This window comes from Impatiens glandulifera, chromosome 9 (assembly GCF_907164915.1).
Source record: "Impatiens glandulifera chromosome 9, dImpGla2.1, whole genome shotgun sequence".
NCBI lineage: Eukaryota > Viridiplantae > Streptophyta > Magnoliopsida > Ericales > Balsaminaceae > Impatiens > Impatiens glandulifera.
This window is the reverse complement of record NC_061870.1, coordinates 16,084,328-16,151,463: the sequence shown is the minus strand read 5'-3', so window position 1 is coordinate 16,151,463 and position 67,136 is coordinate 16,084,328. Positions and strand designations below refer to the sequence as shown.

General features: G+C 31.2%; 2 protein-coding genes, 2 non-coding genes and 1 pseudogene across 4 annotated transcripts; all 5 read right to left on the bottom strand.

Annotated features, from left to right (window-relative positions):
• Window positions 1-20,362: 20,362 nt before the first annotated feature.
• On the bottom strand, window positions 20,363-22,315 carry LOC124915563 (microtubule-associated protein RP/EB family member 1C-like). Its single transcript, XM_047456313.1, has 6 exons — window positions 22,106-22,315; window positions 21,840-21,995; window positions 21,583-21,680; window positions 21,191-21,416; window positions 21,014-21,127; window positions 20,363-20,811 (listed from the first exon to the last, which is right to left on the bottom strand). The coding sequence occupies exons 1-6, from the start codon at window positions 22,211-22,213 to the stop codon at window positions 20,524-20,526; spliced, it is 990 nt and encodes a 329-aa protein (XP_047312269.1). The 5' UTR covers window positions 22,214-22,315; the 3' UTR covers window positions 20,363-20,523.
• A 2,907-nt stretch (window positions 22,316-25,222) lies between these two features.
• LOC124914345 lies at window positions 25,223-27,007 on the bottom strand (annotated as a pseudogene).
• Window positions 27,008-58,672: 31,665 nt separating this feature from the next.
• TRNAI-AAU lies at window positions 58,673-58,746 on the bottom strand. The gene has a single exon. It is a non-coding gene; the product is annotated as a tRNA-Ile (tRNA).
• A 1,806-nt stretch (window positions 58,747-60,552) lies between these two features.
• TRNAI-AAU lies at window positions 60,553-60,626 on the bottom strand. The gene has a single exon. It is a non-coding gene; the product is annotated as a tRNA-Ile (tRNA).
• A 2,400-nt stretch (window positions 60,627-63,026) lies between these two features.
• LOC124915471 (xyloglucan galactosyltransferase XLT2-like) lies at window positions 63,027-64,587 on the bottom strand. The gene has a single exon (XM_047456192.1). The coding sequence runs from the start codon at window positions 64,529-64,531 to the stop codon at window positions 63,065-63,067; it is 1,467 nt and encodes a 488-aa protein (XP_047312148.1). The 5' UTR covers window positions 64,532-64,587; the 3' UTR covers window positions 63,027-63,064.
• Window positions 64,588-67,136: the final 2,549 nt, after the last annotated feature.

The window sequence follows — 67,136 nt, the reverse complement described above, 5'->3', positions numbered from 1 at the left end:
GGGGCATGTGTAAACATGGAGGAGAAAAATTTTTTAGGATTGAAGAGTCACGATTGTCACATTTTATTACAATATCTCATTCCACTAGCTACACGTGACCTACTTCTCGATGATGTGTACGATGCTGTGGTGAATTTGTCAAGGTTCTTTCGGTTGCTTTTCCAAAAAGTTTACAACGCGAGAAATTTGAAAAACTACATAACGACATTGTCTTGACACTTTATAAATTGGAGAAGATCTTTCCACCTTCTTTTTTTTATATAATGGTGCACTTGTCAGTTCAATTAGCTTTTGAGGTTTGCCTTGGAGGGCCTGTCCAGTATCGATAAATGTATCTAGCTGAACAATATATGAGCACACTGAAGAAATACCTTAGGAACAAGAACTTTCCAGAAGGTTCAATTAGCGAGAGATAACTTGTGAATGAGAATATGAACACGTGTGCCCGATATTTGGAGGATCAAGTGTCACGAGATGCCTCGATAGAGATTAGTACAATATTCTCCACATTTCTCGCTATGGAAGACTTATCTAATGGCATAGCCTACACATACCAACCGGGTGATCATGCTTATTGGTACATCTTAAAAATTGTCGCGAAGCTGAAGAATATTATAAGTAAATGCATCGATTTCATTATTAGGTATGATTTTAGTACTTTTAGTAATAATTTAATTTAATATTTGTGCAGCGATTTCGTGCAATCTTGCCAACCTAATATTACCAATGAAGATCGGGATAAACAATACGTTAGATATTTCCAAGAAAGAGTAAGTAATCGTCTCAACAATTTCTTTTTAGTAGATGACAATGAGTTTAACAAAAATTTCTACTGAATAGGTGGAGAAATTAGCTGATGAATCCGATAGAACAACGAATTTTAAGATTTTAGAATGTGGGCCTACAATGTATGCAAAGAAATATAACTCGTGCAAAATAAATGGGTACAAATTTAACACTAAGAAACACGACGAGAGCTTGACCACCCAAAATAGCGGGGTTTTGGTTGTTGAAAATAATGGGGCTGAGACAATTAACTACTATGGAGTGCTCAATAAAATCATAAAAGTGATATTCTTTTGTGAAAGACAAGTGGTTCTCTTCAAATGCAAATGGTTTGATGTTCTCATAAAGATCGGAGCATTAAAGTTGATAAGTATGGTTATGTTAGTATAAATATCTAAAGGAGTCTACAAACTCAAATAAATGAACCATTCATAATGGCAAGCCAAGCACAATAAGTCTTTTACTCTACAGATATGGCATCAAGGTTTGGATGAGAAATTTTGACACCAATAAATCCCCGTTACTCTATTTAAGGTTGAAATGTTTCTATTAAGGGTTTACTTGTATATTTTTCTTATAAACATTACATTCTATATTTGCAGCGATCATTGCATCTAAAGGGAGAGTAGTAGGTAAGGGTTTTGGCAGCTAGTTAGCAGACCTCATGCAGAGGACCGATGAGCATTCTGAGAACCTTTTAGCACTACTTAACTCTATCGGGAACCTTGATTTGGACTGTATAATAGGTAGTGATGATGACTTGAACATTGATGGTGTACCGAACACCAACTTCGATGATGATGAGACACAACCCCCGTCTAAGGAGAAAGATGGAGGTGCCGGTGTTTGATTATGTATTTTGTTATGATCCTATATAATTTTGTGTTTAATTTTAGGATCCTTTTTAAGGAGGAGACGGGGTAAGAACAAAAATACAATAGTTGGTAGGTTGCAGGTGGGGGCAGAAGATGACTCTAGAGTTCAACCCGATAGATGATAAGCCCATGTGCGAGAATAAGACAACGTGGTCGAGGAATATTGAGAGTGTCATTCGAGACTCCAATGCATTACCTCAAAGAACCTTGAATTTGACGGACCTGAGCTCCACGCAACTAGATCACATATGGATGACTATCACGGTAAGTTATTAGTTTTGATGTATTAATCACAATCTATAGTTATATTTTAATATTAAGTTGTTGACTTTTCAGGATCCTCTCGAGTCTGTAGCGGAGGACATTAACACCTATCGCTACCAAGGGCTACATCACGCAAAACAATTATGGGATAGATGGAGATGTCAATGGAACACCATGTACATTAGAGCTCGTGAAGGTGACGAGTTAGAGATTATGGTCAATCCCCCTCCAGAGATCGCCCTTAGTGATTGTCATTATCTTCTTGATCGTCGCTTTTTCACTCTGAAATTCAGGGTAAGTTTTTATATTTTTTTAAAGAGCTCTTATATTAATAATACATTAAACAAAAAACTTTTCTTATTTGTAGAAATCAAGTAAAGTGAATTCGAGTAATAGGTTGCATGTTGTGTACAAGAATCATGCGGGCATAATCTCATTTTCTCAAGTCGATAGGCAAATTGTGATTTTTATCATTGAATATGAAGTTTTTAATGTTATTTCGTTTTTATTATAACGTCAATTATTAAATTTGTACAGTAGAGGACTACCGAAAACTCGCCAAATTTTGCTAACTTATTTCTCCTCACTCATACAAAGAAATCAACTCTACAAGATCCAACTCTAGAGGTCCCCCTATTATTCAAGAAAAAGTGGTAAGTTGTGTTTAACTGTTTATTAGTTTAATTTATTTTATTTCTGTAATCAAATGAAATTTGTGTTTATAGACTGCGTTGCGAACTGCTATAAAAGAAGACCCGAGTAGGAATGAACTATTGTTGATTGAGTACGCGTTCAGGTCTTAGGGATATGTGCGAGTCGTGGGTATGGGTCAGGTGTCACACCTACATTTTTTAGAGCAGATTCTCATGGGAGTTCTTCTAGCACTCCGCATAATGAAACGCAAACTAGGCTTTACAAGAGGAGATATAAAAAATGCGAGAGGAGCGTGACACTAAGAGACACCAGTCACAGATAGAGCGTGATGAAGCACTAAGGGAGCGTGATAAAGAACAAAGGGAGAGACAACGATCAATACAAGAGCGTGATCAAATGAGAAATGAGATGATCGAGATGAGGGAGCATATGGCCTTCATATTATCCATGTATCTCGGTAACTCTCGCTCTCCACGTCCCCCTCCTACTTGAGATGATTGATGTGTTTTTTGGATTATGTGGTTTTTGGATTCTGGTTTATAGTTTATGGTTTCTGGATTTAGGATTTAGGATTTTGGTTTTTGGATTATGGATTGTGGATTGATGATTTTGGTTTTTGGGTTATATTAATATTTTTGGTAAAATGAATATTTATTATTGTTTATAGGTACAAATATTGAATATTAAAAAAAATGATTATATTTTTTAGTAACGGTATTGAGAATGAGAAAACTATTACTAATAAGAGTATCAATAACGACATTAATTATAAAAGAATATTTACTAATACTCATATTAGTAACGGTATTAAGAATGAGAAAACGTTACTAATAAGAGTATCAATAACGACATTAAGAATAAGAAAACCGTTACTAATATTTTTATCAATAACGGTATTACCTTTGGTATAACCCTTACTAATGTTAATATCAGTAACAGTTGTATAGCCGTTACTAATATATATTAATAACCACTTTAAAAAGTCGTTATTGATGCTATTCTATTATAAGTAATGCTCGTTTCTATAACGAATGATAACAGCGATAAATACCGTTATAGAAGGTCATCATTAACGGTTGTAGATACTTTTAGTAACGAATTTTGCCCTTACTAATACTCATTTTTTTTACTATTGTTGGTTAATATAGTTATTTATGTCTTTACAAAGTCTGTTACTGGTTGTAGAATGTACGTGAATATGAAATTGCTGATAGAAGAACAAAAAAGGATAAAGAGGTTCCAAAGACGAAACTTTCATCTTCTAAACGTACCAAAATGGTAATATCCCCAAAAGAAAAACAACCCTCTTCAAGACGAACAACCCCAAACAACCATCCCCAACTACACCCAAAAAATGTCTCCTTAAAAAAAGTATTCCCCAAACAACTCGTACCCCCCAAACAACCCGCACCCCCCAAAAAACTCATACTCACCCCCCAAACAACCCATACCCCCAAACGACTAGTACCCCCCCAAACAAGCACTACTTACTTCATCTCCTAAACCCAAAGACCAAAAATCCAACCAAAATAAGAATTCTACTCTAACCAAACCGCTTTCAACTTTAGTTCAGCAAAGTCTTGAACTTATCCCTTCTAAAGGTTTAAGAATTCAACCTGACAAAATAGATATTGTGGTCAATCGTGCCCTCATCCTTGACAATACATACCCAACTTAGCCATCCTCAAATATTGAAACGGAAGATGAGGATGAAAAAGATTCAAGTCAGGATGTAGACCTAAATGATCTTTCCAAACCGTCAAAGACCTACATAGAAATTATTGAAGAGAAGTATGTTTATTCATTTAAGTTACGTATAAATTGTACTTTAGATATATAAAATGACTTTATTTTTAATCATTGTATGTTTTTACATCTTCTATCCGGATACTTTTAAAGACATACATAGGATAATCACGGGTTATTAGAGGGGACATACTTGAACTGGAATCAAGTTCTCGAAGACATTAAGAACGCTTGGTGAGAAAAATTCACGGTATGTTTTGTTGTATTATTCTAATTGATATTCATTATCAATTGATTATTCTAAGACTTTAATAAATTTATATAACTGTTTTTGGAGACATTTGAGTGGGATCTCATTAAGGAGGGAAATGTGAATAAATTTTTCAAGAAGAAGGGTAGTGCCAAGATAAGAAATTTTGTGACTAAGGAAATATCCTCTTTGAAAAAACCCTAATAAGTTACCCTACAAGAATGGAACGAAATGAAAACTAAATTTGATGAGCCAGAGTATTATGAAAAGTGCACCAAGGCCAAAGGAAATTGAAAGAAATACTCAAAAAGCGGTGGTGCTACATATTGTGGGGGTTAAATCTCGACTATAAAACATCAAAGAAGATTGATAATTAAGTAATTTATTTATTTGAGTTGTATTTAATTGATTAAATTTTATATTACTAACACCTAAATTTATAATAGACAAAGGAACTTGGAAGACACCCTTCCCTTCTTAAAATATTTGAGAAGACACATAAAAAGAAAGATGGTACATGGAGTGGAAATAGGGCAGCATAAGTTGTGGTAATATTAATGTTTTATGTTCATTAAAATATTGAGCTTTATTTTTTATACACAACTAACTATATTTTTTTTTTATGCATCATTCTTTTATTCAACTCCAATAAACTTAGGAATCTTTGAATCTAAATGAACAAAAATCTGAAATAGAGTTGTGGATGGAGGAAACATGGAGTTCCAGGAGCGTGCGTGTATTTGGAATACTATATGGGTCAAAAATAGGTATTTGAAAATGTATGATCCAATACACAATTTTCTTTGGAGTTAAATACACTTAAAGAAACCGTTAATGCTTTACAAATTCTAAATTCTAAGAAAGAGAAAGAGAATGCACTACAAAAGAAGAAGTTGAGAGATGTAAGGAAGAGTATGTAAAACTGCAAGAGAGAATTAAATTGTTAGAGTACACTCAAGTTGAACTAGTTCAGGACAAAGTTGTTCTTCAAACTCAAGGGCAGTCTTTAAATAAAAATTTGACACTTTCCTAGAATTATGGACTAAGTCATGGTAACAAACGATCCCAAATATTCCCACTCAAGACGAATAATGAAGAAGGTTAGTGATTCAATCTTTAATTTGGTAACATGCTTCATATTTAAATGCAAGTCATGTGCTATTATCATAATTTTATTAATGTTAGTTATAATAATAAAGTTGTAAGTATGTTAAATTATAGGTTTGAATAATTAATAGCTAGATTTAAGAATATTGAATGATAGGTTAGTGTTTTAAGAAATTTATTTAGTAAGTTTTCAAGGGATTTAGTTTTATGTTCTATGAGATTTTAAATATTGTCAAGTGATTTAGTTTCATGTTTAATGTTGTCTAATTAATAGGTTAGTGTTTATGAAATTTACTTAGTAACTTTTCAAATTATTTAGTTTTATGTTAAATATATGAATTTTTTAATGTTGTCTAATTAATAGGTTAGTGATTTATAAAATTTATTTAGTAAGTTTCTAGTAATTAAGTTTTATGTTCAATATATGAGTTCTTTAATGTTGTAAAGTGATTTAAATTCATGTTTATGTTTTCAAGTGGTTTAGTTTTATGACTAATATATGAGTTGTATAATGTTGTCAAATGTTATTAGAGAATGCACCATGATGGGTGGGATGGGTCTTGGACTTCAAAAGCTGTTAAAATAAATTAGAATTGTATGTTGTTCAATATATAAACTAGATAGTAAATCTAATTGTTCATTTTGTTGAATTTATACAGGTTTGTAGAAATGAAAATGGATGGATTGAAGCATAATTAAGGGCTATTTGGAAATGCCATTTTGTATAAAATTTGGCATGTTTTTGTTAATAATTTTGGTCATATTTATGGAACATAAGTTGATGAATTTGATTTATAAATGTATTTTGCAAATTTGTAATGAATTATGTTGGTTTACTAAGAATTGATACATGAATCATTTCAAATTGAATTCAATTAATTACAATATTTATTTTTAAAATAATGCGGTGAAGGTTGTAAAAATTATGCAAATGCAAAATTTAAAAATATATTATTTAGAATTATACAAATCGTGCATTTCAAATAATGCAAATGAAGTTGTATAGGTTATTGTTAATATTAACGCAAAGTTGTGAATAAGGTAATTGCAGTAATAGTTGCAGTTTTATCAATAATATAATTGTAGCTGTGATAATGCGAAGAAAATTGCAGATCAATTATATAAGTATAATGCAAATGATAATGCTATAATATACGAAAATATAAATTAGGTAATATAAATAGTATTTCAAACGAACTAATGCAAATCGAATTGCAGATATATTTGTAATTGATTATGCAAATTATATATCTATATATATTGCGAAGATTATTGCAGTACGAAATTTAATATGTTATTACAAAGAGTATTGTGTAACATAATTTTATAAGTTTATACAATTTTTGTTGAATGTATGTTTTCATATAAATAGTATAGGTATTGCATTATTTGTTGAATATATACTTTTAACAGGAAGATGCAATTTTTATTGCTATATTTTCATATATTTTTTATATTGGCTATTGAGAAACATATTGCGGTTCATAATTTTATACGTTATTGTAGTTTATGTTGAATATAGTTTTATTGTTAAATAGATTCATCTTGTTGAAATTTCTATTGCAAAACATTAAATTTATTTATAAAACATATATTGCAAATTCTATGACAATATATATTAACCATGATTAGTTACGATTTCATAAAAAGGGATTTTCTGTTGGATATCTGGATTTAGTAGAAATTATATTAAAATAGTTAGTGTAAACACCGATGCAAATTTACAACCAGGTATTTGAAATGTTTAGTGGTACTTGCAAATGTAGCTAAAAAGTTTTGAACTAATGATAAGACAATTGCTAATGACAGTTTTTAATGCTAAGATAATTGCGGGGCACTTGTTACAAATGAACAATTTTTTTGTAGTGAAATATTAAAAAAAAAAGTGAACTATTAAGTGTTGATTTCCTATTATTTGATAAAGATGTAAGTGTGTTTAATATTTTATTATAAGTTAATATATGTTATTATAAGGTGTATCTTATTACTACAAACTAACTTGAAATTTATAGGGTATGATTATTCACATTAGCATATACCGATAATTTATTTCAAAACATCAAAACTTATTGAAGGAAACATGTGCATGTTTCAAAATTTTCGGATTGTTCAATCAAATGTCCAATACAAATATATCACAAACCCTTTTAAGAATTTGGTTAGCTACGAGATAACCCTCCATTTATGATATTCCTAATATACCAAGATATAAGTTTGATTTCTCTAATTATAAGGAGGTTTTCTATAGGAGTGACAATTGTTAAAAACTAACATGTTGTGTTGTGATTAACTATTGTCTCACATTCATTTTTTTAACTTACATTTTTCTCTTTTATGGTATAATTGTTATAGCTCATCTTATTAGTTTGGGATCCAAAATTTCTAACAAAACTGGATATGACATGGTTGTGAAAAGTACTTTAAGCATTTAATTAGGTTGGTCATTTCTAAATTTATAAGTTATATGACCTTTTTTATTTTTCTTTAATTCTATTAAATGTTTTAATTTTGGAATTTTATCTTTATCTTGTAGTGGAAAGGATAATAACCTCACTTTATGGGGAGGCATAGCATTTGAATTTGAAGTTGTTGAGGGATCTAACAAACAAGATCATAACTTATTAGTTGTGACTTGTTTGTTTGTCAAGTTATATACCAATGTATGAATTGTACAAAAAAAACAATCATAATTTAATATCCTCGAGATATATGCTTCTTTCTTAATCTATTTGTGTTAACAATTTTACATGGTTCCAACAAATCACTATGTCCTTTCTTCAAGTTTTTTATAATCTAATGATTCTAGAGGTGGTGGCCTCGGGAGAAAGGTTAATATTATCATGTTTTAAATAACACTCTTTGTTTAAATACTTTTGTTTCAATGACTATTATTTTGTGTGACATCTTACTCAACTAATTGTAGATTTATTGTCCATCATTCGAGAAACAAAAATTAGTATGATGATCATACTTGATTATTAGACCGGAGAGCAAAAATTAGAAACATTTCTCAGAATTGGCTTAAAACGACCCTTGAATAGCGGTCCAAATACCCATTCCAAAAATACTTGAGCTTAAGATATTTTCATACATTCAGAATGACCGGTTTTAAAAATCATGAACTTTGTGTATAATATAGAAAAGTTATACAAAATTATACATGCCATAACCCCTTTATGATCCCATTTTCCCTTAATTCAAAGAAATTTGTGTTTGATTAGGACAAAATTACTTTAAAATGTATGCCTTCTTTAAAATATTTTGAACAATTCATGTAGGTTGAGCACCCTTTTCAAGAAAATAAAGAATGGAAGAAACATATAAATAAATTTGATTTTTTATTGGATCATAAAAACCCACTTTCCAAAATCTCTTCCTTCTCTTTGGAATCTAACATCAATTGCAACGATTCGATAAGCGGCTCATTGGGATAGATATAGATGAACAATACCCCCTAGAAACGTATATGAAGTTTTATCTTCGTATGACTCGATCAAAATGATTTGAGGCTCTAATTATGTATATAATTCATTGTTGTTGGATAAAATATACCAAACAACCAACTTAGGGCTTGTTTGTGCATCCAAATATCATTTTTCATAAACAATCGGAACTCAAGATACTTGATACGTTCAGATCAACCGATTAAAATATTATGAATTTTTATTTTAATATTGGTGTTTGCAATTTTGTGCAGAAGGCTTTCAAAAGGGAAAAAAGGTCAAAAACTGAGTTAAATCGGACGAGTCAAGGATGGGTCAACAGAAGTCAACGAGTTTGACCGCTTACCTAAAAAGAATTCAAAACACGGACGGTGATGTCATGCTGACGCCAGACATGGATTATTTGAAAAAATGCCCAAATGCATGTCTTTGGCATTTTGGTTCGCAGAAGAAATTCTATAAGGATCACCAAAATAAAAACTCATCTAGATCGCTATACTAAATGGATTTAGATGATCTTGGATGATTTAAAAATCATAAAGAGTCCTCTACAAGATCCGTTTTAATCCAAAATTGAGTTGAAGCTCTTCACCCCAAAAAATCAACGGTACAAGACCATGTGACCAAGACGGGTTCAAACCAAACATGCTCGTAGTGTAAAATTTATAACTAAAGTTATATAGCTTTGAATTTGGATTGTGACCTACAGTTGGAAAGCCAAGACACACTCTATTCGAATGACATTAGTCTCAAATCTCCATTCGATGGCTAAGGTGGTCAATTCGACTCGTCGCGTTATTAGCACGACGCTCTAACCAACTGAGCTAAAATGCCTTCATGTCGATTTAGAAAACTTTATATTCTAAATCTTTCATTAAACTCAAATTTAAGGTTAAATTAACACACATGAGAAATATGAAATGTAACTAAAAATATTATATACATATCAAATGTTATAGTAAAACCTTGATAAATTAACACTCGATAAATAATAACCTCGATTAATTAATAAATTTTTGTAGTCCCAACTCGAGTTCATTAAGATAAAATAATAATTCACTAAATTTATAAGATAATATATTTTTATTAATGCATATAAGTCTCACATAATATATAAATTAATAATTCCATATTACATCAAAACTATAGATATTTATTCTAAGATGTACTTTTATAATAAGACTCTAATATAATTTATTCTAAGATGTACTATCATGGTTGATTTTTTAACACCTTTGAGATGAGACGCCATAATATTACTGTATACAACATTGGTGGATATTGCTATATTTTTTAGTTTCTACTTATACATTATTATATATAGTATACAGTACTACAACTATGTACACGTATATGAATTTGTTTATTTAATTATTATTTATATTCATGAACTTTGTTTAAATTTATGAATGAAACAGGTTTATTATTATTCATAAATATATTTAGTTTATTTAAATTCATGTATCTATAATTTATTTAAATTCAAGCATCTATAATTAACTTACATTCAGGAATTTATTTAATTTACTAAAATTCATGAATATCTCAATAAATTAATAAATTATTAATTTATCGATTAATTAATAAATTATTAATTTATCGATTAATTAATAAATTATTAATTTATCTATTAATTAATATTTTGATTAATTAATAAATTTTCTCGGTCTTAAGGGTATTAATTTATCGAGGTTTTACTATATTTTATTTTTTACTTTCAAACACTAAAGACTAAGTTTTCTTTAATCTTTAAAGATAATTTTGGTAATAACAAACTAATTTCCGCATATTCCAATTTATGATAATATTATTAATATTAAAATAATATTTTGAATTTTTAAATTCAAAATAACCCAAAAAGATATTAAAAATCAAATTAGGGTTAATTATTGTGATAATTAAACTCTAATTAAAAAAATTAAATAAAAATCCAAAAATAATTTGAGGTTAAAATATTGTATTTATTTTACCCAAATTAAACCCAAAAAGGGTTAAAATTATTTAATTATCATTTTAAACATAAATTATGTATAGTTTATGGCTTAAAATAATTAAATAAATACCCCAAAATACTCAAAAATACCCAAAAATAAAATAAATTAACACAATTTTTATTATGTTTTCAAAAATTTTGTGTATTAATTTGGTGAAGAAAAATGCAAGAAATGATTAAAAATTCAATTTTAAATAACCCTTTTATTGAAAATGTAAATTGATAATTTTGTGTACCAAAAATTATATTTAAATTTTTTAGTAGGATTCAGGGTCATCGGATTAGCGCTGGATTTTCATCCAACACCTAGGAACACGTCACGCATCCGGTTGTAACGGGGGTCCACACGGGATCGACTAATGGGATCGCTAACCCCGTTAGCCCAAACGCCAGATAGAACGTCAGGCGATGGACGGAACGCCAACGACACCTTTATTTAAACAAAACAATGTCGTTTTGTTCGTCTCCTTCGCAAACTCTAGAGGCCAGCGCTCGACACTAGTGATCTTCCAAAAGGTATATCTCTACTATTACTCAACCTTATCCCTTCATTCTTTCACAACCATGCACGTCTCTACATCGCCTTCAATTCCCCTAGGATCAATACTCAAAACCTATACCCTAGCTAGGGTGCCGAAGACAAAAAAAGAATTTAAAGGATAGGATTTCAGAAGAGAAATTGAAGTAGAATTCTTCTATGATAACCGACCTAGTTGAGTATAAATTCTCCTTAGGTGTTAAAGCTTTCAATCCATCACAAAATCCCAATATCATAGCTTGATTGAAGATCTACCAAAAATTTTGACGACTAATTTTTTGAAGAATTTTTCCGGCGATCTAGGCTTTGATTCAGGGTTTGAGAAAGCTTCCTACACATCATTGGAGTGTTCTCCAATCAATTGTAAGCTTCCAGACATACTGTAATTCAAGTTATGATTTTGAAATTTAATTTTTCCAAGTTTGACCAGGATGATCTTATTTAGGGTTCAACTTTGTGTTTTAATTGTTTAAAATCATTCCCTAGATGATTTTTAAGCTTTTTGTCGAAAGAGATTTCATCAATTCAACCTTAATCGAAAAAACCCAAATTTGATTTGGAAAAATGGAAATTTTGAATTTTGTGCTCTTGAGCTTTAAGCTTTATTTTTTTATTCAAATAGTTGCCTAAAATGTTTGTAAACATGTTAGAATAATTTTTATATCATAAAATCAACATCCCGATCAAGTTTGATCCAACTTAAAATAAATAAAAAAATAAAGTTTGAATTTTAGTTTTAGAAATTGTTACATAGCTTGATTAATGTTCTTGTTTTGGTTGTGTTCGACTATAAACATCATTTCAAAGTTGTTGGAACAAGAGTTAGGCCATGAGATGGCCTAAATCAAAAGTTCTCAAATTTTGTCCAAGAAACCATTTTGAAAAATCAAATGTTATAAAGTTCGATTGATCGTGTTTAGGGTTAGGGATTATGATCTCTACATTCATATGAGTTGTTTGCAACTTACAGATCGTGTTTTCATGATCTGTATCAAAAGATACAAATGTACAATTCTTCATACTAAATGAAGAACACTCGGTCCCCGACGATCGAGTCATGTAGGATTGAGACCGAGAACTTCCGGTCCTGACCGAGATCAAGGACCGAGAAAATTGATCTAAGATCGAGGTCCACGACTTAGGATTCTAACCTAGGACCGAGAGTTCTGGCTTGGGACCGAGACTCCCAAGTCCATGACTGAGGAAACTAGATATGGATTGAGCCTCCCAGACCTAGGACTGAACAACCTGAGTTCAAGACCGAGCCTCCTGAATCGAGGGTCGAACCCCTCTATTCCCTTGACCGAGTGTCCCAAGCTCTAATCCAGACCACCCTCGGTCTAGACCGAGCCCAAATCGGTAAAAACGGACCAAGCCCTAGAACTCCGGTACTAAGGCCTGTTTAGTTCCACGTTTAAAAAACCCAAAATTATTTTTGTAATTTTGGAACCCCCAATCCAATTTCAAATAATCCCGAAAGGTTAGAAAATGATTTTTAAATATTTTTGGGATATTTCTCAAACAAATATTTTGGCTAAGGCTCCGTTTGGAATATATTTTTAAATTCTAATACTTTTCTGATATTTTTCAGGGTTTTTACTCAATCTTATATCAACGCAATTGCATGTACGCCTTTCTAAATAATTTTATACAATTATTTACGTAATTCAAACATATTCTTGTTTAGGATCCCCAGACTACTAATTAAAGGAAATGAATGTTATAAATAAATCTTTTGATAGCTAGAATTTTATAAAACTAAAAATAAAACGTCATTTGACGGACGTGGAGGACATAGCGCGAAAACCTTTTCCCGAGCATAACCACAAAATAAATTCTTTATGGAAACTCTAGTATAAAGTACCTGTATACACGTATCATTTTATTGATTTTTCTAAAATTATTTGGCGACTCTGTTTTCAAATAAAGAATCTTTTAAATTAATTATGTTTGATTAATTTATACTGAGCTTTAATCAAATTGTATTGAATCCCCTAATTATTAAAATTTGAAGTAAATTAATTATTTTTATATATTTAGTTTTAAAAGGCAGTCAGGTAGTGTAAAAAATTTTTTAAATAATGTTTCATTTTAAAAAAAAAAAGATGTCTAGCACGTAAACAAAAGTAAAAATGCATCAAATCTCGAGCCAACTTGTGATCCCATATTACCATACGTGATAAGCTACAGACCAGGAAACTTCCTAGGAATACAATTATCAATTGTTTCTGGTTTAATAACATTAGTTGGATATCTTAATATTTAATTACATAATCCAAAACAGTTGTAAACAAAATATTTAATCTAACATGAATTCTTGGTTAAAATTGTTGCCCATATGATTTAAAAAAATGAGACTTCTAATATAAAAAAAATAGATACATATATAGTAAGACTAGCTAGATTGTGTTGTCCAACTATTAATTATGTTCTCATCTTAAAATCGTTTAAAGGTACGTAAAGCTTATCCCGAATCTAAAAGTGATTTCAAACCCTTTTATAAAATAACAAAAATAAAACTTTTCAAAAAAACATGAATACATTCTCATAATCTTAGTCACCTTGAAAATCATTATTAAAAGATTATCCGAGCCCATTTCGTAAAAAAAGACAAAAATTAAAACTTCTCATAAAAAATAATAATTAGTCTTTGCAGCTCTTGAACCTGCTGAATGAATAGGCCATTATAAATAGAAATTTTAACTAGATAACAGTGTTACGTTTATTGTTTGTCATGAAATAAAAAATAAAATATGGTGCAGAGATGTTCATAATTATTTATTATCTAAGTGCAGTCTTCTAAGTTACTAATAAAAAAAACAAAATCTCAACATGATACATGTATTACTAGAAATTTATGTAAAAAAAGACAAATATTACATTTCCCCAAAAGCTTCCCGATTATACTACTTGAAAATAATTAATTAGAGTGCTTGATAAAATAAAATATAGTATATTGGTTACAACATCAATAATGAAGGATCATCCGTTTCCATTTATACAAAATTAGATAACATCGTCTTCATTTTATTCAAAACTAAACAAAATTATATTGTATAACTATTTATATATAATAATGTTTAATTTGAATTTATTTGGTTTATCGGGTCTAAAGTTTTGGTTAATTTAGATATATATATATATATATAAGAGTAAATGAATAATTTGGTCGAATCGTGGGTTGTCTCACCCATAAACTTAAAACGGTTAAACTAAAATTAAAAATGTTATATGTATGTTTCGAACTTGCAACCTAACAAAACAAGTACAACCCTTTAAACATTAAGTTAATAAGACTTTCTATTTTAAATTCAACATCAAATTTGATGAACGTGCGACATTCATAACCCCCAAATAATTTTCTGCCGAAAATACCCCCGTTGCGTCACGCACCCTCCGGTTGCGTGACGCACCTGAGGGCATTGTGAAAAGTCCACAATGCCCTTACTATATAATAAAAAAAATTACAGTTTTTCTCTTTCTTTTCATTTCTTTCTTTCTTCTTCTCTTTCGTCACTTCCTTTTCTCCTTCTTCTCTCTAAAAAGTACAACCACCGACGAAGGAATCCCAACGAAGACGGCGGGATCCCAACGAAGGAGATGTCTCTTTCTGCTACTGGTATGCTTACTTTTTCCTTTATTTGAACGCATTGTTTGTTAGGGTTTAGGGATTAGGGATTGATTAGGTAAATGTCACCGGCGGCGAAATCCGGGTGCGTCACGCAGGTGCGTGACGCACCTGCGTGACGCACCTGCGTGACGCACCTGCGTGACGCACCCCAAACCATTTATAGTTAGTATTTGCATTTCATTGTTACGGTGTCTCTCGATTGATAGTAGCAACCATCTGAATATGTTATTTCTTTTTTGTGTTAACAGTTCAAATATATTAGGTTGATGAAATGCCCTGTTGAAATACCCAATTTATTCTTTGAAGAAATGAGGGTAACTGACAACTGATTTTAGAGTGTTGAAGGCTTGAAGCATGTTAGTTTATTCTTGATTATGAAATCTTTCTCAAATTGGATCTATATAGCTATCTGGTGTCAATCCAAGCTGTGTGGCCCATAAAAGCCAAATTTTGTAGTTTAGGATTGTAGTAGATTGATTAGCTTCTATTTTTAATTTGATGACATAGTTTGTCACATATTTCTCCATTGTCTGTTGAAAACTCAGGATAGAGAGATTGATGAGTTAAATGAGCAATTGGAAGAAGATGCAAAATGTGTTGAACACCTGCAAGTTCATCTGTTGGAGGAGAGAAATAAAATGTCTCATGTAGAAAGAGAGAACGTGAGATTGCAGAGCCAGATCGACATGTGACATGTTAATCATCTTGGTGCAGGATAATGACGACGAAGAACCCTAATTTTTGGATCTGATCGATCTCTTTTATGATCAACAAAGATCAGATGATATGTGTCTTTATACTGTCTTTTATAAATCGTTTCTTATTTGTTTGTAAATCAAATATGTTGGGAACTTTATATGTAATTACATTGGTTTGTAAATCACACATTACTCAATAATTGTAAAGCATTACATTACCTCAAATCACAACTTCTGGTTCACAAATCACAATTTATTTGTAACTATCTAGATTTGTTTAACCCTCTATAACTTGAAACTAAACCATTGAATCATTTCGTTCAAAATTCAAAGATTTACCTCAATCACACTTCTCTTATCAAATAACAAATAAAAAAAGATAAATAAATTAAATGTTTGAACCAACTTAAATGAAGAATAATCTATAACAAAGGTGTTGTATATATACACAGTACAGAGTTTACAGCAAAACTCAAATTGGCACAAAAAAAGACATCCTTCCAACACAACTTCGCAGAAGCACTTCAGATTTTTCTCAACCTCTTCTTCCAACAAACTAGCTTTGCGGTTTCTTTTGTGTTTTTTTCCAGAATGCGAGCTTTGAGTTGAGTCTACTTCCAAGACCACATCTGGTAGGATAATATTCACTAAGACAGGCCATATACTATGAACACGAGGCTGACAGAAAGTAGACTTCTGCAAGTTAGGCCATACAAAGAAGATTAAGACTAGTTTTGCATAAAAGGAAGAATCAAGAGAAATTCAATTACGAGAATCACCTTCAAGCAGTTAGAAATAGAGGACAAGTGTTCAACTGTAAAAAAGCTTCCAGCTATATATGGATGAGGAAGAAGTTTCCCAAAGACATTGCTTTCAACAGATATTTTCTCTCTCATTTTAAGAGCTAGAAGCAATGCATCGGGATTTCCAACTTCAATTGCACCATTAAACCAATCACCAAGACCTGGTGCTTCAAAATCTCATTCAAGACAGACTCTGCAGATACCTGTAAACACCACCCAATTAACATATCATATAAATGAGTGAACACCTCAGATAAATAAGTGTACTCATGTCGAAGAAATTTACCTTGTTAATTAGTTCAGAATTATTGAGACAGCAGGCTCTTGAAGGTACCTCTTCTTGGATGCAAGGCCAACTAGAGAACCAATGAATTCAACAATTTGCGTTGAGTTCTGGTCAGTTCTCCAATCTTCAGATAACTTTTTGGATCGTGCAATAGCACCATAAGCAAATAATCGACCCAAAAGATTATCTCGCATGTCCTATATTGGCCACCATCATCTAGTTAAATATTTAATGAAAATGAACATTATTCCATTTGGCAAAAAAAATATAAAAAAATTGAGGCTTTCATTTGTAACCTGTCCTTTCATTGAAGAAGTGGCCGGCAGGGTATCTACTATGAGATTCAGCAATGCATCAATTTTGATGCTTGGGATAGAACTAACTAGGACAGATAAACCCAATGCAAAACCTTGCCTAGCACACTGTAAACGGGACATATTAGTTAAAAAACATCATTAACATGAAAGCACCAATAATACAGAATTTGAAGTCAGCAAATGTAAGGTAATATACCTCCATTGATGAAGAAACGCCACGAATAAACCTCCAATTGATTCTTCGTCAACTTTCATTTGTAATCCTGCGTGACGCACCCTGCGTGACGCACCCTGCGTGACGCACCCTGCGTGACGCACCCTGCGTGACGCACCCTGCGTGACGCACCCTGCGTGACGCACCCTGCGTGACGCACCCTGCGTGACGCAACCAACCAATCAACCTGCATTCAACGAATCAGGGCGAATCAATGACGTTCTGTAAAGGAAATCCACACAAACAATCATATGTATAGGAAATCAACACAAACAATCATATGTAAACGAAATAAACACAAAATATAAACGAATATAGTGGAAATTTTTGTTTCGGCCGTCGTCGTTCGCCGTTGGAGCCGCAGTTCGCGTTTGGAAGTTCTTTGCAGCTATAGACCATTGAATATGGTGGAATGGTCGACGGTGCCTCTTCGATTGGTTCTTCGGCGATGAAAAAGAAGAGAAAGTCTTCTCCGCCGCTATTAGGGTTCACGGCGGAGAAGACGAGAAGAAAGGGGCTGGATGAGAGAGAAACTGAAAAGAAAATGAAAAAAAATTAAGTCTTTATAGGGTTCAGGGTGCGTCACGCACCTGGAGGGTGCGTGACGCATGGGTAAAATGGTCATTAAAAAATTTGGGGGTCACCAGCGCTATAAAAATTAGTGGCCCGCACCATCGGCTATTTGGCCCTATTTTGGGGTCATTTCCTCAAATTTCCCATTTTAGGAGATGTCATTTTAGTGAACGCTATTTCTCTTCATTTTTTTTTAGTTCTTTATTATTTAATATAGCATTTTATTTTTATATAAAACATCCTAACTATATTACGGGGAAATTTGTGGAGTTACCCTAAAAAAAGGCAATTGCGGAAAGTATAGAGATTAAAAAAAAAAAAGTGCTGGTGATCCTTTTTACTGTTTTTGGACGATTTTGCTCATGTCGGAGATTGCGTGACGCAACCGGAATCGTGAGATTTTTTATTTATTTTTTTCCGTCTCGCAATTGGGGTTGCGTGAAGTGATTGCGTGACGTAACTGGAGTTGCGTGACGCGATTGATTACGTGACGCAATTGGGGTTGCGTGACGCAACTAAGCCATTTTCTTCCAAAAAAAATCATAATTAAATTTTTTTAAAAAATAAAAAATTGCGTCACGTAACTTGAAGTTGCGTGACGCAATAGGGGCATTTTCGTTAGAAAAAAAAGAGGGTCACCACGCTATTTAATTTATGCGCTGGTACTATTATTAAGCCTATCAAGTGGGGTCATTTCCTCAAATTTCTTATAGTATGAAGTTATTATTACAATGATATTTTTATTTATTTTTCTTTGAAATTATATTATTCAAATTAATGGTACATAGGAGCAATATAAAGTTTTGGGACTTCAAATATTGAACGCAAACTTTATGCATAAAGATTTTGTAAAAGACCATGATTTGTATAAATATTGAATAGTTTTTTTCTTTTTAAAAAGCAATTTCAAACAAAATGGGACAATTACCTGATTTGATAAAAAAAAAATATACTGAGAAATTTGTTAACTTTAATCTTTTACACAAAATTATTGACACTAAAACTTAAATATAATTTAAATAGTTTAATTAATAATAATTTAATCAAGAGAGGCTTAAATTTAAAGATTTATTATTATTTTTCAATTCTCATTTAGTCTGAGTTTTATCTAATTATGATATTTTTAAATAAAAGTTAAAATTTAAAAAAAAAATTGTTTATATTTAGTGAAAAATATGATTGAATTATATAAAAAGATAATAACAAATAAATGATTTTTTTGATAAATTTTTAAATAATTTCATAAATATATTTTTGACTCAATTACAATTTGAGGCTAAGATTTGGGTAAATAGGCTGCAATTTTAATTGTGTAGTAAGTAAGTAGGTTGAATTAATACCATTTTAGTAATTTAAGATTTTTTCGTAAATAAACATTGTCTTATTATTTTAACTTAATATTTTTCATTTCTTAATGAATTACCACATTGATAAAAAAAATTAATAATTCTTTTATTTTTTTTAAATAAATATTAACTATTCTCACACATCACGCTTCTTTTTAAGACATTCAAACCGCAATAAATAATTTAAAACTTGTATATCTCAAAAAACAATTACTTAATTATTATCCATAAAAATAAATATAAAATCTATATTTATTTAAATTTTATAAGATCACACATTTTTTAGTCATCCAAATCACTTTTAATAAATCAGAATATGTAGATATCGAAAAAAATACTCTATTTAAAAATATTAAATACATTTGTGTAAATATATTTTATTTATAAACTTGATAAATTAAGTAAATAAAAAAAAATTAATACTATAAAATTAGAAGACGGTTGTTTTGTCCATTTGAAAAAAAAAATTAAAATTGTGATATTCAAAATGAAACAACCCACCTAAAATATTTTGTCATGTATAATCTTTTACAAAATAAAATTGTGTTTATAAATAGAACAACTTAAAGTGAAGTATAGTCAATAGACTCAATACAACAAATTGTTGCACTCTCTTCCATATAAAATTAATAAAATCAACAAACAAAGAAATAGATTATCATAATTCATTAATTTAGTTCAAATAAAAATAGTTTTAAATCGCTCATAAAGTTAATTCAAGTTAAAAAGTCTTACCTAATAAAATCTAATAAAATAAAAGTCAAATTTTAACTAAGAACCCTTAAATTGAAATGAGGATCTTTCTTAAACTCGAAAAAAATATTGTAAACAGAACATAAGGTTGCAAGATATTTGGTGAAAATTTCACAATATTATCACCTTCCATACCCACAAGCATATAAGTTGGTTCAAATGTCACAAAACAATTATACTCAGTAACTACTTAATAAAATTGAACTAATATATCAAGAATTCCCACACAAATAAGAAACATAAACCTCAATAGAGTTTCACAAGAGGTGAGCCACTGCAATGAACATCTGAAGCATCTGAAACCCTCTGCCTCGGAGACAAAGAGTTGGCAGCAGCATCATCAACATCGATATTGACAATGCTTTTCCTCTTCTGACTGTCCGACTTTTGCGCAAATTCAGGTTCTTCTGGAATAGGACTCAACAATCCTTCAACACCCTTGTGGTGTTTTGATATCATTGCTTGAGCTTCTGCAACAACTGATGAACTGTTATTATCTGTCGCATATAGTATCATCTTCAATGCTTCCACAACCTGCATTAAAGAAAGAACAAAAATTCAATCTAAGTTTATAAGAAGCTTGAAGAAAAGTCTATCAAGTTCTATCACTTTTAGACTTTGTTGTATTTAGATATGTTGTTCTTCATTGCCTCAATTATAACCCTTTTATACCTTACTTCTTTACTTTTCTTTGAACTACTTTTGAAACCATGAATGAATGCAAGGATTTACTTACAGGTAGCTTCTCAATCTCGGGGATCTGACATATGATTTCAATATCCCTCAACTTTGCAAAGTAAAAGTCTCTTTCTTTCTCCAAGCTATCAAATGACAGTTTCAACTCTGTAATCTGCACAAAGAAGGCGTAAGAAAGAAACTAAAGAGTTGAAATTCTTATGTTAAGAAAGAAAACCTGTTCATCATATGCCGGTCCACTATCTGAAACTGGTTTTGATTCTTTCGAAGGCTTGACAGATTGGTTTGAAGCATTATTATGAACATCATTCTTTCGACTGTGGGAAGTTTGAGTCCTTGCGTTAGCTGATGAAGAAGACTTGGCTGAAGACTGTGGAGGTGCAGATTTCTTGCTCGCATCTTTTCCACCTTTGCAAGCTTCTCTTCTCTCTAGAGGATTGTAACTACAATTGATACATATGTGATTTTTATAAGACAGACGAAATGAATTTCCCAACAAGGTTGCAGCATTCTGAATTGGCAATTCAGAATGCAGTATCAATCTATTAAAAGTGTTTTGAATCATCAATTGGTAAAACCGAAAGTTAATTAGTTCAGAGAGGAAATTACTTCTGTGTAACACCTCCATCGCAATAACGCTTCATCCACTGCATAAACTCTAGGTTATCCAGCGGCCGACCTTTCACAAGTTTGTTAACATCAACATGCTGTTACAGAACAAAAATTGAAAACACGATCTATGAGATCTCATATTATAAACTAATTACTAAACCAAATCTCCGATCTGAGACTGCAAGATCCTCTACAGATCCTTAGAATCACATATCAAAGCTCAAATGAACAAATATCACAAATATCAATCTAACCTTGGTTATTTTCAGTTTGTTAAAGACGTCTTGCAGAACTTTGTAATTCTGGATCATATCATATTCATTCTTTGCATCAAAGTTCACCTTGTGCATCGGAACAACACCTGGATGAGCCGAATCCATTAGCTGGCAATAAATAGCTCCAGAAGATGCCTGCGATTAACACATATGGAGACGAATTAGGAATAATCGTTAAGATGAAGAGATTGGAGCAATTGTATGAAAATGGAGTGAGGATTTGAGCAAGATCGAACGGAGAAAACCTCTTCGACTTTAGAGACATTGAGTTGAAGAGTCGAATTGACCCAGGCTAAGATCTCTGTTCTACCGACGAAGTAAGCGGAATCCATCATTCCAATGTTCGACGCCATGTATAATTTCTGTGTTTTGGTGCTCCAGCGCCTATAGAGAATGAGAAATATAGAGAGAGAGAGAGACAGAAAAGGGGAGCGGGAGGGTTTCGTCTTTTGAATTCAAAACCTAACTTTTTCACAAAACCGATCGTCAGACACGTTTTATATAAAATGTTTTCATTTTTTTAAATATTAATTTACTTAATATTTCTCCATTATTTTTAATATTAACTTGTTTGTTTTGTACTTTTAATTCTTTGTTTTTGCATCAAAATTTTTAAACATTTCAGTGTTTGTTAATGGTTTTAATTTATTTCTTATTTGCTTCTAGTTGTGAATAATTTATTTTTTTAGTAACTAATATATCTAACTATCTAACTGAGTCGATTCGGTATACCTTATCAAAAAATTTGATAATAAAAAATCATACTTTTATCACATCAAAAGTTTACTGTACCAAAATCTAGATATGATATAAATGACATATCAATTTTATCGAATATTTGCGATATACCAAAATTTTGGTAAGATATCGCAGTTATAACGTTCAAACAAAATATATATCTACTTTTTAATGGGAGAAAAATCGCGAAAGTTATATCAAGAAGAATTAAAAGTTGAGTCTCCAATTTGTTCAGATAAAAATAAAGAAAGTAAATATCTTGACAATTGAGCATCCAATTTATTAAAAAAATAAATAAATTTATTAAAATTAAAAAGAAAATTGGTAACCTTGATAACAGACTTATTTTTAAAAATAACAGGAGAAATTAAATTATTTTTTTTAAATTAACCTTTTGCCCATATCAAATTACTCTCTTTAATAACTTTTATCTTCTTTCTCTCTTCTTCTCATCTACTCTCTTCTTCTCACTCAGGGCAACGAGACAACGAGGGATCTCTATTATCCCGACAACGAGTCGTCTCTACTATCTCCCGACGACACGTCTCTGTTATTGCTGGACGTCTGTTTTCTGCTTCCCCGTCTATTATCCCCCCGATGACTGTAACATATACGTTGAACGGTAACTCCCGACTCCATCAAACTAGATCTTCAACAAACAAAGATGGGTAAGTTTTATATTGATTGGTTATAGCTGAAAACAGTTATTATTAATCAATTGGGACGCATAGTGCATCTTGCGCCTACGCAAAATATAATTTGCGCGCAGATTTACTCCTGTGCAAAATGCAATTTACGCGCCTACGCAAAGTGTATAATACTAAACAAATTATAGTTAATAGCACTTTGCGAAAACTGAGTCTGCGCCGATGCAAAGTGCACAAACTGTATATTCAAACTTTGCAAATTGGACTGATGAGAGTTTTGAACTGCTTTATAAAACTTTTGTAAATTTGAAGGGCTTGATTTTAGTTAGTTGTGAGGGCTTCACAATTGATGGCCTTGCTACCATTGCTTCCAATTGTAGGTATATGATTTACAACTTTTGTTATAAATAGTTACTAAGGAAACACAATTTTACTCATTTTGGGTTGTTATAACTTACATGATTATAATTATTATTTTTCGTCATGAGAGTTTTATTTCTAGCACAATTGTACAACCAAATGGATTGAGGTAATTTGGGCAATTATTGATTAAGATCTATTTATGCAACCATCCCTAAACTGTTTAATAAACTATCAAATGCATATTTCTTAGGACAATTTGGTTTGAAATAGTGTTGTTTTCAAATTAACTTATGTAATGGTTCATATAAAATTAACTTAATCAATTGAACCAATCAGATTTAAAACAACCATATTTTCTTAACTGAAATAAGGATCATAATAAAATGGAACCATGAGACCATCTCTGTTTCCAAGCTAAATCCATTCACATTTCACATACAAGGTACAATTTTTCTCCTAAAAGCATTAAATAACCACAAACTTAAACAATAAAAAAACACTAGTTATCGTAGGCTAACCAGGTTGAAACGGCCTTCATCAATCGGAACCGTCCAAACAATATCAGGGGCATTAGTCCTAGGTCAACCAGTTGTGGAGTTTTCAACAAAATCTTCTCAAGACTGTCAATAGGCACCGAATGATTCAATCTCAGACTTGTGAGATTACGACACCTTATTACTAGTCTCCCTAGAGCTGCCAAATTCACTTCTCCCTTTAAGCATGCAAAGTTCAACGAAACAAGAGATGTACAACTTTCACGAAAATATGGCTAAATGGATTGGCTAATCTTGAAAAGATGGGTGGTTCAAATGGATTGGCTAAAACAACAAAAAGAGAAACAAATTAAGATCTAACTCTTTCAAAAATCTGAAAACAACAATTACATCCCAATTTATACAAAAACAACAAAAAGGAGGCGTTACCACAATAGCAGAGACATATCGACCTATCGACCGGGCATATTAAGGACGACTCGTTACCACGGTCGTTGTCGAGATAAGAAAGATCCCTCATTTCCTTGTTACCCTGAATGAGAAGAAGAGAGAAAGTAAAAGAGAAGAGGAGAAAAATTATTAAAGGAGAATTTGATCTTTTACCAAAGTAAAAAGTCAATTTTATAAAAAATTAATTCCCTTGTTATTTCTTAAAATAATTATTTCGAATACATTCCTACATTATACCATCATTTCTATTATACCATCATTTCTTTTATTGTACCACTATTTCAGTATAATATTAAATTAATATAAATAATATATAAAGTAAAAGCATACCATGATTTAAAACAGTATCCATTATACATAATAATAATAATAATAATAATTTTTAATTAAATTTTGATTTATTTTAAAAAAAAGTTATATAATTAAATTAACCTCTATGTTTTTAAAATAAAATAAATCTATTAAGATTAAGAAGAAATAATGGGTTAAAAGAAATGAAATAAATTTACTAGTTTAATTTGAAAACATATTTCAGTATTACGTCCCAATTTTGCTCTAAATTAAACAAGATCTTTATTGGTGTTTATTAGTAAAATCTAATTAATCATAATTTTGTTTAAAAAAACAAAACATATACTTAACAAACTAAATAGAATAATTTCCATCTAAATCATCTTCTCCTACCTTCGGCAAATCTTGCCGGACTAAACGGACCTAGATCTACATAGAAGCCTGACCATCCATCACAAGCTCCGCCATAGCACTCCAGTCGCCGGTCCATTCAAGATTCCCCAACAACTATGCCCCGTAGCCACATAGCATCCATTCACTCCTGGAACCTCTCCAATCACCGGAATACCATCCCTCGCTGCTAGGCAGAAACAAGCTGCTCAGCCTTCACCACCGCCTTCCCTTCCCCCAACCGACTCGAAACTTTTTAACCCACTCTCTTAAGCATGGCTATGGATTCAGGGTCGCCGGTATCTGCTCCGATCGTCTGGCACCTCAACTTCCGAACTCATTCCACATATGTATACCTCACCTACAGCTCAATAATTTACATCAAAATTTCAAAGAGAAATGATTACGGGAGAGAATTTGGTGAGAGAATTACTTAACCTAATCTTATTCACCTAATCTTATTCGCTGAAAAAATCAAATAATTTCTTTTTTTTTCCTCTTTCCTATCACCTTAACATTTCCAAAGTGATGCGAAGTCATTTCCTCACCAAATTACATTTATCTATCACTCCTCTATCTATTACTCCTCAATTTCAAATTAAGGAGTGATAGAGAGAGAGAATTTGGTGAACAAATGACTTGGCATCAACTTCATTCCATCAACTTCGTTCCGTTGTAAAATGTAAAAGTGATCACTTGTAAAATATAAAAGTGAGAGAAAAGAGTGAAATTATTTGATTTTTTTAGATTATGCCAAGTCATTCCCTCGTCAAATTCTCTCCCTCCCTAATTTTCTCGCCTAATCATTTCTCTTTCAAAATTCAAATTAGGGCTAAGGTTAGAGCTTGCCTTTAGGTCGAGGGTAGATTTCAGGGTCCAATGGCGGCCCACCTTCAGAACGATGATAACTCAGAAACAAAGCGTGAGCTGAAATGGCTTCTGCCTCCTTCGGTTCCAATACAATACTATGGGCTTTTATCCCATACACTCTGAAAATCGACGACAACAAACTCAATTTTCCCGTCCATGGTCCAAGAGCTAAAACCACCGCATCGGCTTCAATTTTCCGTCCGCCTTCCATTTCCACCGCCGTCGCCTTTCCTTCCTCCACTCGAACATTCTCCACCTTCCCGATTACAATCTCAACTCCATAATCCGCGACCGCTTTCGATATTAATGTACGAGCAAACAGCTGCGGATGGACCTGCGCCGTTGTCTCCGTCGAACCGATTTCGCGACAGTTTCTCGCCGTGCCGTCGATCCAAGAAGGTATAATAGAAGAGTTGGATTTTGATTTTGATTTTGGGTCAGATTCGTGGATCGAGAGACTGAGGGTGGTTAGGGCGCGATAGCCGTACGATTGGGGGCCGTTGAGTTCTTGAGAAAGGGAGCGATGTAGATTGAAGCTGGCACGGGCTAGGGAAGAGAGGGGACTATCGTCGCACCAATCAAGAGCGAGGAATCCTCCGGCCTTTCCGGAAGCGGCGCAGGCCACTGAGGATTTCTCGATTAGGGTAACGGCAGCGCCTCTTTTGGCTAGGAAGTAGGCGGAACAGACTCCGATCACACCGCCTCCACAGACCACCACGCGGTGGTTCGGTTTCTGAGGAAGGTCGATTGAATTGTTTTCAGCGGATAAGGCGGCCATGATCGTGCGACGGGTTTGGACGATTTGTGTTTTGGAACTTACAGGAGATTGTGAGAGAGGAGGAAAGACGAAGAAGGAAAATGACGTCATCATCACTCTCTAGAAGACTTCTTCCAAGACAAGACAGATGGGTGGGAATCCATTTTATTTATTTTTAATTAATCATCTAATTTAACAAATAATTATTTACTTTTGAAAAACTAATTCTCATGTAATATATAATAATATATAATAATTTATATATATATATATATATATATATATGATTTAAATTTGTTTGGTTTGACGGTGAAACATTTGATTAATTTGGATATATACATGAGAGTAATGGATACTTGAGTCGGATCGTGGGTTAACCCGTTCATAAATTTAAACAGTTAAAAAAAAATAAATAAATGTTATATATATGTTTTGAAGTTGCAATATACAAAAATAAGTATAACATTTAACCAGTGTAATGTTGATGTGGTTTGTCGATGATAATAGGTCGGTAACAATTGAGAGTGGTTAAAAAATATGAATCAAATATTTGATTGACCAAATTGTAAGGTCACGAGATTAATTGTCGATTGAGATTGATTGTTTGTTTTCATAGGGACAAGAAATGTGTGAAAATATGATTAAGTTGTGATTTATCGAGAAATAGAAGGTCTATAACAAAAGATTATGAGGTCACGAGATTAAAGATCGATTGAGATTGGTGGTTGGTTTGTTGATAGATAAGAAGCATGTGAAACTATGATTGAGATTGGTGCTTGGTTTTCGAGAATTAAGAGACATTTGAAAATGTGATTGAGATCGATAGTTGGTTTTCCGATGGATAAAAACATGTGAGAATATGATTGGAATTGGTGGTTTGATTACTGACGAATAAGAGGCGTGTAAAGTGTGATTGAGATTGATGCATTTGTTACCCGAGAGTTCAAAATAAACTACAAAACATGCCACTAGACCTACATTAAAAACAATATTGACCTTTTTAATATGTGATTATCGTAAATATTACAATTTAACTCTAAATTAAGATTAATGCATACGTAATCGCAATACTCTTTAGTCCAAAATTATTTCGCGATATGCATTTTTTAATGAAAACATAGTTGCAGTCAAAAATTTTAATAAGTCCGCTAAAACTATTTTTTTCGCCAAAACACTCCTCCCAAGCATCAAAACTTAGAAAAAAAATTCATTTCCCTCAATTCTTTTTCTCTCTTCCCGACTTAAACCTCCCTCAACCCAAAACCCTACCCAACTCACGTCCTCCTCTACACCAAATCCTACCCAACTAACACCTACCTCTGCCCCAATTCTCTATGCTAGCCGATTCTAATGGCCGCCCACATCCACATCGCCGCAACCTACCCGAACCTTAGCCACAACCCCACCGCACTCCCACCGCAACCTAGAAGTAACATTGCCGCAACATATCTCGTTACTAGTTTGTGCTCATTGATTCCTATTGATTCATTGTATTCCATTTAGTCTAGATTCGTGGATTCCCTATTCTTTGTAGATTACTAAATATTTATTCTAGATTGCTATGTTTCTTATGGAATAAGATATAAATTGTAGAAATCTCTGTTCTAGATTTCTATGCTGTACCTGAGTATATTTAGTACATATTTCTTGTACTTGTTCTTTAGTAGATTGCTATGTTGTTCTATGTTGTGTAAGTAATAACATACTAGATTTTTATTTATGTAATACTCAATGGGTTTTCATTCAACTTATGGGTTGAAGTTTGAACTCAGCTGCTTCAGAAAAATATAAGTACTAACTAATATGAATATGGGAAAGGCCATGTTCTTTCTTGTTGAAGCCTATAATCAAAACTCATTATGAATTTGAATTATGTGGGATAATATTGTTGGATTTGTAGGATAGTATTGACTTACCAAATATTAAGTTTTGTCTCTCTTAATGTTGAACTGGTGGCTTATGTTTGTTTGTCGGCTTTTAATTTCAAAACATCAGGATTTGATGTACTGAATATGTGTTTGTTTTGATATTTTAAAATATAATAGACTAATAAATGTTAAAAGGAATTCTATGTTGTTATTATCAATTTTATTATGGTTACTTATAATATGCATTCTTGACATAGTTTGGTTTGGTGAATGAGTAATATAGTGGTGGTTATATAGTATATAGTATAGTATCAATGACTATTGATAGAGCATATTCACTATTTATTATATTTCTAGGATATAAATAACATCTTGACATAGTTTGATTTGTATTTAAAACCATGTGAATAAATTGCTATTGTTGTTGGTCTAAATGGTTTTGTATATGATATTATTCTAATTATTTTTGTATTTGATATTCGTTGAATAGAGTATATTGTAATATGAGTAGACAGTCTCAAAGAAAGCGGGATCTAAGTGAATCTGTATATACAGAATTAGACCAGGTATGATTTGGTTGATAGAGTTATAATTTGCACTAGTAGAAAATAAGGTTTTGGTAACGAATTTTAGGTAACGGCGCTGTAGCACCTTTACTGAATTTTTTATCATTAACAGTTTTATATATCCATTATTGATATCAAGATATCAGTAACGGCCATATAAACCGTTATTAATAAACCAATTTAGTAACGGGCATAAGGAAGAGTCGTTACAGATACTAGTTTTTTATTCTTCTTTTTCAAAAATGAGGGTAACAGTAACGGTTATCCTTAAACCGTTACTGATATACATTAATTTTTTATTTTACACAAGAGGTAATCGTAACGGTTTTCCTTCAAACTATTACTAATACATACATTTGTAACGGTTATCCTTAAAACTATTACTATACATTTCGTCTTCACAAGGGGTATCAGTAACAGTTATCTTTAAAACTGTTAATGATATGCATTCAATTTTTATTTTACACAAGAGTATCAGTAACGTTTTCCTTAAACGTTACTAAGACATACATTTGGAATAGTTATCCTTAAAACCGTTACTAATACGATGTCTATCATTTCGTCTTCACAAGAGATATCAGTAATGGTCTTGAGAATAACCGAACTAATACTGATTAAACATCTATAATGGTTACTCTAAAACCGTTATAGATACCCTATTAAAACATGAGAGCGTCGTTTTCTTTCTTTTCTCCTTCTTTCTTTCTTCTCTTCTTTTCTTCTCTCCGCTCACTATTTTGCTCCCGTTCTGCTCTCGCTCTCCATCGCCTGTTGAAGCTATCGCCGTTCTGCTCCCATTCCCAATATCAGACTACTGTCAGTTCCGCTTTCCGCCGCCGGTTCCATCTCTTTCCCAATATCAGACTACAATCAGGTTAGTTTAATTTCTTCTAATATTTCAAATACTCTTCATTCTCTTTCAATCTCTTTCATTCTTTTTCAAATAATCTTCTTTCATCAATATCCAGGTTCGTTTTCAAAGTCTTCGTCGCCGTTTGAAGTTGCCCTGCTGCCGCTAATTGAAGTTGTTGTTGCTTCCACCGCTTCCCTTTCGTCAATATCTAGGTTAATCTTCAAATCCCTTTGATTTTTAAATCAATGTTAGATTGTTAGTTTATTTCGAAAGTTAAGATTATTGGATTGTTAGGTTATGGATTATTGTATGTTAGGTTAGATTATTGGATTATTGGATTATTGAATGTTAGGTTATATTAGTTAGATTGTTAGATTATTTGATGTTATGTTAGATTATTGGATTGTTGGTTTATTTGATTTTAAATTAAGTTAGATTATTTGAATGTTAGATTATTGGATTGTTAGATAAATGGATTATTTGTATGTTAAATTATTGCTTTATTGGATTATATGTTAGTTAGATTATTGGGTTATTGCTTTATTGAATTATTGAATTGTTGGATTATTGGATTGTATATTGATTAAGTTATGATAGTTTATTGAATTATATGTTAAATTATTGGACTAGTTAGCTTTATGAATAATTTAGAAATTATATACATTATTTGACATAGTAATATTTGTCTAGTCCTAATGGAAGTCCATAACAAACATGGATGACTATACTTCGTACTAATCCAAAATATATTGAGGGGGTTGACAAGTTCATAGAATTTGCTGAAAGGTCTACGGGTAGATCATCGATTGCATGTCCTTGTGTAAGGTGTACAAATCGAGTATATGAGAATAAGACTGTCGTTAGATATCATCTGATTGTATTCGACATAAGACAAAATTATGATTTTTGGTATTTTTACGGTGAAAAGAGAATTGAACGAATATAAATGCTGTTAGTGAGAATGTGGAAGATGAATCAGATGATGAGCTTGAAAATGAACCGATCAATGTACCACAAAATAACGAGAGTAATACCATGAAAGACGAACATGTTGACGTTTGTGAGGATCACCTAATGGAAGATATTATTACTGATTTGTACCATAATGTCAACAATGATAATGAACATACGAGTGAAAATGAGCATCCCGTTGATGATGCTAAGACATTTTATAAATTGTTGGACGATTCAAAACTATATTTTTATGAAGGTTCTCGCATTTCCAAAGCCTCATCTCTTCTTAAGCTTCTTCACATAAAGAATGTAGGTTAGTAGACAAACACGTCATTTGATTTTTTGTTGAGTTTATTGAAGGAAGAAGTACTACCAGTTCATAATCAGCTACCAAATTTGTATTATGAGTGCAAGAAATTCATTACAGATATGGGTCTATCGTACGAAAAAATTGATGCGTGTAAGAATGATTGTATGCTTTTTCGTAAAGAGGATAAGGATTTGCAGAAATGTAAAGTTTGTGGACTTTCTAGATGAAATATCAATAAATCTAGTGGTGCATTCGAACAAAGGTGAATGACAAGTATATACCCAATAAGGTGCTGCTGTATTTTCCATTAAAACCGAGGATGCAAAGACTATACATGTGTTCCAAAACTTCTCCATAGATGACTTGGCATAAAGATAGCAATCCCGAAGTTGATGTGTTGAGGCATCCTTCTAATTCAATGACATGGAAGACGTTTGATACTTGTACCCAAATTTCTCAAGAGAACCTTGAAATATGCGACTTGGTTTGGAAAGTGAGGTTTCCAATCCTTAGCTAACGGGAAAACATTATACAACATTTGACCAGTAATTCTCATCCCTTAAAATGTCTCTCCCACTACATGTATATTTCTTCTATCAATGTTAATTCTATGACCAAAAAGTTCTGAGATTGCATTGACGTATTTCTTGAGCCACTTATTGAAGAGTTGAAGGAATTGTTGCATACCGGTGTGAAAACATACGATGCTAGCCGATCACAATATTTTAACTTATGGGCATATATTATGTGGACTATTAATGATTTTCCGGCATATGAAAATTTGTCTAAATGGAGTACATTGGGAAAATTTGCATGTCCGTATTGTAATCAGAATACTGCATCATTGAGGTTAACAAATTGCCAGAAAGAGTGGTACATGAGTCATCGGCACTTCCTCCTAGCTAATCATCGTTGGTGCAAAGAGACCGATACATTTGACGGGCGTACTGAGCATAAAGCACTTCCTATTTTACTATCGGGTTTCCGAAATGCAATTGCAAGTAGGAGATCTAAAGAAAATTTGTTTGACAAAGTATTTTCCCAGAAAACAAAAATTATTCATGAATCCTAGGGTGATAACTGGAACAAATTTAGTATATTTTTCCAATTGTCTTAATGGAAATCATTGATGTTGAGACATAACTTGGATGTAATTCATATTGAGAAGAATATATGTGATAGTTTGTTGGGAACTTTAATGATTTTAAAAGAAAAGACCAAGGATGTGATTAAAGCGATGAAAGATTTGGTCATATTGAACATAAATATTCCTTACATCCCATTAAAGTTGATGGTGTTATTCGGTGTCCGGCAGCCCCTTATGAATTGTCATCAGAACACAAGAAACGATTATATCAGTTTTTGAAAGATATTAAAATTCCATACGGTTTTATTCATATATTGGGGCATGTGTAACATGGAGGAGAAAAATTTTTTAGATTGAAGAGTCACGATTGTCACATTTTATTACAATATCTCATCCACTAGCTATCACGTGACCTACTTCTCGATGATGTGTACGATGCTGTGGTGAATTTGTCAAGGTTCTTTCGGTTGCTTTTCCAAAAAGTTTACAACGCGAAGAAATTTGAAAAAACTACATAACGACATTGTCTTGACACTTTATAAATTGGAGAAGATCTTTCCACCTTCTTTTTTTATATAATGGTGCACTTGTCAGTTCAATTAGCTTTTGAGGTTTGCCTTGGAGGGCCTGTCCAGTATCGATAAATGTATCTAGCTGAACAATATATGAGCACACTGAAGAAATACCTTAGGAACAAGAACTTTCCAGAAGGTTCAATTAGCGAGAGATAACTTGTGAATGAGAATATGAACACGGGTGCCCGATATTTGGAGGAGCAAGTGTCACGAGATGCCTCGAGAGAGATTAGTACAATATTCTCCACATTTCTCGCTATGGAAGACTTATCTAATGGCATAGCCTACACATACCAACCGGGTGATCATGCTTATTGGTACATCTTAAAATTGTCGCGAAGCTGAAGAATATATAAGTAAATGCATCGATTTCATTATTAGGTATGATTTTAGTACTTTTAGTAATATTTAATTTATATTTGTGCAGCGATTTCGTGCATCTTGCCACCTAATATTACCAATGAAGATCGGGATAAACAATACGTTAGATATTTCCAAGAAAGAGTAAGTAATCGTCTCAACAATTTCTTTTTAGTAGATGACAATGAGTTTAACAAAAATTTCTACTGAATAGGTGGAGAAATTAGCTGATGAATCCGATAGAAACAACGAATTTAAGATTTAGAATTGTGGGCCTACAATGTATGCAAAGAAATATAACTCGTGCAAAATAAATGGGTACAAATTTAACACTAAGAAACACGACGAGAGCTTGACCACCCAAAATAGCGGGGTTTGGGTTGTTGAAAATAATGGGGCTGAGACAATTAACTACTATGGAGTGCTCAATAAAATCATAAAAGTGATATTCTTTTGTGAAAGACAAGTGTTCTCTTCAAATGCAAATGGTTTGATGTTCTCATAAAGATCGGAGCATTAAAGTTGATAAGTATGGTTATGTTAGTATAATATCTAAAGGAGTCTACAAACTCAAATAATGAACCATTCATAATGGCAAGCCAGCACAATAGTCTTTTACTCTACAGATATGGCATCAAGGTTTGGGATGAGAAATTTTGACACCAATAAATCCCCGTTACTCTATTTAAGGTGAAATGTTTCTATTAAGGGTTTACTTGTATATTTTTCTTATAAACATTACATTCTATATTGCAAGCGATCATTGCATCTAAAGGGAGAGTAGTAGGTAAGGGTTTTGGCAGCTAGTTAGCAGACCTCATGCAGAGGACCGATGAGCATTCTGAGAACCTTTTAGCACTACTTAACTCTATCGGGAACCTTGATTTGGACTGTATAATAGGTAGTGATGATGACTTGAACATTGATGGTGTACCGAACACCAACTTCGATGATGATGAGACACAACCCCCGTCTAAGGAGAAAGATGGAGGTGCCGGGTGTTTGATTATGTATTTTGTTATGATCCTATATAATTTTGTGTTTAATTTTAGGATCCTTTTTAAGGAGGAGACGGGGTAAGAACAAAAATACAATAGTTGGTAGGTTGCAGGTGGGGGCAGAAGATGACTCTAGAGTTCAACCCGATAGATGATAAGCCCATGTGCGAGAATAAGACAACGTGGTCGAGGAATATTGAGAGTGTCATTCGAGACTCCAATGCATTACCTCAAAGAACCTTGAATTTGACGGACCTGAGCTCCACGCAACTAGATCACATATGGATGACTATCACGGTAAGTTATTAGTTTTGATGTATTAATCACAATCTATAGTTATATTTAATATTAAGTTGTTGACTTTTCAGGATCCTCTCGAGTCTGTAGCGGAGGACATTAAACCTATCGCTACCAAGGGCTACATCACGCAAAACAATTATGGGATAGATGGAGATGTCAATGGAACACCATGTACATTAGAGCTCGTGAAGGTGACGAGTTAGAGATTATGGTCAATCCCCCTCCAGAGATCGCCCTTAGTGATTGTCATTATCTTCTTGATCGTCGCTTTTTCACTCTGAAATTCAGGGTAAGTTTTTATATTTTTTAAGAGCTCTTATATTAATAATACATTAAACAAAAAACTTTTCTTATTTGTAGAAATCAAGTAAAGTGAATTCGAGTAATAGGTTGCATGTTGTGTACAAGAATCATGCGGGCATAATCTCATTTTCTCAAGTCGATAGGCAAATTGTGATTTTTATCATTGAATATGAAGTTTTTAATGTTATTTTCGTTTTTATTATAACGTCAATTATTAAATTTGTACAGTAGAGGACTACCGAAAACATCGCCAAATTTGCTAACTTATTTCTCCTCACTCATACAAAGAAATCAACTCTACAAGATCCAACTCTAGAGGTCCCCCTATTATTCAAGAAAAAGTGGTAAGTTGTGTTTTAACTGTTTATTAGTTTAATTTATTTATTTCTGTAATCAAATGAAATTTGTGTTTATAGACTGCGTTGCGAACTGCTATAAAAGAAGACCCGAGTAGGAATGAACTATTGTTGATTGAGTACGCGTTCAGGTCTTAGGGATATGTGCGAGTCGTGGGTATGGGTCAGGTGTCACACCTACATTTTTTAGAGCAGATTCTCATGGGAGTTCTTCTAGCACTCCGCATAATGAAACGCAAACTAGGCTTTACAAGAGGAGATATAAAAATGCGAGAGGAGCGTGACACTAAGAGGACACCAGTCACAGATAGAGCGTGATGAAGCACTAAGGGAGCGTGATAAAGAACAAAGGGAGAGACAACGATCAATACAAGAGCGTGATCAAATGAGAAATGAGATGATCGAGATGAGGGAGCATATGGCCTTCATATTATCCATGTATCTCGGTAACTCTCGCTCTCCACGTCCCCCTCCTACTTGAGATGATTGATGTGTTTTTTGGATTATGTGGTTTTTGGATTCTGGTTTATAGTTTATGGTTTCTGGATTAGGATTTAGGATTTTGGTTTTTGGATTATGGATTGTGGATTGATGATTTGGTTTTTGGGTTATATTAATATTTTTGGTAAAATGAATATTTATTATTGTTTATAGGTACAAATATTGAATATTAAAAAAAATGATTATATTTTTTAGTAACGGTATTGAGAATGAGAAAACTATTACTAATAAGAGTATCAATAACGACATTAATTATAAAAGAATATTTACTAATACTCATATTAGTAACGGTATTAAGAATGAGAAAACGTTACTAATAAGAGTATCAATAACGACATTAAGAATAAGAAAACCGTTACTAATATTTTTATCAATAACGGTATTACCTTTGGTATAACCCTTACTAATGTTAATATCAGTAACAGTTGTATAGCCGTTACTATATATATTAATAACCACTTTAAAAAGTCGTTATTGATGCTATTCTATTATAAGTAATGCTCGTTTCTATAACGAATGATAACAGCGATAAATACCGTTATAGAAGGTCATCATTAACGGTTGTAGATACTTTTAGTAACGAATTTTGCCCTTACTAATACTCATTTTTTTTACTATTGTTGGTTAATATAGTTATTTATGTCTTTACAAAGTCTGTTACTGGTTGTAGAATGTACGTGAATATGAAATTGCTGATAGAAGAACAAAAAAAGGATAAAGAGGTTCCAAAGACGAAACTTTCATCTTCTAAACGTACCAAAATGGTAATATCCCCAAAAGAAAAACAACCCTCTTCAAGACGAACAACCCCAAACAACCATCCCCAACTACACCCAAAAAATGTCTCCTTAAAAAAAGTATTCCCCAAACAACTCGTACCCCCCAAACAACCCGCACCCCCCAAAAAACTCATACTCACCCCCCAAACAACCCATACCCCCAAACGACTAGTACCCCCCCAAACAAGCACTACTTACTTCATCTCCTAAACCCAAAGACCAAAAATCCAACCAAAATAAGAATTCTACTCTAACCAAACCGCTTTCAACTTTAGTTCAGCAAAGTCTTGAACTTATCCCTTCTAAAGGTTTAAGAATTCAACCTGACAAAATAGATATTGTGGTCAATCGTGCCCTCATCCTTGACAATACATACCCAACTTAGCCATCCTCAAATATTGAAACGGAAGATGAGGATGAAAAAGATTCAAGTCAGGATGTAGACCTAAATGATCTTTCCAAACCGTCAAAGACCTACATAGAAATTATTGAAGAGAAGTATGTTTATTCATTTAAGTTACGTATAAATTGTACTTTAGATATATAAAATGACTTTATTTTTAATCATTGTATGTTTTTACATCTTCTATCCGGATACTTTTAAAGACATACATAGGATAATCACGGGTTATTAGAGGGGACATACTTGAACTGGAATCAAGTTCTCGAAGACATTAAGAACGCTTGGTGAGAAAAATTCACGGTATGTTTTGTTGTATTATTCTAATTGATATTCATTATCAATTGATTATTCTAAGACTTTAATAATTTATATAACTGTTTTGGAGACATTTGAGTGGGATCTCATTAAGGAGGGAAATGTGAATAAATTTTTCAAGAAGAAGGGTAGTGCCAAGATAAGAAATTTTGTGACTAAGGAAATATCCTCTTTGAAAAAACCCTAATAAGTTACCCTACAAGAATGGAACGAAATGAAAACTAAATTGATGAGCCAGAGTATTATGAAAAGTGCACCAAGGCCAAAGGAAATTGAAAGAAATACTCAAAAAGCGGTGGTGCTACATATTGTGGGGGGTTAAATCTCGACTATAAAACATCAAAGAAGATTGATAATTAAGTAATTTATTTATTTGAGTTGTATTTAATTGATTAAATTTTATATTACTAACACCTAAATTTATAATAGACAAAGGAACTTGGAAGACACCCTTCCCTTCTTAAAATATTTGAGAAGACACATAAAAAGAAAGATGGTACATGGAGTGGAAATAGGGCAGCATAAGTTGTGGTAATATTAATGTTTTATGTTCATTAAAATATTGAGCTTTATTTTTTATACACAACTAACTATATTTTTTTTTTATGCATCATTCTTTTATTCAACTCCAATAAACTTAGGAATCTTTGAATCTAAATGAACAAAAATCTGAAATAGAGTTGTGGATGGAGGAAACATGGAGTTCCAGGAGCGTGCGTGTATTTGGAATACTATATGGGTCAAAAATAGGTATTTGAAAATGTATGATCCAATACACAATTTTCTTTGGAGTTAAATACACTTAAAGAAACCGTTAATGCTTTACAAATTCTAAATTCTAAGAAAGAGAAAGAGAATGCACTACAAAAAGAAGAAGTTGAGAGATGTAAGGAAGAGTATGTAAAACTGCAAGAGAGAATTAAATTGTTAGAGTACACTCAAGTTGAACTAGTTCAGGACAAAGTTGTTCTTCAAACTCAAGGGCAGTCTTTAAATAAAAATTTGACACTTTCCTAGAATTATGGACTAAGTCATGGTAACAAACGATCCCAAATATTCCCACTCAAGACGAATAATGAAGAAGGTTAGTGATTCAATCTTTAATTTGGTAACATGCTTCATATTTAAATGCAAGTCATGTGCTATTATCATAATTTTATTAATGTTAGTTATAATAATAAAGTTGTAAGTATGTTAAATTATAGGTTTGAATAATTAATAGCTAGATTTAAGAATATTGAATGATAGGTTAGTGTTTTAAGAAATTTATTTAGTAAGTTTTCAAGGGATTTAGTTTTATGTTCTATGAGATTTTAAATATTGTCAAGTGATTTAGTTTCATGTTTAATGTTGTCTAATTAATAGGTTAGTGTTTTATGAAATTTACTTAGTAACTTTTCAAATTATTTAGTTTTATGTTAAATATATGAATTTTTTAATGTTGTCTAATTAATAGGTTAGTGATTTATAAAATTTATTTAGTAAGTTTCTAGTAATTAAGTTTTATGTTCAATATATGAGTTCTTTAATGTTGTAAAGTGATTTAAATTCATGTTTATGTTTTCAAGTGGTTTAGTTTTATGACTAATATATGAGTTGTATAATGTTGTCAAATGTTATTAGAGAATGCACCATGATGGGTGGGATGGGTCTTGGACTTCAAAAGCTGTTAAAATAAATTAGAATTGTATGTTGTTCAATATATAAACTAGATAGTAAATCTAATTGTTCATTTTGTTGAATTTATACAGGTTTGTAGAAATGAAAATGGATGGATTGAAGCATAATTAAGGGCTATTTGGAAATGCCATTTTGTATAAAATTTGGCATGTTTTGTTAATAATTTTGGTCATATTTATGGAACATAAGTTGATGAATTTGATTTATAAATGTATTTTGCAAATTTGTAATGAATTATGTTGGTTTACTAAGAATTGATACATGAATCATTTCAAATTGAATTCAATTAATTACAATATTTATTTTTAAAATAATGCGGTGAAGGTTGTAAAAATTATGCAAATGCAAAATTTAAAAATATATTATTTAGAATTATACAAATCGTGCATTTCAAATAATGCAAATGAAGTTGTATAGGTTATTGTTAATATTAACGCAAAGTTGTGAATAAGGTAATTGCAGTAATAGTTGCAGTTTTATCAATAATATAATTGTAGCTGTGATAATGCGAAGAAAATTGCAGATCAATTATATAAGTATAATGCAAATGATAATGCTATAATATACGAAAATATAAATTAGGTAATATAAATAGTATTTCAAACGAACTAATGCAAATCGAATTGCAGATATATTTGTAATTGATTATGCAAATTATATATCTATATATATTGCGAAGATTATTGCAGTACGAAATTTAATATGTTATTACAAAGAGTATTGTGTAACATAATTTTATAAGTTTATACAATTTTTGTTGAATGTATGTTTTCATATAAATAGTATAGGTATTGCATTATTTGTTGAATATATACTTTTAACAGGAAGATGCAATTTTTATTGCTATATTTTCATATATTTTTTATATTGGCTATTGAGAAACATATTGCGGTTCATAATTTTATACGTTATTGTAGTTTATGTTGAATATAGTTTTATTGTTAAATAGATTCATCTTGTTGAAATTTCTATTGCAAAACATTAAATTTATTTATAAAACATATATTGCAAATTCTATGACAATATATATTAACCATGATTAGTTACGATTTCATAAAAAGGGATTTTCTGTTGGATATCTGGATTTAGTAGAAATTATATTAAAATAGTTAGTGTAAACACCGATGCAAATTTACAACCAGGTATTTGAAATGTTTAGTGGTACTTGCAAATGTAGCTAAAAAGTTTTGAACTAATGATAAGACAATTGCTAATGACAGTTTTTAATGCTAAGATAATTGCGGGGCACTTGTTACAAATGAACAATTTTTTTTGTAGTGAAATATTAAAAAAAAAAGTGAACTATTAAGTGTTGATTTCCTATTATTTGATAAAGATGTAAGTGTGTTTAATATTTTATTATAAGTTAATATATGTTATTATAAGGTGTATCTTATTACTACAAACTAACTTGAAATTTATAGGGTATGATTATTCACATTAGCATATACCGATAATTTATTTCAAAACATCAAAACTTATTGAAGGAAACATGTGCATGTTTCAAAATTTTCGGATTGTTCAATCAAATGTCCAATACAAATATATCACAAACCCTTTTAAGAATTTGGTTAGCTACGAGATAACCCTCCATTTATGATATTCCTAATATACCAAGATATAAGTTTGATTTCTCTAATTATAAGGAGGTTTTCTATAGGAGTGACAATTGTTAAAAACTAACATGTTGTGTTGTGATTAACTATTGTCTCACATTCATTTTTTTAACTTACATTTTTCTCTTTTATGGTATAATTGTTATAGCTCATCTTATTAGTTTGGGATCCAAAATTTCTAACAAAACTGGATATGACATGGTTGTGAAAAGTACTTTAAGCATTTAATTAGGTTGGTCATTTCTAAATTTATAAGTTATATGACCTTTTTATTTTTCTTTAATTCTATTAAATGTTTTAATTTTGGAATTTTATCTTTATCTTGTAGTGGAAAGGATAATAACCTCACTTTATGGGGAGGCATAGCATTTGAATTTGAAGTTGTTGAGGGATCTAACAAACAAGATCATAACTTATTAGTTGTGACTTGTTTGTTTGTCAAGTTATATACCAATGTATGAATTGTACAAAAAAAACAATCATAATTTAATATCCTCGAGATATATGCTTCTTTCTTAATCTATTTGTGTTAACAATTTTACATGGTTCCAACAAATCACTATGTCCTTTCTTCAAGTTTTTTATAATCTAATGATTCTAGAGGTGGTGGCCTCGGGAGAAAGGTTAATATTATCATGTTTTAAATAACACTCTTTGTTTAAATACTTTTGTTTCAATGACTATTATTTTGTGTGACATCTTACTCAACTAATTGTAGATTTATTGTCCATCATTCGAGAAACAAAAATTAGTATGATGATCATACTTGATTATTAGACCGGAGAGCAAAAATTAGAAACATTTCTCAGAATTGGCTTAAAACGACCCTTGAATAGCGGTCCAAATACCCATTCCAAAAATACTTGAGCTTAAGATATTTTCATACATTCAGAATGACCGGTTTTAAAAATCATGAACTTTGTGTATAATATAGAAAAGTTATACAAAATTATACATGCCATAACCCCTTTATGATCCCATTTTCCCTTAATTCAAAGAAATTTGTGTTTGATTAGGACAAAATTACTTTAAAATGTATGCCTTCTTTAAAATATTTTGAACAATTCATGTAGGTTGAGCACCCTTTTCAAGAAAATAAAGAATGGAAGAAACATATAAATAAATTTGATTTTTTATTGGATCATAAAAACCCACTTTCCAAAATCTCTTCCTTCTCTTTGGAATCTAACATCAATTGCAACGATTCGATAAGCGGCTCATTGGGATAGATATAGATGAACAATACCCCCTAGAAACGTATATGAAGTTTTATCTTCGTATGACTCGATCAAAATGATTTGAGGCTCTAATTATGTATATAATTCATTGTTGTTGGATAAAATATACCAAACAACCAACTTAGGGCTTGTTTGTGCATCCAAATATCATTTTTCATAAACAATCGGAACTCAAGATACTTGATACGTTCAGATCAACCGATTAAAATATTATGAATTTTTATTTTAATATTGGTGTTTGCAATTTTGTGCAGAAGGCTTTCAAAAGGGAAAAAAGGTCAAAAACTGAGTTAAATCGGACGAGTCAAGGATGGGTCAACAGAAGTCAACGAGTTTGACCGCTTACCTAAAAAGAATTCAAAACACGGACGGTGATGTCATGCTGACGCCAGACATGGATTATTTGAAAAAATGCCCAAATGCATGTCTTTGGCATTTTGGTTCGCAGAAGAAATTCTATAAGGATCACCAAAATAAAAACTCATCTAGATCGCTATACTAAATGGATTTAGATGATCTTGGATGATTTAAAAATCATAAAGAGTCCTCTACAAGATCCGTTTTAATCCAAAATTGAGTTGAAGCTCTTCACCCCAAAAAATCAACGGTACAAGACCATGTGACCAAGACGGGTTCAAACCAAACATGCTCGTAGTGTAAAATTTATAACTAAAGTTATATAGCTTTGAATTTGGATTGTGACCTACAGTTGGAAAGCCAAGACACACTCTATTCGAATGACATTAGTCTCAAATCTCCATTCGATGGCTAAGGTGGTCAATTCGACTCGTCGCGTTATTAGCACGACGCTCTAACCAACTGAGCTAAAATGCCTTCATGTCGATTTAGAAAACTTTATATTCTAAATCTTTCATTAAACTCAAATTTAAGGTTAAATTAACACACATGAGAAATATGAAATGTAACTAAAAATATTATATACATATCAAATGTTATAGTAAAACCTTGATAAATTAACACTCGATAAATAATAACCTCGATTAATTAATAAATTTTTGTAGTCCCAACTCGAGTTCATTAAGATAAAATAATAATTCACTAAATTTATAAGATAATATATTTTTATTAATGCATATAAGTCTCACATAATATATAAATTAATAATTCCATATTACATCAAAACTATAGATATTTATTCTAAGATGTACTTTTATAATAAGACTCTAATATAATTTATTCTAAGATGTACTATCATGGTTGATTTTTTAACACCTTTGAGATGAGACGCCATAATATTACTGTATACAACATTGGTGGATATTGCTATATTTTTTAGTTTCTACTTATACATTATTATATATAGTATACAGTACTACAACTATGTACACGTATATGAATTTGTTTATTTAATTATTATTTATATTCATGAACTTTGTTTAAATTTATGAATGAAACAGGTTTATTATTATTCATAAATATATTTAGTTTATTTAAATTCATGTATCTATAATTTATTTAAATTCAAGCATCTATAATTAACTTACATTCAGGAATTTATTTAATTTACTAAAATTCATGAATATCTCAATAAATTAATAAATTATTAATTTATCGATTAATTAATAAATTATTAATTTATCGATTAATTAATAAATTATTAATTTATCTATTAATTAATATTTTGATTAATTAATAAATTTTCTCGGTCTTAAGGGTATTAATTTATCGAGGTTTTACTATATTTTATTTTTTACTTTCAAACACTAAAGACTAAGTTTTCTTTAATCTTTAAAGATAATTTTGGTAATAACAAACTAATTTCCGCATATTCCAATTTATGATAATATTATTAATATTAAAATAATATTTTGAATTTTTAAATTCAAAATAACCCAAAAAGATATTAAAAATCAAATTAGGGTTAATTATTGTGATAATTAAACTCTAATTAAAAAAATTAAATAAAAATCCAAAAATAATTTGAGGTTAAAATATTGTATTTATTTTACCCAAATTAAACCCAAAAAGGGTTAAAATTATTTAATTATCATTTTAAACATAAATTATGTATAGTTTATGGCTTAAAATAATTAAATAAATACCCCAAAATACTCAAAAATACCCAAAAATAAAATAAATTAACACAATTTTTATTATGTTTTCAAAAATTTTGTGTATTAATTTGGTGAAGAAAAATGCAAGAAATGATTAAAAATTCAATTTTAAATAACCCTTTTATTGAAAATGTAAATTGATAATTTTGTGTACCAAAAATTATATTTAAATTTTTTAGTAGGATTCAGGGTCATCGGATTAGCGCTGGATTTTCATCCAACACCTAGGAACACGTCACGCATCCGGTTGTAACGGGGGGTCCACACGGGATCGACTAATGGGATCGCTAACCCCGTTAGCCCAAACGCCAGATAGAACGTCAGGCGATGGACGGAACGCCAACGACACCTTTATTTAAACAAAACAATGTCGTTTTGTTCGTCTCCTTCGCAAACTCTAGAGGCCAGCGCTCGACACTAGTGATCTTCCAAAAGGTATATCTCTACTATTACTCAACCTTATCCCTTCATTCTTTCACAACCATGCACGTCTCTACATCGCCTTCAATTCCCCTAGGATCAATACTCAAAACCTATACCCTAGCTAGGGTGCCGAAGACAAAAAAAGAATTTAAAGGATAGGATTTCAGAAGAGAAATTGAAGTAGAATTCTTCTATGATAACCGACCTAGTTGAGTATAAATTCTCCTTAGGTGTTAAAGCTTCCAATCCATCACAAAATCCCAATATCATAGCTTGATTGAAGATCTACCAAAAATTTTGACGACTAATTTTTTGAAGAATTTTTCCGGCGATCTAGGCTTTGATTCAGGGTTTGAGAAAGCTTCCTACACATCATTGGAGTGTTCTCCAATCAATTGTAAGCTTCCAGACATACTGTAATTCAAGTTATGATTTTGAAATTTAATTTTTCCAAGTTTGACCAGGATGATCTTATTTAGGGTTCAACTTTGTGTTTTAATTGTTTAAAATCATTCCCTAGATGATTTTTAAGCTTTTTGTCGAAAGAGATTTCATCAATTCAACCTTAATCGAAAAAACCCAAATTTGATTTGGAAAAATGGAAATTTTGAATTTTGTGCTCTTGAGCTTTAAGCTTTATTTTTTTATTCAAATAGTTGCCTAAAATGTTTGTAAACATGTTAGAATAATTTTTATATCATAAAATCAACATCCCGATCAAGTTTGATCCAACTTAAAATAAATAAAAAAATAAAGTTTGAATTTTAGTTTTAGAAATTGTTACATAGCTTGATTAATGTTCTTGTTTTGGTTGTGTTCGACTATAAACATCATTTCAAAGTTGTTGGAACAAGAGTTAGGCCATGAGATGGCCTAAATCAAAAGTTCTCAAATTTTGTCCAAGAAACCATTTTGAAAAATCAAATGTTATAAAGTTCGATTGATCGTGTTTAGGGTTAGGGATTATGATCTCTACATTCATATGAGTTGTTTGCAACTTACAGATCGTGTTTTCATGATCTGTATCAAAAGATACAAATGTACAATTCTTCATACTAAATGAAGAACACTCGGTCCCCGACGATCGAGTCATGTAGGATTGAGACCGAGAACTTCCGGTCCTGACCGAGATCAAGGACCGAGAAAATTGATCTAAGATCGAGGTCCACGACTTAGGATTCTAACCTAGGACCGAGAGTTCTGGCTTGGGACCGAGACTCCCAAGTCCATGACTGAGGAAACTAGATATGGATTGAGCCTCCCAGACCTAGGACTGAACAACCTGAGTTCAAGACCGAGCCTCCTGAATCGAGGGTCGAACCCCTCTATTCCCTTGACCGAGTGTCCCAAGCTCTAATCCAGACCACCCTCGGTCTAGACCGAGCCCAAATCGGTAAAAACGGACCAAGCCCTAGAACTCCGGTACTAAGGCCTGTTTAGTTCCACGTTTAAAAAACCCAAAATTATTTTTGTAATTTTGGAACCCCCAATCCAATTTCAAATAATCCCGAAAGGTTAGAAAATGATTTTTAAATATTTTTGGGATATTTCTCAAACAAATATTTTGGCTAAGGCTCCGTTTGGAATATATTTTTAAATTCTAATACTTTTCTGATATTTTTCAGGGTTTTTACTCAATCTTATATCACGCAATTGCATGTACGCCTTTCTAAATAATTTTATACAATTATTTACGTAATTCAAACATATTCTTGTTTAGGATCCCCAGACTACTAATTAAAGGAAATGAATGTTATAAATAAATCTTTTGATAGCTAGAATTTTATAAAACTAAAAATAAAACGTCATTTGACGGACGTGGAGGACATAGCGCGAAAACCTTTTCCCGAGCATAACCACAAAATAAATTCTTTATGGAAACTCTAGTATAAAGTACCTGTATACACGTATCATTTTATTGATTTTTCTAAAATTATTTGGCGACTCTGTTTTCAAATAAAGAATCTTTTAAATTAATTATGTTTGATTAATTTATACTGAGCTTTAATCAAATTGTATTGAATCCCCTAATTATTAAAATTTGAAGTAAATTAATTATTTTTATATATTTAGTTTTAAAAGGCAGTCAGGTAGTGTAAAAAATTTTTTAAATAATGTTTCATTTTAAAAAAAAAAAGATGTCTAGCACGTAAACAAAAGTAAAAATGCATCAAATCTCGAGCCAACTTGTGATCCCCATATTACCATACGTGATAAGCTACAGACCAGGAAACTTCCTAGGAATACAATTATCAATTGTTTCTGGTTTAATAACATTAGTTGGATATCTTAATATTTAATTACATAATCCAAAACAGTTGTAAACAAAATATTTAATCTAACATGAATTCTTGGTTAAAATTGTTGCCCATATGATTTAAAAAAATGAGACTTCTAATATAAAAAAAATAGATACATATATAGTAAGACTAGCTAGATTGTGTTGTCCAACTATTAATTATGTTCTCATCTTAAAATCGTTTAAAGGTACGTAAAGCTTATCCCGAATCTAAAAGTGATTTCAAACCCTTTTATAAAATAACAAAAATAAAACTTTTCAAAAAAACATGAATACATTCTCATAATCTTAGTCACCTTGAAAATCATTATTAAAAGATTATCCGAGCCCATTTCGTAAAAAAAGACAAAAATTAAAACTTCTCATAAAAAATAATAATTAGTCTTTGCAGCTCTTGAACCTGCTGAATGAATAGGCCATTATAAATAGAAATTTTAACTAGATAACAGTGTTACGTTTATTGTTTGTCATGAAATAAAAAATAAAATATGGTGCAGAGATGTTCATAATTATTTATTATCTAAGTGCAGTCTTCTAAGTTACTAATAAAAAAAACAAAATCTCAACATGATACATGTATTACTAGAAATTTATGTAAAAAAAGACAAATATTACATTTCCCCAAAAGCTTCCCGATTATACTACTTGAAAATAATTAATTAGAGTGCTTGATAAAATAAAATATAGTATATTGGTTACAACATCAATAATGAAGGATCATCCGTTTCCATTTATACAAAATTAGATAACATCGTCTTCATTTTATTCAAAACTAAACAAAATTATATTGTATAACTATTTATATATAATAATGTTTAATTTGAATTTATTTGGTTTATCGGGTCTAAAGTTTTGGTTAATTTAGATATATATATATATATATAAGAGTAAATGAATAATTTGGTCGAATCGTGGGTTGTCTCACCCATAAACTTAAAACGGTTAAACTAAAATTAAAAATGTTATATGTATGTTTCGAACTTGCAACCTAACAAAACAAGTACAACCCTTTAACCATTAAGTTAATAAGACTTTCTATTTTAAATTCAACATCAAATTTGATGAACGTGCGACATTCATAACCATTAAGTTCAACTTTGTAACTAACTAATATATATATATATAATAGGTTTAATTTGAATTTGATTGATTTTTTTGTGTCGAGAGATGTGGTTAATTTGAATATATGTGTAAGAGTAAATGGATATTTGGGTCGGATCGTGGGTTGACCAAATCATAAACTTGAAACGGTTAAAAATAAATTAAACATGTTATATGTATGTTTCGAACTTACAACCTAACAAAACAATTTCAATACTTTAATCAAGTGTGATTAGAGTGTGGTTTTCCGAGGGATAATAGGTCGGTAACAAATGAGAGTGGTTAAAAATATGAATCAAATATTTGATTGACCAAAGTGTTACGTCACGACGTTAAATGTCGATTGAGATTGGTGGTTTATTTTCTTATGCATAAAAGACGTGTGAAAGTGTGATTGGGATGTAGTTTTCCAAAGGATAAGAGGTGGGTAACAAAGGATCATGAGGTCACAAGATTAGAGGTCGATTGAGATTGGTGGTTGGTTTGCTAAATGATAAGAGACATGTAAAATTGTGATTGAGATTGGTGGTTGGTTTTTTTGAGGAATAACAGGCATTTGAAAATGTGATTGAAATCGGTGGTCATTTTATCGAGGGATGAGAGGCGTGTGAAAATATAATAAAAATGCATATAAAAAAGTGTGAGTCACAAGATGTCGACTAATTAACTAAGTGGTAATAAATATTAACTACAAAATATATATACGCACACAAAATTATAAAATTATTTCAACAATCTCAAGTGGTATAGCGGTTAAGGTGTTCACATTTTATGTTTAATGATAAAGTATTAAATAAATAAGAGAAATTATTTATTTATCTCCTATTAATTAGGCTAAATATAATAACCAAATCCTATATTTTATCTCCTATTAATTAGGCTAAATATAATAACCAAATCCTATATTTTCTCAATTTAGTTATTTCTCTATTACTATTATAAATAGATAAATTATTATAAAGATTATTCATTCAATCAATAATATTATTTCAATCTTTCTCTTCAAGAACTCAATCAAATAGTTCTTGTTTATTTTATCAATTCAAGAAATTTAACTTGGTATCAGAGCGTATAAGGGAAAACTCCCGAAAACGATTTCAATGGAAGAACAATACCACTCCTCAGTTCTACCAATAATATCTGGAAGCGTAAAGCTTGATAAATATAATTATATCTATTGGAAATCACAAGTTACTCCAATCATGATAGGTTATGATTTTATGGATATAGTAGAAGGAAATCTTGAAACTCCTCCCAAATTTCTTCAAGAAACAGATGGTCAAAATAATGCAATTCAAATCAAGAATCCAAAGTTTAAACAATGGCGTATCCAAGATCAAAGGGTACTTGCATGGCTCTTTTCAACATTGACCGACGAGATTCGTCAACAAGTCTCAAAATCATCTTCGGCACAAGAACTTTGGAAAACCTTAGAGAAAATCTATGTTTCTCAATCAAAGAGCCGACTATTTGAGTTACGGAGTCAACTCCTAAACGCACACAAAGGTAGTGATTCTCTTCTTAACTTCATTCAACACATCAAAAACCTATCAGATGCACTTATTGCTGCCGGACAATATGTTTCTGATGAAGATCTGCAACTAACTCTACTCAACGGGCTTGGAGACGAGTTCGAGCCGATGATATGTGCTCTAACTTCCGGACAAGATCTATTGTTTAATGAGATGACAGACATACTTCTAAATTATGAACAACGACTCATATTCAAGAAAAGAAAATTCCATTATGAAAATATTTCGCGCTCAAACGTTTCGGCGAATGTTGCTTATATTTATAGGCATGGAGGTGGAAAGAATCAAAGACAGAACCGAGACAATAATCGTCCGCAATGTAATTTTTGTCATAAAATTGGTCATCGCTCCGAAAGTTGTTTTTATAATCCATCTTGTCAAATATGTAATGTACAAGGACATAGTGCTCTCGAGTGCCCTCGTTTTAATCCTTCTACAAATCCTACGACAATGTTAGTTACATCGTCTACTATTGTAGATCCCACTTGGTGTCCAGATTCAGGTGCTACCGACCATATTACTTCCGATCTTAATAATCTACATGTACATGCTCCTTATACAGGTACTCAAACTATCAAAGTCGGAAACGGTATGCCTCTGAATATTTATAATGTTGGTACGACTAAAATTTTAAATCAACAAAAATCTCTCTACTTACGTAATATCTTACACGTTCCGAATATTACTAAAAATTTGATGAGTGTCGCGAGATTTTCATCAGATAATAATGTATTTTTTGAATTCCACCCAAATATTTGTCTTATTAAAGACCGAGATACGAAGATAGTGCTTCTTAAGGGATTACTCAAGGACGGACTTTATTGCGTTGAACCTACTGAAAGTTCGTTTTCAACATGTTCTAATAAACAATCATTTATTGGTATTAGATCTCCGGCTCAAATTTGGCATTCACGACTTGGACATCCTTCTAGCGCTACTACATCTTTAGTTATATCACACTTTAAATTACCAGTTTCAGGTAGTAATACTATTTCTTTTTGTGGATCATGTCAATATGGGAAAGCACATAAACTACCTTTTTCAGCTTCAAAATCTACATCTATGGCTCCTTTAGACCTAATTCATTCAGATGTTTGGGGACCTGCTCCTGAATTTTCATCTAATGGTTGTCGTTATTTCGTACATTTTGTGGATGATTTTAGCAAATTCACGTGGATATATCCGCTAAAGAAAAAGTTGGATGTTTTGAATACGTTTATCAACTTTCTTCGACTTGTTGAAAATTTATTTAGTCGTAAAATAAAAATATTGCAAACTGATTGGGGAGGAGAATATAGAAATTTCAAATCATTAACAGATAATCATGGTATTTTACATCGTTTATCTTGCCCACATACTAGTGAGCAAAATGGCATTGCTGAACGAAAAATTCGTCATATTACGGAAACTGGTATCACTTTATTGGCTCATGCATCTATGCCACTACATTATTGGAGTGAAGCTTTTGAAACAGCCACATATCTTATCAATCGTCTTCCTACTCCGACATTACATCAACGTTCACCATTCGAGACTATATTTAACTCTTCTCCTGATTATGGTTTTTTGAAGACATTTGGGTGTTCTTGTTATCCACTCACACGGCCGTACAATCAACACAAACTCGATTTTCATACTACTGAATGCAGTTTCCTTGGTTACAGCTCATCTCATAAAGGTTATAAGTGTCTTCACATTCCGTCTGGACGAATATTTATCTCTCGACATGTCACTTTTGACGAACTCACTTTTCCTTTCAAAAATAAGGACCTTGTGTGCTTGTCTAAACCACAAGAAGATAACGAGACATCTCTTCCAACAACTATACTTAATTTACCAATACCACCTCTATTATCTCATATCACTTCACCGTCTTCATCATCACCCTCTTCGACCTCAACAACATCACCAAACACTATAACATCTTCTTCTACTACTATTACTGTTCCTTCAACACAACCAGTTATCACAACAGTTAATGCACCTACATCTTCTACTCATCATATGATCACACGCAATAAAGCACGGTCTATGTCCTCATCAGCTCTCATTGCTACTTCTTCCGCTACTACACCTACATGTTTTACCAAAGCTAATAAGGATCCGCAATGGCGTCTTGCCATGACAAATGAATATAATGCTCTTATTCAGAATAAAACATGGTCTCTTATTCCTCGTACACAATCTCATAATATTGTTGGATGTAAATGGGTTTTCAAACTCAAGCATAAAGTTGATGGGTCTATTGATCGACATAAAGCACGTCTCGTGGCTAAAGGATTCCATCAACAACAAGGTATTGATTATGAAGAGACATTCAGTCCTGTGGCAAAACCCACTACTATTCGTGTTATTCTTTCTTTGGCAATATCTTATAAATGGTTCATTCATCAACTTGATATTAGCAATGCATTTCTTCATGGGTCTCTACAAGAAGAAGTTTACATGGCACAACCACCCGGTTTTGTCCATCCAGATTTTCCTAATCATATATGCAAACTTCATAAAGCAATATACGGTCTTAAACAGTCTCCTCGTGCCTGGTATGCTACTCTCCGGACTGCTCTACTATCTTTTGATTTCATAGAATCAAAATCTGACACGGCTCTCTTCACGTATCATGCACCTCAAATAACAGCATACTTTTTAGTATATGTGGACGATATTATTCTCACAGGCAACTCTAAATCGTTTCTAACAAAAATTATATTTCAATTAAATAAATTATTCCCTGTTAAAGATTTAGGTCAATTACATTACTTTCTTGGAATGGAAGCCACTCGTACCAAAGATGGCTTATTTCTTTCTCAATCCAAGTATATTGACGATATTCTCACTCGGGCTGATATGATTCAAGCAAAGCCATTACACACTCCCGTCTCTGCTGGCTCATCCCTTTCTAAACATGATGGTGATCCTTTATCTGATCCGTTTCTCTATCGTAGTATAGTAGGGGCTCTACAATATCTTACACTAACTCGTCCTGAGTTAGCCTTTGCTGTCAATCGAGCTTGTCAATTCATGCAAACTCCCACATCTTCTCATTGGGGAGCGGTTAAACGTATTCTTCGATATCTTCGTCATACTCCTCGTCATGGGATCTTTCTTCGTCCAAATTCACAATTCACTCTTGCTGCCTACTCTGATGCTGACTGGGCAGGATGTCCCGATGATCGTCGTTCAACAACTGGATTTTGTATTTTTTTAGGTGACAACCTCGTTTCTTGGAATTCTAAGAAACAACAAGTAGTTGCTCGCTCTAGTACTGAATCTGAATACCGTGCTCTTGCATATACAACTGCTAATCTTTGTTGGATTCAATCTCTACTTAGTGAACTTCGAGTTTCACTTTCTTCTTCTCCGGTTCTATGGTGTGATAATATTGGTGCCGCATTCTTATCAGCAAACCCGGTATTTCATGCTCGCACAAAACATATTGAAATCGATTTTCACTTTGTTCGGGAAAAAGTTGCTCGTAAACAATTACTCATCCAATATATTCCTACTGAAGATCAAGTGGCTGATATCTTCACCAAAGGTCTTTCTTCTCATCGATTTGCTCTTTTACGTAGCAAGCTCACGGTTTGTGCCTCACCTTTTCGCTTGAAGGGGGATGATAAAGTATTAAATAAATAAGAGAAATTATTTATTTATCTCCTATTAATTAGGCTAAATATAATAACCAAATCCTATATTTTATCTCCTATTAATTAGGCTAAATATAATAACCAAATCCTATATTTTCTCAATTTAGTTATTTCTCTATTACTATTATAAATAGATAAATTATTGTAAAGATTATTCATTCAATCAATAATATTATTTCAATCTTTCTCTTCAAGAACTCAATCAAATAGTTCTTGTTTATTTTATCAATTCAAGAAATTTAACTAAGACTAGGATTCAAATCCAAATATTGAAAATTAAAAAGTGAGTATTATAAATATTTGAGAGATTGGTGTTAAAGGATGCATTCTTTAGTATAAAATATGGTGGCATAATTTTTAAACAAGGGATAAGAGTTGTGTGAAAGTGTGAGGTCGAATTTATTGGTTGGTTTGACGATCATTTGAAAGTATGAGGTCACGAGATGGTGGTCGGATGGTGGATGGTTTGTCAGCCGAGGGGAAAATGAGGCATATGAAAAAGTATGAGTCACAAGATGATTGTCAATTGGGGGTTAGTGGTTGGTTTGACGAGGTGAGGTGTGTGATCAATTGGTATTGATTGTTGATTTGTTAAAGTGGGGGGGGGGGGGGGTAAAACAGTTCGTCTAAGATTAGTGGGTTATTTGTCAAGGGGGTAAAGAGGCATATGAAGGAATAAATAGACATATGAAAAAGTGTGAGTCACAAGATGAGGGTCAACTAAGGATTAGTGATTGGTTTAAAGAGGGATAAGAGGTGTGTAAATTGGTTGTTGATTTGTTGAAGTGGGGTAAAAGAGGTCGACTAAGATTGGTGGGTCGTTTGTGATGGGATAAAGAGGCATATGAAAACATATGAGTCACAAGAGGTCGACTAGGATTGGTGTGTGGTTTACCGAGGGAATAAGATGTGTGTGAAAGTCTATGAGGTCACGAGATGAAATGTTGATTGGGATTTAATGATTGGTTTACCGAAGTGAGGGTAAATATAAGAGGTCTTCTTAACAAATTAGATATTATTTATTAAAAATGTATGAATGAGATGTTGATTGATCGAAGTGGTTGATTGGGGGATTGATTGTTGATTTGTTGAAGTGGGGGTAAAAAAAATCACGATAAGAGTAAACATGATGAGATGCGAGGTGGGGATTTGTGGTTGATTTTTACAACTTATAACTCCTTCGTTAGTCAACCATTTCGGCTAACATGAAATGATCACCCTACGATGGTGATCATTTCTCCTACAAGAATAGGAATGATTCATCCCTATTCCGGCCAACTTGAGGAAGAATAGCTAAAATACAATAAATGAATTTTGGTTGATACAGTCCACTTGAATGGACCAACCGACCTTGGGCAACTATAAATAGCTCCCCTGAGTTGATATGAAGGCAAGAGGTCCACTCTCCTTCCAATCATCGATTTTCATAAATCTGCCATTAAAGCTTCAAGCTTTCGGATTTTTTGAAAACTTTGGATAAGGCCTTAAAAATCTTAGATCTGAGCATCCCAACAGTTTCCCTAAGGTCTAAGGATTGTTCTCCAATCCTTGGTAAGGATTCAATCACCCTCTAATTCATATTTATAGTTTGAATTTGAAATCTTTATATTTCAAATTACATAAGATTATATGCTTGTTGTTTATGCTGTTTTATGGTTGAATAATGATTCTATGATCATTTAGAAACTATCTAGATAAGATGGAACCAATAAAAAAAACTCAAATTTGAATTTTTAAATCCAAAAATTAGGTTTGTTGTTCTTGGGCTAATTATTTTGAATCACAACCCAGAAAGCATCCCAACATTATTTTAATGATGTTGGGAAACTCTTTGGATCATTTTTTATCCATCCCAATCATTTTGATCAAAATCAAAATTTTCAAAATAATTGAAAATTTTTAATTCTTGAATTGGTTCAAACAAGCAGTCAGTGTTCTTATTTTGGTATCAATCAACTATATGTAGTATAAGAAAGTTATTGGATAGTTCTTTACACTTCAAAACAACTTTAAAATCAAAAACTCAATTTTCTATCACAAATTGTTATGGACAAATTGATCATCATCCAGGTCGATTGATACCTTGAGATGATTATCAACATATTCCTATGAGCTTTTTGAAGCTATCCTTGCTCTTAGATCAAAGAATCAGAGCTAAAAAATGAATTTAAAAACCTACACTTTTGTGTTCTTGAGGACTGAGGCTTGTTAGCCTAGGACCGAGAGATCCGACCGAGGATCCTCGGTTCAGATCGAAACTTGGGACCGAGAAATTTGAACCTAGAATTGAGAATTTCAATAGGACCGAAAGATGTGATTGATGTTCTTGAGCTAAGACTGATAAATCCTAGAGGTCTAACATATGACCGAGAGATCCAACATGGGACCGAGACTCCCAAACCTTAGGATCGAATGGTCTGACCTTGGGACTGAGAATCCCAAAATTGGGACCAAGAGTCCCTAACTTGAGACCGAGAGTTCCTGAACCCAAGACTGAGGGACTTAGCCCAAAGCTAGCCCAGGACCGAGAGGTTTATACACCTCGACCGAGAAACTTAGTCTAGGGCTAACCCAGGACTGATAGGTTTATACACCTATATCGGTAATCTCATCCAAGGACCGATAGTCCTTAGCACCCAAACTATGGGTCTCCTGACCCCGACCGATAAAAAACAGACCCATGGCTTAGGACTCTAGTCCTAAGGCCTATTTGGTTCCTCCTTTTAAAACCCTAAATTATTTTTATAATTTTGGAACCCCAAACAATTTTCTAAAAATCCCGAAAAAAATAGAAAATGATTTCAAAATATTTTTTGGGATTATTCCAAAAAATATATTTTGACTATGGAATTTTGGTTTTTATTAATAAACCCTAACATCCTTAAAATGTCTAATATTCTTTCGGTATAATCCTCCCTAGTTATCATCACCAACAGGTACCAACATTTTAAATATTGATTTTTCAATATTTTAAATAGCACTAAAACCTAGAAGCATGTCTAGGACCGAAAGAATAATCGGTTAAAATTCAAACGTTATACAACCGATTTGCAAAAATCAACTTTATAAGTAAAGATTGTTTTTAAAACATGTACGGAGGATAAAGTGCAAAAGCTCTTTCTTGAGTATCACCAAACTAAAAGAAAACTATAGTCAATACGTTTATATATGTATGCCAACTTTTATTGATTTTCAATAAAATCAATTGGTGACTCTATTTCAAAATAAATAATCTTTTAAATTAATTATGTTTAATTAATTTAAACTAAACGATTTTCTAAAAATTAAATTGTGATTTGATTACCATAAATCCCCAAATTATTTAAAATTAAACCCCGAAATTAATTATATTTTTAATTAATTTTAAAAGTTGTCAGAAATTAGTGAAATCTTTTAAAAATAATGTTTTATTTTAAAAGAAATTTTCTTACACGTAAACCGATGTTAAACTTCTCGAACCTCGAGTTTTTCACAGAAACCGATGTAAAGGGTTTTTTCGGGGGTACAATTTTGTTTTCTCATCGATTGTTTTTTACTCGTTTTAGATAAAAATTAGAGATTGAGATTGGTGATAAATTAGGAGATTCATTGTTGGTGTTTTTTTTATGGAGTTATCAATAAACTGGTTAATTTAACTATTTCATTTTATTGCAATTACATCCAATTTTGATAAGGATTTATTATTACCACTACCATTCATGTCATCGCAAAAAAACTTGTGTTCCAAGTCAAAATAACAAATTGTAATTTGAAAAATAAATCGCACAACTTTACGGTTTGATTCAAGTGAACCATTAATGACTCAACATGTAAACATATTTTGGATATCTCTATTTTGTTAGTTTTATACAAATTTAAAATATGCTTTTATATAAAAATTAAACTTTTATTAGGGAGAAGCATCAACTTCACTTAAATAGAAAAAATAGTTTCTCTTTTTCGGTTTTTATTTTGTATTTTGTTTTTTTTTCAAGTTTTTAGTTAATATACATTGTCACGTGTAAACTTACAATCTTGCAATGCACATACTTTTTTTGATAATTTTAATCAATATTCTTTAATCCATCTAAGATTACATCATAAACCATTATTTTTTAATTTCATGTCATCAACTAACTAAATTATTTTTCTATTGTTATTTAATATTTTAATGTCTTAACTGGGCTATTAAAAATACAAACAAATCTGAAGATTCTCGCTCGACCAATGACAATTTACTAGGACGCTAAAAAAATAAAATCTAGTTTCTCTTTTTCGTTTTTTATTTTCTAATTTTATTTTTTGCAAAAAAAAAATAGTTAATATAAATTGTTACGTATTAACTTACATTTGTGCAACACATTGACTTTTTGCTAGTTCTAATAAATGTTCTCAGTCCACCTTTGATTTCATCATAACCCATTATTTATGCGAAACAATCTTGATTTGATTTTGGTGAAAAATAAAACTTAACTAATTTAATGTCTTAACTAGGTTGGTAAAAATAGAAACAAATCTAGAATTGTTCACATGTTATGAAATTACCACACCAATTCGTTATGTATGGATGATGAGAATACATTGATATTGGCGTGCATCTGGTAGAAATTGAACCTATGAATTCGTCAATTATGAGTTGGGAACTTTAATCATTTAGTCATGGATGCTTAGTGGGGATCCTCGTACATGGTGAATAACTAAATTCCAATTGAAACCAAATCTTTGACAGGACGAAAAAGATAAAATAAAATAGTTTCTCTTTTTCGGTTATCATTTTCTAATTTTGTTTATGTAAAGTTTAATAATTGTGCTTCAATCCAACGAGTGAAGAATTATAAATGTATGAATGATGATATTACATTGATATTGATATTAGCGTGCATCCAGTAAGAATTAAACATACGAATTCAACGATTATGAGTTTGGTGTTTTAATCATTCAACCATGGATGGATGTTTAGCGGGGATCCTCGTACATGGTGAATAACCAAATTCCAAATGAAATACAATCTTTCAAGGACGGAAAAGACAAAAAAAATAGTTTCTTTTTTCGGTTTTCATTTTCTGATTCGTTATTTATGAGTTGGGCGTTTTAATCATTCAGCCATGGATGGATCGTGAACAGGGAATAACCAAATTGCATTTGAAATTCAAACTTTGAAAGGACGAAAAAGACTGAAAATTTAGTTTCTCTTTTTCAAATTTCATTTTATCTGTGTAATGTTATGAAAAATTATATTTGGCATATGCAGGTCTCGAACATACAATATTCGCGTTATTAGTATGTTAATCTAACCAACTGAGCTAATGGGCATTTATGTTAGTATGGATCCTCGTACATGTTGAATAACCAAATTCCAATTGAAATCGAATCTTTGAAAAGACGAAAAGGACAAAAAAAAATAGTTTCTTTTTTGGGTTTTTATTTTCTAATTAGTCATTTATGAGTTGGGTATTTTAATCATTCAGTCGTAGATGGGAATCCTCGTAAATAGTAAATAACCAAATTCCAATTGAATTCTAATCTTTAAAAAGATGAAAAACAATGAAATTTTAGTTTCACTTTTTCAATTTGTTTGTGAGATTTTGTGAAAAATTATTCCAATTGAATTCTAATCTTTAAAAAGATGAAAAACAATGAAATTTTAGTTTCACTTTTTCAATTTGTTTGTGAGATTTTGTGAAAAATTATACTTGGCCTATGCAGGTCTTGAACCTGCGACCTTCGCGTTATTAGCACGACGCTCTAACCAACTGAGCTAATAGGTCTGTACGTTCACAAGGATCCTCGTAGATGGTGAATAACCAAATTCCAATTGAAGTCGAATCTTTGAAAGAACAAAAAAGATAGAAAATTTAGTTTCTTTTTTCGTTTTTCATTTTCTAATTTATCAATTATGAGTTGGGCGTTTTAATCATTCAGCCACGGATGGGGAACCTAGTAAATAGTGAATAACCAAATTCCAATTGAAATCCAATCTTTGAAAGGATGAAAATGACTAAAAATTTAGTTTCTCTCTTTCGATTTTCTTTATTAGTACGACGCTCCAACCAAGTAAACTAATATGTCTTTATGTTAGCGGGGATCCTCGTAGATGGTGAATAACCAAATTTCAATTGAAATCAAATCTTTGAAAAGACGAAAAAGACAACAACAAAAAATTCTTTTCAGGTTTTCATTTTCTATTTCATTAAATATGAGTTGGGTGTTTTAATCATTTTCATGGATGGGGCATCCTCGTAAATAGTGAATAACAAAATACCAAATACCAAATTCTAATTAAAATTCAATTTATGAAAGAGCGAAAAAGATTGAAAATTCAGTTTCTCTCTTTCGATTTTCATTATTAATATGACGCGCTAACCAACTGAGTTAATAGGTCTTTATGTTAGCGATGATCCTCGTAGATGGTGAATAACCAAATTTCAATTGAAATCGAATCTTTGAAAACACGAAAAAGACAAAAAATTTAGTTTCTCTTTTTCGGTTTTCATTTTCTAATTTGTCAATTATGAGTTGGGCGTTTTAATCATTCAGCCATGGATGGGGATCCTCGTAAATAGCGAAAATCCAATCTTTGAAAGGACGAAAAAGACTAAAAATTATTTTCTCTCTTTCGATTTTAATTATTAGCACGGCGCTCTAACCAACTGAACTAATATGCCTTTATGTTAGTGAGGAACTGAGGATCCTCGTAGATGGTGAATAATCAAATTCTAATTGAAATCAAATCTTTGAAAGAACGAAAAAGACAAAAAAAAAAATAGTTTCTCATTTTCGGTTTTCATTTTCTAATTCGTCAATTATGAGTTGGGCATTTTAATCTTTTAGTCATGGATGAGGATCCTTGTAAATAGTGAATAACCAAATTCCAATTAAAATCCAATCTTTGAAAGGACGAAAAGACTGAAAAATTATTTTCTCTCTTTCGATTTTCATTATTAGCACGGCGCTCTAACCAACTGAACTAATAGTCCTTTATGTTAGTGAGTATCCTTGTAGATGGTGAATAATCAAATTCTAATTGAAATCGAATCTTTGAAAGAACGAAAAAGACAAAAAAACAAATTAGTTTTTCGTTTTCGGTTTTCATTTTCTAATTCGTCAATTATGAGTTGGGCGTTTTAAGCTTTTAGTCATGGATGGGGATCCTTGTAAATAGTGAATAACCAAATTCCAATTAAAATCCAATCTTTGAAAAGACGAAAAAGACTGAAAAATTATTTATTCTCTTTCTATTTTCATTATTAGCACGGCGCTCTAACCAACTGAACTAATAGTCCTTTATGTTAGCGAGGATCCTCGTAGATGGTGATTAATCAAATTCTAATTGAAATCGAATCTTTGAAAGAACGAAAAAGACAAAAAAAAAATTAGTTTCTCGTTTTCGGTTTTCATTTTCTAATTCGTCAATTATGAGTTAGGCGTTTTAATCTTTCAGTCATGGATGAGATCCTTGTAAATAGTGAATAACCAAACTCAAATTAAAAAATGGTCTTTGAAAAGACGAAAAAGACTAAAATTTAGTTTCTGTCTTTTGATTTTACTCCGTGTAATGTTGTGAAAAAAATATTTGGCCTATGCAGGTCTCGAACCTGCGACCTTCGCGTTATTAGCACGACGCTCTAACCAACTGAGCTAATAGGCCTTTATGTTTTTGGTTTTCATTTTGTAATTCATCAATTATGAGTTGGGTGTTGGGCGTTTTAAACTTTTAGTCATGGATGGGGATCCTTGTAAATAGTGAATAACCAAATTCTAATTAAAATCCAATCTTTGAAATGACGAAAAATACTAAATATTTAGTTTCTCTTTCAGTTTTTATTTTATCCGTGCAATGTTGTGAAAACTGAAAAATATATTTGTCCTATGCTGGTCTCGAACCTGCGATCTTCACATTATTACACAACGCTCTAACAAACTAGGCTAATATGCCTTTATGTTTATTATAAACACTTTAAATTTAAAACTTTTCATTAAACTCAACGTTAAATTAACACATAAGAATATAAGGAATGTAACTAACAGATATTATATACATATCAAAAGTTATTTTATTTTGTTACTTTCAAACACTAATGTCTAAGTTTTTCATAATCTTTAAGATAATTTTGGTAATATCATTCTAATCTCAGCATATTCTAATCCATCTAATGTCCTTAGTTCATCTCAATATTAGATTTCATTGTCAACTGTTTTTTAGCGTAACAAGATTAGTTGGATCCACTCATCATAATGTTGAATTACATAATCCAAACACAGTCTTTATGAAACATTTAATCTAACATGAATTCTTGGTTAAAATTGTCTCCCTTGATATTATAAGAAATGCAACTTCAAATAAGAAAAAAATAGATACATTTAGTTAGATTAGCTAGATTGTGTTGTCCAAGGTTACTTAATTATGTTCTCATGATCTCTATCATCTTAAAACCGATTAAAGGTAAATTATGGTGTCTAACTATATGTATATATTTTTATTAGTTGCATTTCTTATAATCTAACAAAGTTTTTACTTTTGATTAAAAGTGATTTCAAAACCTTTTATAAAATATTAAAAATAAAACTTTTCAAAAAATCATGAATATATTCTCATAATCTTAGTCACCTTTAAAATCACTATTAAAGTTGAACAGTGATCCGAGCCCATTTGATAAAAAAAACAAAAATTAAAACTTCTAAAAAAAAAAAAAAAAATTGTTGCAGGTCTTGAACCTGGTGAATGACAGTGTTACATTTGTTTGTTTGTCGTGAAATAAGAAACAAAATCTTCTGCAGAGATGTTCATAATTATTTATAAGTCTAATTGAAAGTCTTCTAAGTTACTAATAAAATAACAAAATCTCAACTAGATACATATATAACTAGGAATTAATGTAAAAGACAAAATAATACTTGAAATCATTAATTAGAGTGCTTCATAACATAAAATATAGTGTTTGAAATTCATTATGTTCAAAATTTTGAATGTTGTTTTCTTTTAATGTCATTTGATTTTTTTTTTCAAGTAAGGTAAATGTTTGTTTTACCTTTACTTCAAATTCATGTTTTTTTCCTTTTAAGTTTTTTTAACAAATTGAAGATGAGTTGATTTAAAAAAAATATATATAGTATTTGTTATATAAGATCATCTGTTGCCATTTATAGAAAATTATTTAGCATAGTTTTCGTATGATTCAAAACTAAATACATTTATATTTTGTAACTCATTAACCTAAAAGGATTTAAAACGAAACAATAGTATATCATGTATTCTCTCCTCCTCAAGTTATAAAAATACTCGTAAACTTCGAATTAAGACTTCAAATTATAAGAATAATTATAATCAATACATAATTGTTCTCGTACCTTTCTTTTCAATATATTCACTATGTGTTAAGTATTGTGAAATTGTGTATCATGACAAATTTATATTCTTTCAAGAGAAATTTGTTATGCATAATCACTATCTCTTCCATTCAATTCTATAAAATATAAATATATGTTATTTATTAAGTAACAATATAAGGAATTTATTTTACATTTGTTCATTAATACTCTTTTGCAATGTACATCTATTTTGTTTCATCATGACCTTACCAGTTACCACTAGACCAAACCAAAACAAATTAAATATATATATTTTTTTGACCAATTCAACTGTTGTCTCAAACTCTAAATATTGTATGGGCACATAGTAATAATAAATAGACTAATGCAACTGTTGTCTCAAGCTCTATTCAAGATAAATAATTAATTTGATTCACCAATATTTAAGAATATTATCTTATTCAACACATAAATAAAATAATATAAAGTATTTCTATATGGACCTACTTTGTTTGGCTTTTACTCGTGCATCCATCTTTCATAATAATAAAAAAATAACAAAATAATTAGAGAGATATTAATCTTAATTGAATTCTCATTGAAACATTAATTTATTTCAAAGATAATTTAATAAGATTTATCAAATACTAATATCACATTTATTTATATAGGTAAGTGAATATTATTAAAGTATTATTATACAACAAAGAATATTTTAATATAATCTGCAAAATAAAATAAAAAATAAAAAAAATACAGGAATCTCGAAAAATGAAATTAGGATTGTAATTGTCTTCCTTTGATGTACTTCTTCTTCAACACCTCATCAATGGTGATATCAAAAGCATCTCTCACAGTCGTCAATCCATGGCGATTAGGTTTCGCATAAACAAAATTTGGAATATTTTCAATCACTTTTTCTCTCATCCTCTTTATCCTTCCTTTACTGTAACTTTCCAGAACCTTCTTTATCGAAGTTCCATTTCTCACATCTCTCCGATCAATAAACACCGAATAACTCTCCTTATCCGACGGAACAAACCCCTCGTACTGTAGATACGCTGTTCTTGTCCAGAAAAACACAGGAATCGAACCGGACAACATACAGTCGAAGACCGACCGGCGCGTGTACCCATCTCCTCTCGGTTGTAAACAGAAATCCGACGAGAGAAAAGCTTCCATTATCGATGTTGTTCCACTGACGCAGCTGGTGCGTGCGCAGTCCATGTGGCGACAAGAGCCGCCGGAGTTGTTGAGACATTGGTTGAGTAGTATTCCTCGGAAATCGTTTTTGATTGTTTCACGCGCCCCGCCGACGAATGTAAATAGACTGGTTCGATTACACCGGCGTATGTAATTCTGCCATGATAATATATCTTGATTTGTTCTTGGATGGAATATAGTTGGGTAAGGTACTGCGATTTCAAGATGGTCCCATGGATTTCTCTCGACGCAAAGACGGATAATATTCTTCATTGCCGGCATATGAAGAAGACTAATCCCCCAATCATTATCCTCTTCAATTAAACGACGGAAATCCCATGTTAATCTCCCTAACATCATTACATGATCTGACCCATTAGATCTTCTCCACCATTTCTGATCTTGAATCCAGTTCATCATCATCACACTACTCCGATCACGTTCCTGAGCACTGTAATTCCCCCATAACAGTTTCCCAACTGAGAGTCCAACGTAAAAGGGTATATAGAAAGCGGTAGCAGATTCCGGTTCCATTGTTCTACACTTGTAATTCAACATTCGATTGTGGAAAATTACTTCTCCCCAATAATGATCAGTCCAGTACCACGCCGGACGAATCTCCTCCGGTACGATTCCGGCGACATCCTCTGCAGCTAAAGGACCCAATCCTTCGTTTTGAAAGGCGTCGCATTTAGACGTCCATGGATCCAATTCATTGATGCATTTGTCTTTAAATACTTTGTTAAACATGGGTGGGAGGTCGTATACGTAGATTCGACGGCCGTCGCATTCTGAAACGGCGGGGGATATGGGACGGTGGAGTGAATCCGGCGGTGGAGATCCATTGGGAGATTGAATAACAAAAATTATGAGAGATAATTGGAGGAGGATGAGAAATAGTAAGAGAGTTCTCCGGCCAGGAGGGATTTGAGAGAAAATCGGGTTTGGGTTTGGATTGTTTCTTCCTTCAATTGGTTTTGGCGATCCTTTCTTTAGGGTTCCATTATTCTCGGTGACAAGATCCCCGAAAATTGGAGACATTTCTAGTGAGAGAAAAGGAGAGAGAAATCCGGCGGTGGTGGCGGCCACGTCTTGTCGATAAGAGGCACCGTTGGACGCGGCTTTTATAATAAGTAAAACATTAAAAAAAAAATGTAAAATTGGAATAGTATTTCGATTAATTGAAATAATAAAAATAATAATACTAATTTAATAGATTTTATTTTTTTTCTAATTTATAGAATGATAATTTATTATTAATTGTACAATAGTAAATCACAAAAAGAAAATTGTGTTGTTATCAATTGAGCCAGCGAATCATTTTACAAATTACTTGTTTTGATTTATTTACTTATGAATTATTTAGCTAATTAACTCTTTGGAATAAATAGAATGTACAAAAATGTTATGTTAATAAATTTGTGTGTAATTACAATTTTTATTGAAAAAGTTTGTTAAATTTAAAATTTAAGTGATTTTGTTTTGTATGGTATAATATTGTTTTTAGATTTATTTTATTTGATATAATAATTAGGGTTTATTAAAAAAAAATGGGGTCTATTTTAATGGGTTAATTTTTTTTTTTTTATCAACAGTGAACTTTATTATATGCTTTTGTTTGTGAAAGATTGATAAAATTACTTGTATTACTGAAATAAGAAATTTGTTAGTAAAAAGAAATAATAATAACTTTTAATTAAAACAACTGTAATCAGGAAAATTATGTATAGCTGTATATAATCAGGAAAATTATAGCCGTCTTGTTGGACCATTAGAGTTGTCCTATTTAGTTTCAAAATTGATGGACAAGGACTTGTTTGATTACAGCTTTAAATTTTAGAAGGGAATGAGTGTGACATAATTTATCTATTTAACTTTTTTTATTATTATATTTTTATTGACTAATTTTTTTTTTAGGATAACACCTACGAGACCCTACTCTTTAACTTAAATTGCTCGAACTAATATTAGTGAATAATTTGAAGAAAAAAAAAGTGAACTTGTATATAAGTGATAGAGTAAACTCATATTCATGGTTTGATTATTCAGTTTTAAAAATAATTATTTATTTATTTTTGAAGAGCAAGTGTCTTAATAAATTTTTCTTGTATAAAATTGTGTGGTTTGTTATAATAATGATGAATATATTCAATTATTGGTGTCATTTTGCTAATATCAAGTTTAAAAAAAATGATCATCAGTTTAATTTTTTTAATGTTGGAAATTAACATGACTTGATTTAAGGTGTTTTAAGTGAAAATTAAATCCGTGACATTTGATCTTATAAGAAAACTCTTGTAACTTGAGTTATCTTAGTGGGTACAATTGTCAATTTAAATAGTTGTGGAATATTTTTCTTGATATTTTAAAAAAATGTTATTAAATTCAATTATGTGTTACATATAAAAAATAATTAAATATTAAATAAAATTTAGAAAATAAAAACTATTGATTAGATATCAAATTGTATGACTAGTTTTTAAAAATAAAATTTCTAATCTAAAAAAATCAACAAGATTATTTAGTTGTGAGTCACCTTAAAGACAAACAAACTCATTTGACTCCTAAAGATGAGCGCTTAAAATAAGTCGAATAAATCAATAAATTTTGTCGGACTAACAAATATTTTCTTAGCGGTAATTAAAATACATCTAAGAAAGATTTTATATGTAAGACCAATTCTAGGACCTCTTTATTGAAAAAATAAAAATAATTAGAGATAAGATTATTTCATCTTTTTTATATTTTTTATTGTTATAAAGAGGAAGGATATAGACTTGAAAATAGATCACTAACATAATTAAAATGTATAAATAACAAACGTTCTATCAATTATTGAGAGTATTATTAGGAACAAAATAATTCGATACAAAAAAGTTTAATCAATGTAATTGAGTCCACCAAACCAAGGCGGAACCAAATAAAACATAAAACTAACCCTAAATTTGAGTGATAAAAATGTAACCAACACCCTCAAATATTTGAAGAGATCACTAAGAAATGAATTTTTAACTTTTCTATATTGAAAATTAAACTAACTAAAAACATCAATATAAATGAAAAAATGAAAAAAATTTTTATCGAGGTCCATATCTTCATGCAAATACAATCAATATTTTTTTAAATAAAAAATATTATAAAGTTACTATAAAAATATTATGTAAATACGACTTTGACTTTGAGTCTTTTATTATTATTTTTTAAAAGTAAGTCTCTTATTAATTATATTTAGAAAAGTAAAAAGAAATACACTTTAATTATATATATATATATATATATATATATATATATATATATATATATATATATATATATATATATATATATATATATATATATATATATATATATATATATATATATAAACAAATTTAATCAATATTACACTTATAGAAGAAGAAAAATAAAAATGATTTTATATTTTGAGTATGAAAAGAATATTTAAAAAGGGAAAATAGTTGATCTCCCATCAATCAAAGTGGGGGTGAAAAATAAGATTTTAATTTACTTAAATTAATACACAATAATGTTATCTTGTTAGATCTGAGTTAATTTTGTCTTATTTTAAATATTAATTTATGTGACAATATTATTTTATTAATATAATATCTAAATATAAAATTAAGCACATATGTTTAAGAGACTA

Excerpts from the sequence above, each read along its gene's own strand:
- LOC124915471 (XM_047456192.1), bottom strand. The coding sequence starts at position 64,531 with ATGTCTCCAATTTTCGGGGATCTTGTCACCGAGAATAATGGAACCCTA.
- LOC124915563 (XM_047456313.1), bottom strand. The coding sequence starts at position 22,213 with ATGGCGTCGAACATTGGAATGATGGATTCCGCTTACTTCGTCGGTAGA. Across the intron at positions 21,128-21,190 it reads GACCGGCATATGATGAACAG|ATTACAGAGTTGAAACTGTC; the intron begins GTTTTCTTTCTT and ends TTCTTTGTGCAG. Across the intron at positions 20,812-21,013 it reads CCGAGATTGAGAAGCTACCT|GTTGTGGAAGCATTGAAGAT; the intron begins GTAAGTAAATCC and ends TCTTTAATGCAG.